Below are 70,092 nucleotides of genomic sequence, written 5' to 3' on the forward strand. Positions count from 1 at the left end.
TTCCTGGGATACTCAGGGACCACTAGGGCCACTCCAAGGCCACTCCCTAGATGCTAGTCTGGGGTGGGACTGGGGTACTGTGATGCTGTGGTTAAAGTCAGGTTCCAAAGAATGAAAACCATGCTCTCCTGACCATTAATCTATCTCCCTGGCTCAACATGATTGTTTTTAAGTATTGAGGAGAAGATCTTTTGAAGTATGACACAGACTACAGATGGCACAAAAGAAAAGATTGACGAATTTAGAAAGTGATATTAAACAGTAAGTCGGAAAGAGATTTGCACCCTATATATTTAAAAACAAAATGAATGGAAAACCCTCATAAACTAGGCTGGAGAGATAGAACAGGAGGTAAGGTGCTTGCCTTGACACTGTTTCATCATTGGCAACTCTGGTTTGAATCCCTGATACCATCTGTGATCACCAGAGAACCATCAGGGGTCACTCATGAGTACAGAGACAGGAATACCCTGAGCACGGACAGTGTGATCCCAACTCACTCCCCTCCCTCCTTCCCCTTGTCGAATTTTCTACAAATCAATCAAAGACTAAGTGCATGATTTGCACATGGAATGGTTTGGTCCTTGGCACCACATTAATCCCTCAGCTTGGAGCCAAGAGTAGCCTCTGAGCGCTGCTGGGTCTGGCCCCAAACACTTTTCAGTGTTTCCGTTCAAGTCCAACTTACTTCCATGAGTCAACTTCCCAGTTCCTCTTCTGCCAGAGTTACTCTCCCGCACTACTTCCCCTCACACCCTCACATCTTTCAGCTTCTGAAATATGCACAGCATTAGTTGTCCCTCCTTCTGTCTCATTGATCCAAGTTGGCTATTTCTTCCTTTTTTTTTTTTTTTTGTCTTTACAGTGTCAGGATGACACTTGTGGCCGCCCACATGTGGGGCATGCACTCTGCCACTGAGCCATAGCTCCAACCCTGTTTTTTGTTTGTTTGTTTGTTTCTGGGCGACACCTTGCTCTGCTCTGCTCAGGACTTACTCCTGACTCTGCACTCATGGGTCACTCCTGGTGGTGCTAGGGACCATTTGCAGTATGAAAAGATGAACCAGGGTCAGCTGCATTCTGGGCAAGCATCTTACCCCATGTACTATCTCTCTGGCCCCACGGCTTTTTCTTACCCTTCAAGACCTGGGTTCTATGTCATCTTTACAAAGAGATCATCCCTGGGCCTGAGTGTAAGGCACTTGCACTGCCTGCAGCCAACCTGGGTTCAATCCTGAGTACCATGTATGGTCTCCCAAACCCTGCCAGGAGCGATCCCTGAGCACAGAACCAAGAGTAAGCCCTGAGCACTTCCAGGGGTGATCCCAAAACAAAAACCAAAACCGAAGAGACCATATCTGGCCAATGTACATAATTGTTGAAAGAAAACCTCTTTCCTTTACTGGAGAAAAGGGTAGCATTTGCACATTTTTAAAGCTTTTTTAAAAAAAATTTACTCATTGTGGCTTTTTGGGTTACAGCTGGGGTTATTCCTGGCTCTGTACTCAGGAATTACTCTTGATGATGCTCAGGTAACCATATGGGATGCCGGGAATTGAACCCGGGTCAACCAGGTGCAAGGCAAAGGCCCTCCCCCCTGTACTATCGGTCTGGCCCCAGCATTCGCATTTTTGATCACCCAGTCTAAACTAGCTCCTTGCCCTTCACCCTCTCTACAACATCACTTCTTCATATTAGCCACTCTTTAGAATTACCTGGCTTGTGCATTTTCTTAGTTATCTCTTTCTCTCTCTTTTTCTTAATGGAATCCAGGGCCTCACATGCAAGACCAGTGCTCTGGCACTGAGTTGAGTCTATTCCACTAAGTCTCCAGGAAAGCAGGGCTGGATCTTGTTTCTGACTATTTTCAGCAATCCAAACGATCAGCATATATTGAATAAATTTATGCTGCATATAGTATGGGCCATACGCATTTGCATACATTTTTCGCTCTTAACAATTCTCACAGTAACTCCGCCAAGGAAAGTGGGCTTCATCCATTTTACAGTTAAGCACGCTGAGGCAGAGAGCAATTGAATTACCAACCCCGCTGGAAAAGAACTGGAACTCTAAGGTTCTTACAAAGCAACGCCTTTATATGAAAGTGAGGAATGGATGAAAAGCAGAGTGGAAATGGCAACGTCAAAACCTCCTCTTGGGGTTGGGGGCAGCTTTTGCATCTCCGAATTCCCCCCCGCTGTCGCAAGGGGGCGCGCCCTCCCAAGCCTTGACGCCCGTCCTCAAGGCGCGCACTCCCTTTGCGTCTCGGGCTCGCGCGCGCTGCAGCGGCACCGGAAGTGACTGAGCTTGCAAGTTCCCCCGGTCTCTTTCAGGGGAAACTGAGGCCAGCTCGTTCGGAAGAGAAAGGCGCGAGCCGTCCGCCGGGGAGGCCGGCCGGAGGGCGCGGCGCGGAATTCGGCACGAAGAGCCCTCGCGTCTGGACACCACCTGGCCGATGAAGGGGGGATGTGGCCCCCCACGGCTCGCGGGGCTTGCAGGTGAGAGTCCCGCCTCGCCCGTGCGTGGCAGGCGCCGCGCCCAATGGGAGCCCTCGCCGTCCCGCTTCCGTGCCGACCGGGCCCGCTGATTGGCTGCGCCGGGGCGGGCCGCCGGGGGCGAGACCCCTCCTCCCAGAAAGGTCTAGGGGGCGCCCCTGAGGGAGAAGGGTTGCCTAGCAACGGGGCGGTGGCCCGGCGGGTACCCGGGCGGGCGCGCCGGAGAAGCCGCGAGGCCGCAGCCCACCGGCCCGGGGCGTCGGAGCGGTGCAGCCCCCGGGTCCCCGAGCCCGCCCGTGGGCGCCAGGCAGCCGCCCGGGGCCCGTCCCCAGGCAAACGTGGTCTCCGCGGTGGGGGGCCTCGACCCCCGCCCCCTCCCACCTTGACCCGGGGAGCGGCCCGGCCCTCACCCCCTCTTTGTGCGGGGCGCCGGCGGCCATTGTGTCCGTGCTGAGGGGAATGGAGGAGCCGGCCGGCCGCCTGCGCCACGGCCGGGGCCTCGGGGGGACCCAGAGAACGCGGGCGGCGGCGATTCTGGGGTGTCCCCGGCCCGCGGCCTCCCGGGAAGGCCCGGGGATGGCCGTCCCGAAGTCCCACGGCAGGCCCGCCCTCCGCCCCCCGGCGAAACCTTGAGCCCCGCCGGGAAAGAAGCGGCTCCCGGGTGTCGGAAGCCTCACCCTGGGCGGGTCCCGCGATTAGCAAAAAAAAAAAAAAAAAAGGCGCCCGAAGCAAACAAACAAACAAGCCCCGGAGCCCGCGGCCGCGCCGCCGGCGGGAGCGTCCTCCCGGCTCCCAGTAGGAGGCGGAGAGCCAAGGGGCGTGCAGGAGCGAGGGGGCTGGGCTCCCGGGTGGCAGGGAGGCCGTGGCTCGGAGCGGCCGCCCTGGATCCGGGCAATGGGAGAGGAAACCGGCCAGGGGGCCGGCTCCCGAGCTTCGTAATTCCTGTGTCGCCTTCTGGGCTCCCAGCCTGCCGGGTCGCATGATCCCTCCAGCCGGAGTTGCTTTTTTGTGCCAGCCGCCGCAGGCCGGCGGAGTTACCGGCATCCCCTCTGCCACCTCCTTTCCCGACCCAGGATACAAAAGATCTTCCGGGGGCTGCACCTGCCCGCGGTCGCCCGAGACGGCTTTGAATGTAGGTGGTTGCGGGGGTGGGGGGAGATGGCTGGGGAGGGGGGTGGCTTTGCGAGGAGAAGGCGTTTAGGAGGCCAGGAGGAGGCGGTTTTTTTCTTTCTTTTTTTTTTTTTTTTTAAAAAAAAGAAGGCCGGTCGTGATGATTCAGAGCCCGCTGGTGCTTTCAATTTGACTTCATTGAAGGGCTCTTGGAAGCTAGACTCAGACCTTTCAAAGAGCCACAAAGGAACCAGTTCCGGTACCTGAAGGGGGAATGGGATGTTGTAGGGTAAATGGCATGCATATTCATCATTTTTCTTTTCCCCTGAAGCTCTTTCTCTCCCTTCAGAACCTTCTCTTGCCTTGGGATCACAGAAGAGAACCAATAAGCAGATACCAGACTCGGCAAGTGAGCAGGTGTTTTGGACAATGGACTGGTCGAGCCCATCCCTATTATAAAAATGTCTCAGAGTAACCGGGAGCTGGTGGTTGACTTTCTCTCCTACAAGCTTTCCCAGAAAGGATACAGCTGGAGTCAATTTAGTGATGTGGAAGAGAACAGAACTGAGGCCTCCGAAGGGACTGAATCGGAGATGGAGACCCCCAGTGCCATCAATGGCAACCCATCTTGGCACCTGGCGGACAGCCCCGCGTTGAATGGAGCCACCGGCCACAGCGGCAGCAGTTTGGATGCCCGGGAGGTGATCCCCCTGGCAGCAGTGAAGCAAGCGCTGAGGGAGGCGGGTGATGAGTTTGAACTAAGGTACCGGCGGGCATTCAGCGACCTGACGTCCCAGCTCCACATCACCCTAGGGACAGCATATCAGAGTTTTGAGCAGGTAGTGAATGAACTCTTCCGGGATGGGGTGAACTGGGGTCGCATCGTGGCCTTTTTCTCCTTCGGTGGGGCACTGTGCGTGGAGAGCGTAGACAAGGAGATGCAGGTATTGGTGAGTCGGATTGCAACTTGGATGGCCACTTACCTGAATGACCACCTAGAGCCTTGGATCCAGGAGAACGGCGGCTGGGTAAGCAAACCCCCTTATTTTGTTCCTTTTCTTTGGCCTCTAGTTTGAGAGATTCTTCCTCTCCCCCCGCCCCACCCCCTCCCCTCGAACCCCGAACACACCCCCCTTGCTCCATATCTTTGTGGTGCTGGGTAATTATTGGGGATATATTGATAGCTAAAGAGATGTGACTGGCCTCATGCACCGCAGCAGCTGAACTTCTGAAACGTAGATGGTCCTAGTTCTTGAAGGACCAGGCATCCTGCCCTTTTGTACGTGTGTTCCAGTTTCTCAGCAGAGGAGAACAACCTGTATGTTCACGTCCCTTTGAACCAGGGCGAGCAAGAAGTGGGTCCTGTTTTCCCCTTACACTGAAAAGAATGGCCCCTGATGCAAAGTGGGGTCATTCATGCAACACCTGGAGAAGGTAGAGAGCTTCAGTGACCCACAAGCCCCTCCATTTGGACTCCCCAGGGATGCAGGGATGGCAGTCCTGTAATCCAGTCTTCCCCAAACCAGGCTTCCTTTCAGAGAATTGGTGTCTGTGTTACTAAAGCAGTGTATGGTCAGGCAGGAATGAATAGCTGGCTGAATTGGCTGCCTGGCAATTCTGGCTTCAGGGTAGTGTCAGTGGGCCAGTATGCTTGTCCTGTGCCCCTGTACACATCTGCTCTCGAGGGTGCAACCAACTTTCTGTAAGGTTGGATTGTTTGTGGAGAGCCCTTGCTGTGTCACACATTAAGCCCCGGGACTTTGCACCTCACTGCCTGGGGTCGGTTGGGGAGCTCCAGCTGTTCGGCCTGTTGCTTTCCGGCCAGAGCCCCGGGGCCTCTTCATCAAGCACTGTTTGTTGGCAAAGCAAGAACCCAGTTTGTGGGGGCCTTGGCACCTGGCTACAGAAACAAACCGACATGGGTGCAAGTTCCAGCCCTGACACTTAACTAGCTGTGTGCCCTTGTAAGCAAGGCCAGTTTACCTGCACCTCTGTTTCATTCAAGCGGGGGATGGGGGGGGGGGATGTGGCAAGTTCTCCTAGCCTTGCAGAGTCTTGTAATTCTTGGAGATAACATGGACACAGTGCAAACTTAGTCTGCTGCTAGAATAAGTTTGCTGTAGTCGTTGTTACTGGTCCCAGACACACAGTGGGCCCAGGGAGTCAAGCCTCATTTCTTTCCCAGCGTGGGAGAATTCTGACCATCACCAGTTGAGATGATTTCCCCTTGGTCACCATAGGCAATTTTTGCTCTTCTGCAGTAAACTCAGTCATATTTCCTCCTCAACACCCTGCTTTAATGGGAGGTGCAGGGCTTATGAGAGGTGTTCTGTTCTCTCAAGGCCCAGAAAAAAATGAACAGGCTGTAGAAAATAAGTCATCTATTGAAGGAGCTGAGGTGGAAGGGGCCATGCACCATGGACTCAGGAATGGCTGGAATGCAATTATCCGTAGGCTGGGCCTAGGGCGTGGCAGGCACTTCAGTTCAAACCACTGAGCTAGTTTGTCCTGGGACTCCACCCCCTGCCTTATTTCCCATTTCTTTGCAACTTCATCGGGTCTTCCCTGCTGCCAGAACTTGTAGGAGGCAGCGGGGTCAAGTCAGTAGAGGTCAGATGACTGGGGAGGTAAAGGTGGAGGGCTCTCAAGTGAAGGCTGACCAGACTTGAAAGTCATTCTGTAAATGAACTCCCCAGGGGGATAAATGATTAAATAGTTCCTGTAGGTTTGTGCCGTGACCTCTCTTATTCCCTCCTGCTTTGAATCTCTTTGGGGGCAAATATTTGTTCAGCTGATTACAGGAGGGACAGGATTCCAGGGCTTCAGACACACCCTCTAAGGCATCTCCAAGTAGTCTTGGGCCATTTGCCCACTCTGCCTGACTATTGTCTTTGGCCGGTGGTCATGATATCAAAGTGGTTGTTGCCAGCTCTTAGCAAAAGGCAGTCTGAGAGAGGTGCCTGGTCTGCCAGCCAGCCTCTGCAGAGGGCGGCACCCAGACCAGAGGCCTGCCAGCCACTTGGTATTGTGTGTGGAAAGCGGTTTCTGACACAGGAAAGCTTGGCAACTTCTTCAGATTGCATGAGATTGAAATTCCATCTTCTGTGTCTTTGCCGAAGAATTATCCGAGCCCGTTGGACAACATACCGAATGTTACTTCCTCTTGGTGAACAGAGGGGATGTGTGCAGAAGAGCCAGTTATATCAGAACCATTTCTGGGCACTCATTCTCCCTGAAGCCAGGAGGTAAAAGACATTTGACCAGGAATCCTTTGGGTAACAGTGACCTGCCCACTTCCTTTTCGGGTGCCATCCTGTTTGAGCTGCACACAAACTGGCGACTGGAGTGGTATCTCCTAACCTTCCTGGAGGCTCTGCTTGGGGATCGATGAGTGTAGGAGTTATGAGCCATCCCACCCTAGGGAATGCTCTAAATTTAGCATCCCAGTAGGAAGGGGAAAGGAAATTAGCTTTTATGGAGTACATCTTAGATGTTAGGCATTGTGTTAGGTCTTTTATTTAAGCAGACAAAATTTATTTGCACATCTATGAGGCAGGCGCTGTGCTAGGTGCTAGCCATAAGCCAGACGTGGTGTCTTCCTTCACAGAAGTGACTTGCTACTTCCTGTCTTCCACACACACACTCCTACAGTAGATTCCCAGTTGACAAGTGAAACTCCTAGTAGCTAAGTGGCTGACCCCCAGGGGTCCCTCAGCCTGTAATGAAGTGAGAATTTATGTCTAGATTGGCCTACCTCAAAGCCTATACTCTTTCCATTAGTATCAGGTTGTCCGAGGAGGAATAAAGTGACCTTGACATATGGCCATGGAAAGCCAGGGATGCTCTGGGACCAAGGAGGACATGACTTGTGGATTTGCCCCCTCTGGGCTGTGGTCCTGTAGTTGCAGGAAGAATTGTACCTTTTGCCATCAGTAGCAGGTTTCCAAAGATGTGTGGACAGCCTCTGAATCTGATTCTGGCAAAACTCAAGTTGGTACCAGGGTTTTACACAGTCATAGTAGGCTTTTTTGCTAGGGCTTATTTTTTTAATTTTAATTTTAATTGTTAATAACCCTCTCAGATCTTTCCAATAGATGAGGATGGCGTGCGTGTGGGAAAAGGTAGCGTGACCCAGGTATGCCTACTTCACCATAGGTGATACCCCCAAGACTCATAGTTCCAGACTCATAGCCACACTGCCGCCTGCCTGGAGTCACCTGGCAACATGCTGAACCTGTTTCTCTCTCTTGTCAGTCAGTCTTTCCTACCTATAAAGTGGAATAATGGCAGCCAGCTGCCATGGTTGAACTCTAGTAAAGGATCTAGAACAAAAACTCTTCTTGTGCCTTAATTGTAGGGTGCAACTGCCTTTTTTAATAAATGAGCGACCTGCCTCTGAAAACTGAACTTTGCCCCCAGAGTATCTCAAGACACAACTCCTCTAAGATAGTCACCTAGAATGGTGTCTGGTGTGTCCTTCCTCACAGGGAGAGAGTGATTCTGGGGCTTTCTGCTGGGAATGTGGACAATCCAAGAACCCAGGTTGGCCAAGCCACTTGGAACAAATTGCCCCTGGGAACCCCCCTGAGCTTGATGGAAACACCATGGTTGAGAGCAATGAAGAGAAAACATAAATTTCCAGCTTGCATGGTTCTGTGGTCTTCTAGTTTCTGTTGGTTTCATTCTACCTACTCTGGCACCTTGGGTATAGAGATGTGCTTAGCTCAAGCATCTCACCGACCTTTGCAGATTTAAGCAGCTGTTGGCAATTCTGTGGTTTTCTTGGGGAAACCCCATTAGAAACCCCAAACGTGGAAATTTTTAGTATTCTCATTCAGGTCCCAAATGAAGTACAAGTGTTTCAGGGGCTCCCCCTCAAAACACCCGGTTCTTCTGGATGAACATTTGAGGTTGCTCTTAAAGCACTATTGCCAATCACTGGGTTTTCTAGACTTTCTAGGGCTGAATTCCCCAGGAGTGCCATGAAGCCCTTTAGCTTCTGTTTGAAAATTACCCGGGTAGTTTTTCAGGGGTGCCGGCAGCACCCAGAGGGACTTCTTGACTTTCGTGTGGGCAGCCACCGGATTTGTTTGGGCCGTAGGAAGCAGCACTTGTCAGCTGTCCCTGCCCCAACAGGGATTTGTCCTGAGGCCGGTGGGCGGACTTGCACATCCTCTTGTGCTTGGCCGCCCTCTCATTGCAGCATGCTGAACCTTCCAACTTTGAGCTTGCTTTAGCAGTCATGATTTTCTCAGGTTTTAGAGTAATTCCCAGTGAGCCACTGTTGTACGGAAACGTAATCTCCTACTTTAATTAGCAGGGCCCCAGGCCCCCGCCCCAGCCTGATTCCATGGAGTCCTCCCGAAGGACACTCTTCTTTGAAGGAGTCACTCTGCTCCTGGATCTTCTCTGTCCCTCCAAGCCCACATTCTGTCTTCCCCGTTCCCAGTTGGCCAACCGGAGCCAGACAATCCCACTGGGTCCTTTTGTTTTAGCCTGGGGAAGAGAAGACTCAGGAGAATATGATCACTGGCTTCAAATATCTGAGGGAAGAGGGGCTAAGCCATTTTGTTGGCATAGTACCTGGAAGAACCGGACTAGGTGATCGGACAGTAACAGTGGTAGAGTTCAAATTGGTGTAAAGAAGACATTTCTAGCACTGCCGTATCTCTGCCAGGTGTAACAGCTTTCTGGGCACTGAGCTTGGGCATAGGTTCCTAAGGAAACAGATGCCCACTAAATTTCTTTCTTTATTTTTGTTTTTGTTTTTGTGTCACACCTGGCAGTGTTTTGGGCTTACTCCAAGCTCTGTGCACAGGGGTCACTCCTGGCAATGCCCACTAAATATCTGAAGAAATACATGAAGCAAGCCAGAAAAATAATAATGGAATTGCCCTTTTTCTAATCAGTTATTCATGAATTCAAGTGATGCTTTGAAGTTTTCACTGTGTGCCAGTCTGTCCTAGCTACTAGGGGTACAGCCATAAAGAGAACAGCCATAAAGAAAATAAAGTTTCTCAATTAAGGAGTAGCTCAATGGGCCGGGGCACATATTTTGTATGCAGGAAGCCTGGATTTGATCATCAGCTCTGTATGATCCTCTGTGTACTAGTGTTGCACCCACCACCATCACCACGCCCCTTCCCCGAGAAAATCCTAAGTTTCTGTCCTTAGAGAGCTCATAGTCTAATGGGGAAAAACAATAAGCATCTAATTATATGTACAGACAGTTAACACATACATCTATGAAGGAAATAGAGTGGGTTGAGACATAGTGCATGCCCAGCAAGGGAAATGGGGCTGCACCAAAAAATAATATTCCAGCCTGGACTTTGAAGGAACTGAGGAGGCAAATGATGTGGGACCTGTGGAAAGAGAATTTAAAGCAGAGGCGACAGACTCGGGTCTGCTTAATGTGTTTAACAGTGAGCAAAGCCAGTGTGGATGGAGAGGGAGAGTGGGGAAAGGGAAGAGGCTTCCAAGGACCAGTTCACATAAGGTGTTACTAATCATGAGGAGCACTTGGCTTTGGTTGAAGCCATGAGAGAGAGGGGCGCCAGGAAAAGATTTAGAACAGGGAGGATGGCATCAGGGAACCCAGAAAAGATGCTGGTGCAAACTCCAAGTAAGAAAGGGTAGAGACTTGGATCGGGAGGTAGAGGTGGCAGTGGTGCAGAGACTATGGAATGAAACTTGGCTTTTATATGGCTTATGGATGTGTCTACCCATCTCAGAAGCCAGACATTTTTTTGGTTTGTTTTTCTGGTTTTATTTTATTTTTGGGGGGGGGTCACACCCGGCGATGCTTAGGGCTTATTCCTGGCTCTGTACTCAGGGATCACTCCTGGAGGAGCTCGGAGACCATATGGGATGCTGGCAATGGAACCTGGGTCGGCCGCATGCAAGGCAAATGCCCCACCCTGCTATCCTATCTCTCGGGCCCCAGAAGCCACACTATTTTTTTTCAAACTTACAAACTTTTGTGATTCTGTTTCGGTCATACAGTGATCGAGTACCCATGCCTCCACCAGTGCCATTCTCCACCACCAGTATTCCCAGTATTTCTCCCACCACCCCCTTCCCCATTACCCTGTTCCACCCCCTCCCTCCCCCCCTTCATGGCAGGCACATTCCCTTTTACTTTCTCTCTCCTTTTGGGTGTTATGGTTTGCAATATAGGTACTAAGGAAGTCACACTTTTTAACCCCTGTGAGATCATAGATCAGGTTGAAATAAAAATAGATATTCTTCAGGAAGCATTCTCTCCTTCAGTGATGTCCACTATAAGTAGTATTTCTGCCTGAAGAACTGCTGCATGTCTGAGTTCCAGTCCCTGTGTCTAGTCCCTGTGGCTGACTGTGCCAGCTCCTCAGCCTTGGGGGCAACATGGCAAATACCCAGTGAGGCATCCTGGGATGCATAGATCTGGTGCCATGCTTCTTGCATAAGTTTTAAACTCTTCACCACATAACTCACGCCAGAGGCCCACTCACAGACCCTTCAGCAGCCTTTCTCCTTTTTCTTTTTTGCTTTTTGGGTCACACCCAGCAACGCTCAGGGCTTATTCCTGGCCCTGCGCTCAGGAATTACTCCTGGCGGTGCTTGGGGAACCATATGGGATGCTGGGGATTTAACTTGGGTGGGCCACGTGCAAGGCAAATGCCCTACCCACTTTACCATCGCTCTGGCCCTCTCCTTTTCTTATCTCTCCCTTTCTCATATCCTTGGGGCGAGTAAACCCTAACTGTGCTCCTGTCTTGCCCCCCCCACTCCCCCCTCCCCTGCCGCCAACCATGTTGGTATTAACTCTGGTCTTGGATGGAAAACAGAATCCCGGGTTTACTCTCAAGCTTGCGGGGTGGAGCTGTGCACTGCCTGCCTACATCCCCCTCTGTGAGAATGGAGGGTTTGTGTGGACAGGAATCCTGCCTCTCACCAGGCTTCCGGCAGATTCCACCCCTGGGATGGGTATCACATGAGGTATGTTTCAGGGTCGCTCTTTCCCGTCAAAAACCTCAGCCCTAAGAGCGTTCCAGTGTCAAGGTAGGGTGAGACGCTGGAATGATCAATGACCCCACAATCCTACTCCACGTCTATGTAGTACTGTACGTGCTGTCGACCCTGGCTGAATTGGAGGTAAGCAGGAAGGGTGTTGTCTCCGCCTCACTGGAGGGAAATGGGTTGAGAAAGATGAACTGACTTGCCCAAGGTTATATCAGAAAGACAATGCAGGATTTGAGTTTCCAAATCTAGACCTATTACTTGCTGTGTGACCTTGGGCAAGTCTTTCTCTTGTAAAAGGCTATAATAATAGCTCCACACTCTGATCCTCCTTTTCCTGAAGATTTAGTGAGCAAATTCTTGTCTTCGGGCTTTCGGACAGGTAACTCATCAGCCTCAAACAGCCACCGCGTCCTAGGTCTCCTTCAGTCACATGGACTGGCTTCCCATTTATTATATATTGATTTTTGCGAATAGCGTTTTTGTAGAAAGAAACGGCCTTTGGGACCTTCTCGGACTTGGTTTCATCCCTGATCAGACTCTCGGCCAAGCTGGAGCCTTCCAGCGAGTTCCAAGCTACAGGGTTTTTTGGGCAGACTCCAGAGCTCCCCTCGGAACTAGAGGTTTTTCTCTGGCTCTTCAGGAAATACCATTGCAATGACTTCCATGGACTGCTTCCTGTCCCAGCTCTGTAGCCGGATTCCTGCTGGCGAGAGTGTGGAAACTGGAAAGTAATGTCCCTAGAGGCTCCCAACCACCCCCACTCGCTACTTTTTTTCCCTACATGCCCTGCCTTTTTCTCTGTCATTTCTTTCTTCGCACCCTCACCCTTCACCTAGCCTTTTTTATTTTTTTAATCAGCTCACAAGAAAATGCATTTCCACTTAGTTCTGTCAGACCTTTCCCAGAAGCCCCACGATAGAAGGCTTGGTTTGAAATCATGGGTTCTCTCCATGGCTCCCGTGCTCGGTAGCAGTTTCAGTCCCAGTGTCCCCTTTAGAAGGACATGACGCAGGTTACTTCACTGCCTTTTGCCATCTATTAACCCGTTTTCTCCCAGGTGTCCCAGCCACTACTGCGCCTGACGGATACCTCAAGCCTTCTTCAGGTTAGGCACACACAGATCCTGCCTCTGGGCACTGGATGACCAAGGGTGGAGCGAAGCCGGTCTGCCTCCCTTCCCCCCAGTCACCTTTGAGGAGGAAACTAGAAGGTTGAAAACCTTGCTGGACAATCATCTGAGGAATGGGAGCTGGCCTGGGAGGGGATTGGAACGCACTCAACTATGCCTCAGATCCTTTGTTCCGCTCTTGAAAGGGAAACATTCCCCTCCCTCCTCCCTGGCCACACACACGTGCCTTTGTTCCCCCGAGTCAGGCGGGGCTGGGAACACTGTGTCCCTTCCAGGGAGCCTGACTTGCCTCCCCAGAGGCTGGTCTCCTGGTCAGCAGGACAGGGATTTTGTCAGGAGCCCCTGGCCTCCTCTCTGCTCCATAGTAGGCTTTCAGGGACAGGACGAGAACTTGCCTGCAAACAGCTGTCCAGGGACTTCCCTGGAATTATTCCATGGGATGCCCATGTCCCAGGATTAAACAGTCCCTCCCTCTGATTCCACTTGGTGATTAGTATTATTGTTAACATTACTATTAATAGCACCTAACATTTATCAAGTGCTTACTCTGTGCCAGGCATTGTTCAGAGTGCTTTATATGTATTAATTTATTCCATTCTCGCAGAAACAGTCTGAAGTAGATACTATTATTATCCCCATTTTGTAAATGAGGAAACTGAGGTACAGAGAGGTTAAAGCAGTTTTTGCAGGGGGCTGCGGATGTTAGCTCAGAGGTTGATCATTTGCCTTGCATTGTATGATTACTGACACTGGCAGTGCAAAAAATAAGTCAATAAAAATCAATATAAATAAAGCTCAGCAGCTTGTGCAAGGTGGCACAGTCAGTCAGTGGCAGAGCCTGGAAAGGGAGCTTCCAAGCTCCCCCTTTAAACACTGCTGTGCTCCCCTCCTCCAACTGCCCCAGTGTCTGGATGATGTTGGCACTTCTCCAATGCTCAGTATGTGACAGGCCTTTTACCAAACGTCATTTATAACACCAACAACCTTATCATTAAGGACACAGATTTGGGAGGGCTCAGAGTCAGGGTTTGAAACCAAGTCTGCCTGAAACCAAAGCCTGTTCTTTATCTCTAATGCTTCTTAAAGACTCACGAGGTGGGGATCTGGGGAGGTCGATAGGGGTTACCGTGTGCCTTGCATGAGGCCGACCCATTTCAATCCCTGCCACCCTGTATGGCTTTTGAGTTCTGGCAGGATTGATCCCTGAGCACCACTGACTGTGACCCCAAGACCAAATAAAGAAAAGAAACAATTCACAAGATGTAGTAGGTGTCATCTTCAAGTTCTGGTGAGAGAACCAAGGCTGAGAAAAAAGGTGGCATGTTCACTTAGGCCTCATGCTAATACCCAAAGGGCCTGGAATTCAAACTATTGGGATATTTGACTTCCTAACTGACTTTCCTTTGTATCTGTCATTCCATGGTTGTGGGTGTGCTGAGACCCAGTACGGGAGGAAATTTAGCCAGGAGGGCTTCTCCCCCAGTCAGGTGCAAGGTCAGACTGAGAATCTTTCAGTTGTTTGTTTGGGGAACACACACGGCGGGCGATACTCAGGGATCACTCCTAGCTCTGCACTCAGGAATCATTCCGGGCGGGCCTGGGGGACCACGTGAGATGCCGGAATTGAACTCGGGTCAGCTGTGTGCAAGGAAAGTGTCCTCACTGTACAGTCTGTCCGGCTCCTCTGTTTCAGTGTTTAATCCAGTGTGATCAGTATTCCCTGCCTCCTTGCTTGAAACTGTCCTCGGATCTTTGGTTGGTTTGTTGACTCCTTAAGTGCCGTTGAGGGTTTTGTGCATGCTAAGTGATGGGGGTTGGGGGCAGGAGCGACTGTGGATACTGTGGTGAGTGGGACAGGGTCCCAGCTCTTACACACTTGAGTCAGGTTGTGGTAGCCTCTGTCCATTCAGTGTTAGCCTCCCAGGTACACCAGGCAGGTTCATGATAGCGTGTATTGATGCTCCTCAGCACACCCATAAGGAAGACTCCGGGCACAAATTTGCTGTATAACTTGATCTCTTGCTGGTGGTGTAGCACTAGGCAAATGGACTGCAAATTCTCAATAAATCTAGGAGAGTAATTCTAACCTGCCAGGATAAGCCTGGCTTTAAGGAGAGACTAGAATGCAAAGAGGGGTTGCTTTTGGTAATAATGACATATTCTGTGTGTGTGGAGTGTTGCTGTGTCAGGTGCTTTATTTATCCCTTGACATAATTATCTTGTCTGGTTCTTAGAATTCTGGTGTGAAGAAGGAGAATCCAGACCTTGAAGAAGCTCCAGAATAACACTCCTTGTAAGAGACAGAGCGGGGTTTGGCATCGAGTATCTGTTGCCAAAGTCTCCCCTCGTGCCACTGTGTCCTGGCTTTGCTGGGGCCTGAACTGTCTTCTTACATCCTGACTACATAGCACAGGCCCAGCCTTGGTCAGGGCTCGGGCAGGTTGAACTTGGAGGGAAGGGGAGATGATACTAGATTCAGGTTAAGCTACAGAAATACCTTTTAGGAAAATACTTGAAGTGGTAGGAAGAGACCCCCAAAACTTGGTGAATGGCTCCAGGCACACTGACAAATCTATAGGGTTCAACAGTGGAAGAGATCAGGGCCCCAACCATAGTACAGAAGGGTGGGCGTTTCTCTTGCATGCTGCTGACCCGGGTTCGATCCTTGAGTGCAGAGCCAGGAATAACCCCTAAGCATCCCTGGGTGTGCCTCCCCACCAGAAAAAAAGTGGAAGAGATGAGAGCCACTGACTTCCTTCCCCAGGTGGGTCCCAGGCCTCTGTCAGGTAGGCTTCTTCCACCACAGCTCGTCAGTTGACTTGATCCAGAAGCTTCTAGTCTCAGCCTCTATCATCAATATCTCTCCTTTGGCCAGTGCATATCCAACCCAGAGCCTCCTCTGCGCCCTTTGTGAGTGGGAAGTATCTAGAAGAGGAGAGGTTATTGGAGATTGGAATATTAGTTTTCTGTGTGGCTTTGTGTCTTGGATCCCAAGACCTCGGTTTCTTTCTTTTTTTTTTTTTTTTTCTTTTTTGGGTCACACCCAGAGGGCTGGAGCAATAGCACAGCGGTAGGGCGTTTGCCTTGCACGCAGCCAACATGGCCGACCCTAGTTCGATTCCTCCGCCCCTCTCAGAGAGCCCGGCAAGCTACCGAGAGTATCTCACCCACACGGCAGAGCCTGGCAAGCTCCCCGTGACGTATTCGATATGCCAGACACAGTAACAACAAAGTCTCCAATGGAGACGTTACTGGGCCCGCTCGAGCAAATCGATGATCAATGGAAGGGCCTTTACTTTACTTTTTGGGTCACACCCGGACATTGCACAGGGGTTACTCCTGGGTCTGCACTCAGGAATCACTCCAGACGGTGCTCGGGGGACCATATGGGATGCTGGGAATCAAACACGGGTCGGCCGCATGCAAGGCAAACGCCCTACCCGCTGTGCTATCACTCCAGTCCCCAGACCTCCGTTTCTTAAACTGAAGATAATAGCGGTCTCTTCCTCTAGACTTCAGTGTTTCTTCTGCCTTGATCACTCTTTCCCTGGATCCAACCATGTCTTGTCATGTAGGTTAACAGTGTTCACTGGCTGGTCTGTAGATTGGTACCAGCCACAAGATAAAAAAGGTTGAAAACCACTGGTCTACTGCAGTGTAGTCTGCAGACTGGTGCTCAGATAAGGCCCGTCCTCAGTTGCAAAGAGGGTTGAAGACCACTGATTTAAGCCCCCTCTCTAGAGATCATGCGTGTTTACATGTTCTGTCTGTTCAGCCCGTGGTAGACATTGTTGCCTATTAGGAGGATGTGGAGCATAAGTACTCTCAGTCAGTGAAAAGACTTGGGCAAGGTCAGGCTTGGTAACTAAGAAGCCCGGCGGACAGACCTGGAGGATAAAATGTTTATTAAGCATTTGGGAAACAGGAGACAGACTAGCTCGCGCTGAAGAGGGTCTAGGCTGGCAGTAAAGAGAGGGATGATGGATGTGGAGAGAGGCATCTGTGCAGAGTGGGCTGGGCTGCAGGGGAGAGGTGGAGGGCACCAGTGAGTTGCACCCGGGCCTCCAGGAACCCGGGAGAGAGAACCCTTTGCCGTCCAGGGCACTGCTCGCTGATCTGCAGGGAGATTAAAAAGCCAGAGGCACCTGCGACCTGTGGCTCAGGTGAGCTGCCCTGGTTGTTATTTTGGGGCTTCAGTCCAGGTGCAGATTCAAAGACTTGATTGAAGCCTTTTGGCAGCTCTGGACTGGGCAGGGTAAACATCACCTGTCTCTCCTGCCACCTGCAGCAACAATGCCAGGAGGGTGCCCTAGGCAGACCCACGGGGACCCAGTTCCTTGCCGCCCTTGTGGAGCCCCCAGGAGAGGCCACTCCTTCCCTGCCCCACAGCTCGGAAGGGCTCAGGTAGCCGTAAGGTGCCTGTGCCCACGAGGGCACTGGTGGGGGTAGGGGAGGAGCACTGGGAGCCGTTGACAGCTGGGCCCAGCTGGGGGGAGGGGTCAGCTTGGGAGCAGGTGCAGATTTCGGGGAGGGCGGTGCCTTAAGGGAAGTAGGGATCTTGGTAGGCTGCAGAATTTCCCTCCCCCATCCCCCAGCCACAGCTGGCTTCTCCAGGAACCTGATGACCTAGTTACAGTGCTTAGAAATCGTTAGCTTAGCTTGCAGTTCAGAGCCCTGCCAGTCTCTCTCCTGAAGTTTCTTGGGTCCAAAAGGTACCGAGACATTCCCCTGAGGGAAGAATACACGCCATAGCCAGTGTGCAGGCTGCTTGCCCAACAGAGGAAAGGACCAATCAGGTTTCTCCTCTTCCTCCCTCGTGGGTTCCGCCTCTGTCCCCTTCTGTCTCTCTCAAGAGGGTTAGTGGGTGGCAGATCGAGTTCACAAGCTTCTTCCCTGGAGATTCAGGGGAAAGAGGGAGGGAGGAGAGAGAGAGAGAGAGAGAGGGAGGAGAGAGAGAGAGAGAGGAGTCCTATTGCCCTAGGGAGAGCCTGAGCATACCTAACCATTCCCTCCTCCTCACCTTCCCATAACCGTGTGATATAGAGATGGTGGGAGGGGAGGAAGAAGGAGGAAGAATCTGTTGGGTGTTTGGGAGGCCCCAGTCCTCCCAGGCAGCAGCTGCTGCTGGTATTTCTGGTGTCTCCTTGGGAGAAATTCCATCACTATTAAAGAATCAGGTACAGAATTTGACAAACCAGTGCTGAGTCCTTCTTGCCCTATAGTTATCCTCGGGCAAATTACTTAATCTCCCCCAGCCTTAGTTTCCTCATCTATAAAAAGGGGATAATAATATATGGTGCTTTTCTTGACTTTTGTGAGCATGAAAATAACTAGTAAGCTATGTGGAGCATTTAGCATGGAGCCTGGCATATAGTAATTACCCAGTATGACAGCTACTATTACTGCTATTATTATCAGAGTGCCTTCACAGGTGATCAAGTTGCTGTGATTGCTATTGGAGCTACTCTCTGAGAACAGACTTTTAGGCTGGCAAAGTACGTGGTTATTCTTCGAACCAGGAGCTTGGCGGTTTTAAGATTTCTGAAGCTGGGGACCTTGGCTCATCACCTTGTTCCCCTCTTCCACCATAGGGGCCTCTCCTCGTGCTTTGTACACAGTAGGAGTTTGGCTAATGTTTCTGATAAGGCACTTGGCACGGGGACGTGGTTGGTTTTTTTTTTTTTCTTTTTTCAGTCTTTGCCAAGTGCCTCCAAGAAGTCGGGGCCCTTCTTTCTCTGCTCGGTTCACCACTGCATCTCTGAATCCGGCCACAGCACCTAGAAGGCACACAGTTCTTCTCCACGGAGTGAAAACTCGATGAGTTGAATATTTAAAGTGCGTAGGCGCATGCCTGCCACACAGTAGGTGCTTGACATGTGTTTGAATGATTAAGCAAGGTGTTGTGGGGACTCTGGAGTTGTGCCAGGATGGTCCCACTCCTTGTTTGCTACATGGCCATAAGCCTCTTGCCCACGCTCTGCCTGTCGCCTCATCTGTTGAAGAAAGATAACACTGCCTTCCCTTCCTCGTGGACTGGCAGTGAGGCCCAAGAAGATGATAGATGAAAAAGCACTTTGAGAACTAGAAATTTTTGGTCTTGCTGCTGCTCCTGGACTGAAGTCACAGTTATAACTTTGTCTTTCTTCATTTATCCGACAACAAGCATTTGGCCTTTTTTTTTTTTTAATTAAGGTGGCGTCGATTTACAATGTTATAAATAGGAGTGTCAGGAGTGCTTTTTTGCACCTCTTCAAAAGTAAGTTGCCACGCCACGCCCGCCTCCAAAGTGCCAAAATCTCTCTTGGAATCTCTCCGCCTTTTGCACCCCTTCCCACTCCAGCAGCCTCTGTTTTGTAGTCTGAATTCAAGGATTAGCTTTGGATTGCTTTTTTTGTATTCTCTTGCCAACAAGCCTCTCCCTCACCCCCTTTAAGTTCTGTGATAGTTTTCTCACTTATATTGTTTCATGAATTTGGGCAAGTTGCTGTACTTCTCTAAGACTGGACATTTATAAGATGGGAATAGTCATTTTATAGGATTGTTGGGAGAAAAGCTAATTCAGCTTGTTGAGGGTAGAAACTGTATCCTTCTCACTATTTGGTATAGCACTTGAAGCCTAAGTGTTTAGTAACTGAGGTATTGAACATGAACATGCAGGGGTGCCCCTGCAGTGTTTGGTGTGGAGTGAAAACTCACCACGGGGCTGGAGTACAGTGGGGAGGGCGCTTGCCTTGTACACGGCCAACCCAGGTACGATCCCTGGCACCTGTATGCTCCTTTGAGCACCGCTGGGGTAACTCCTGAGTGCAGAGCCAGGAGAAACTCCTGAGCACCACTGGGTATGGTCCCAAAACAACAGAAAACTCATTAAGTGTTGGGTCCTTCCTTCCCTTTTCTGGAAATTTGGTTATTCAGTGATTCAGCCATTAGTTGCTTTGTGCAGCCAAAATTACCAGGCAGGATCAGACCTTTGAGTGTGACTCAGATAGGAAGTGGGAGAGATGGGAAGTAGAATTGTTAACTCCAAAGCCAGACTCTCCGCGCCCCTGTAGGCTGGACGCCGAGTGGCAGCTCTGAGCCAGCCAGGATCAATGCTGCTCATGTATAAAACTGAGGCACAGTGAGCCGCACCCTGTGTTTACCTCTGATTCAGAACAAGAACAACCACCCCTTGTTCTACCCACTGTCTGGCTGCTGCACTTTGAAAAGAATTTCCCTGTGCTCATAGGACCCACATTCATGTGGAACCCTAGGGGTTACCATACCAAGGAAGTCCCCAGGGTGTCACTTAGAAATGGCTCAATGGGGCAGGGTCCAGGGAAGGAGCCCAAGACTAAGCTCAGGGTCTCCTGGGACCAGAACAAGCAGCAGGTGCAGGCACAAGGCCCCAGGCCGGTGCCTGGGTGATGAAACGAAGAGATGTGTAGAAGCAGACAAGAAAGAAGTCAACCCAGGGGCAACTGCCTTTCTGTCCAGGGAAGCCGAGTTTCCAGAGGACCCTAAGCCTCGTAAGAGGAACCTGTGGAATTCTAGAGCAAAGCCTGCAGTTGGCATGCAGCTCAGCATCTTTTCTCAGGTCCCTTTTGGCGAAAGATACTCTTCTGGGCTCCTGCCTAGGGAAGAGCTTCAGGAACATGGCGATATAAACAATAAACTCCCTTTCCTGGACCCCTACTACGTGCTAGATGCGGGCTGAGGGCTTATTAAAGAGAATGGAGTCATTTATTGCTGCAGCTTGGAGCTCTGGGGTCAGACAAAGCCGAATTTGAATCTGGCCTCTGTCACTAGCTATTTGATCTTAGACACATTTCTTCCCCTTTCTGAGCCTCAGTTCCCCTATATGAAGAAAAAAAAAAGATATTAATAATTACTGTCTCATAGGGTTTTTTGAAAGATGAAATGAGATCATGCATGTCAAGCTTAGAAGAGCTGTCATAGTAATTTTAATAATAGCTAACTAACATTTATTGGGGCACTTACATTTAAGTAATGTGTTAATTCATTGAATTCTCGAAACAGTAGCATTGAGGTAGGTTGTCTTACTATTCTCATTTACAGAGGATAAAAGTAAGACATCGTGAAGTTCAAGAATTTGTCCCCAAGTGCACAGTTAGTAAGGGGTGTAGAAATGACTTGAGCCCAGGCAGGCTCATTCTCCAGCTTGCATGTCTTACCTATGGGCAAGGCAGGCTGGAAACCACTGTTGCTGTTACTTTTGTGTGCAGCATGGTAGCTGTTTGTGGTTGTTGGTCTCTCTGCTGAATTCTGATCTCAGCGAAAGCAAGAAACCCATCTTAATCACCTTGCATCCCCAGAGAGCAACGTAGTACTCATAGTACTCATTAATATTTGCTTAATGGCTGAAAAATTCCCTCTCTTCATTAATCAATCAGTAGCTCTTTATCGACCATTTCCTGTAGGCTAGATTTGAGCTAAATCCTGGGAGGAATGCAGAGTACAACCATGCCTCTGTAAACGGAAGATTGGGTGTGGTGGGGGGGGAGGAGGAGCATTCCAGAGCACTGTGTCATTGGTAGAAACTTCCACACGGGAGGCAGAAACAATACAGGTGGCCTGGGGATGTTTTCTGAGCTGGGATTCCCACCCCACCCGATTGGGCAACTCCCTGCATCTCCGAAATCCCAGCCCAGTCCAGACCACTCTTCTCTCCTAGTGGGGAGGATGCTTCTTTGATGCTGTCATAACTTACTCCAGGGAGTCCAGAATGATTCCCACAGCCAGTGGGGGCAAAGCCAGAAATTTGGAGCTGGGAAGGGACATTTTTTAAAAATCACCCTTGGGGTCCAGAGAGATAATACAGCAGGTAGGGCTCTTGTCTTGCACACAGCTGACCTTGTTTTATCCCTGACATGCCAGGTTGTCCTCCAAGCTCCTTCAGGAATGACCCATGAGCACAGAACCCAGGAGTAAGCCCTGAGCATCACAGGGTGTGTACCCCCCCCATCCAAAAAAAAAAAAATCACTCTTGCCCCAGTACAGCAGCCAGAGTGATCTTTTAATTTTTTCCCCCTAGTTTCTGGCAGAACTTTATTACTATAGCTTTAAAGTCCAGGGAAAACATCTGGTCTATAATGTCATTAATAAAATTAATTTAGAAGAATATTTTGGAAGGAAAGTATACTAATTTCCTAATTTTCTCATGCTAGGATTGAAAACAAAAGACTAACCTAACAATATTAATGATATTTGTGTGATATTAATGAAAAAATATAGATATGTGTGTGTTTACTAGTATAGACACCTTGAAGAGAACGCAAGGTTCAAGTGTGTATCATCATAAATAGCAAATATAAGAAAAGCCAGTTGTCTTCAGAGTGATCTTTTAAAACACCAAGTTTAGGGGTTTTGTTTGTTTGGGGGCCATACCTAGAGATACTCAGGGTTTGTTCCTGGTATTTGCTTAGGAGTGACTCGTGATAGTGCTGGGGATTCGAATCAGGGTCAGCAGGATGCAAGACAAGTGCTTAACCCTTGTGCTATCTTATCTCTCCAGCCCTTGGTGGGTTTTTTTTTAGTTGTTTTTGTTATGTTTTGGTTTTGGTTTTTTGAAACATACCCTGCCTCACTCTGAGCTTACTCCTGGCTCTGTACTCAGGGATCATTCCCGAAGGGGTTTGGGGGGACCAAATGGATCGAACCTGGGTTGGACACACACAGGGCAGCAAAGCGAAAGCACTCTACTGGCTGTACTATCACTGAGGACCTTGTTTGTTTGTTGTTTAATAGGGTCATTCCTCAAGATTCTCCAAGAGGGTTATGGGATGCAAAGGATTGAATTAAGGTTTGGTTTTTTTGGGGGGGTGGGTCACACCTGGAGATACACAGGGGTTACTCCTGGCTCTGCACTCAGGAATTACTCCTGACGGTGCTCAGGGGACCTTATGGGATGCTGGGAATCGAACCGGGGTTGGCCGCATGCAAGGCAAACACCCTACCTGCTGTGTTATCGTTCCAGCCCCTGAACTAAGGTTCTTCCACAGGCTAAGCATGTTCTCCACTGCCGCCATGCTTGAAAGAGCTTACAGTGCTAGGGATTGAACCTGGGGCTCCAGCCCTCTGAGCCATCTCCACAGGCCCTTGGAGTCTACACACTTTTGCCTACAACCTCTGCATGCTTGGAGTAAAAGCTAGAGTTCTTACCAAGGTCTCTGATGCCTGCACCACCTGGAACTTGCTGCCCCTCCACCCCTGCTCATCCCTCTCCGGACTTAAGCCTCAGGGGTTCTTGCTGTTCCTGCTTCCTGGAATGCTTGTCCCTGCCTGAGAGACTTTGTAGTTACTAGTCCCTCTCCCAGGGGGAGTGTAACGGCCCTCCTGCTTGCTTAGCTCTTCTCTCCATCCATCCTCTCACAGGTCATGTCCTCCAGAAGTCCTCTTTGATCTTTGGTTCTAAAGTAGCCAAGCTACTTTTAAATCATGGTCTGTGAATATAAGACTTTTTATTTAAAGATTTTTTTTTAAAAAACACTGTGAGATAGGGGACTGGAGCAATAGCACAGCGGGTAGTGTGTTCGCGGGCGACCCAGGTTCGATTCCCAGCATCCCATATGGTGCCATGAGTGAGCACCTCCAGGGGTAATTCCTGCCATGCAGCGCCAGGAGTAACCCCTGTGCATCGCCAGGTGTGACCCAAAAAACAAAAAAATAACAATAATAAATAAAAAATGTTTCAAAAATCACTGTGAGATAGACCTTTATAAAGCTGTTCATGATTAGGTTGCAGTCATACAGTGTTCCAACACTGTGCATTTCCCAGCACCAGTGTCTCCATTTTCCCCTCCCATTACCCCTACCTTCCCCCGCAACCTACCTCTCTGCAGGCACTTCTCTCTCTCTCTCTCTCCCCCCCTCCCCCCTTCTCTCCCCCCCATCTCTCCCCCCATCTCTCTCTCTTCCCTTTGGGGAATTGTGGTTTGCAATACAGATACTGAAAGGTTATCGTGTATATCCTTTTACTTGTAGAACTCACTTTTACTATCTTTTTGTTGTTATTGTTGTTTTTGTTTGGGGCCCACTCCTAGCACTGCTCAAGGTTTACTCCTGGCTCTGCACTGACTCTTGGCAGTATGCAGGGAACCATATGGGATGCCGGCTATCAAGCCTGGGTCAGCAGCGTGCAAGCATCCTACCTGCTGTACTCTTGCTCCGGCAGTTTTTTACCAGCTTGTATTTTCCTTCTAGTACCAACTTTTGTCTGAAATGGTTTTTTGTTTTTTTCCTTCTTTGGGGGGGGAATAACAGGGACTCTTAGGCCACACCCAGCAGTGCTCAGCATTTACTCAAGGCCTTGTGCTCCAGGGCATTATATACCTTGCTGGGGATCTATGCCAGGTTGGCCCTGTGTCTTAACCCACTGTACTATCTCTTCAACTTTGTTGTTGTTGTTGCTGTCTTTTCTGTTCTGCTAGGATATAAGCCCCATGATTATAAGAACTTGGGTTTTTTCATTATTTTATCTCCAGGGCCTAAAAATGCTCCTTGCAGGTTGTAAATATTCAGTGTATTATCTTGTTAATTATTTTTGGGATCTTCCAGGCAGTGCTCAGACCCCAGTCACCTCTTCCAGCTGGACTAGTGGTTCAGTGTCCCAGCATGCGGTGTAGTGCTGTGAGGCCCTGCTGTGTCAGGGATGACAGGTCACTCCAAAGGTTTTCATTTCATACATGTGGAAACTGAGGCCCAGAAAAGAGAAACTAACGAGAATTGAGTGTTCTTTTAATTTACCTTTTAAACACTTATTAAATGCTGAGCCACTGTACTTAGTAATTTATGTACAGTAACAAGTCTGACAATGGAGACGTTACTGGTGCCCGCTGGAGCAAATTGACAAACAAAGAGGACAGTGCTACAGTGATCCCTGTTACAATGAATTATTTGAAACTTCATTTTTTTGTTTTGGGGGGGTGAGAAGTGTTGGCCATGTCCTGTGGTGCTCAGGACTTACTTCTGGCTCTGTGCTCAGGGGACTGGAATGCAGTGCCTGAGGATCAAACTGGGGTCTACTACATGTATGCCACTATCAACATTTAAGAGAAAACTGGAACAACTCATGTTTTAAAAATTGAAACCTCTGTTATATAGAGTAGGAGGCAACTTAGGAAAGTACATGTAACCAGAAGGATAAAATTGTTGGACTGTCAAGTGGGAGGAAATGTGGATTGAACAAGAGCCAGCTCTAAGGTTAGTTCACATAAATGGTCCTTTGTTTGACCTGAGCAAAAGTTTTTGGACTTCTCTCTGTGTGTCTCTATCTCTCTCTCTCCTTCCTTCCTTCTTTCCTTCCTTTCTTTTCTTTCTCTTCCCCCGTTTTTTAATCTTTTCAATTTTTTGGTTTATGATAACAGCTAAATTATTCATATTATTGAAAATAATGGTTTCTTAAAATGAGTTATAGGGGCCAGAGCAATAGTACAGAGAATAGGATGTTTGGCATGCAGCTGGCCTAGGTTCAATCCTTGGACCCTCTATGGTCTCCCAAGCCCACCAGGAGTGATCTCTGAGCACAGAGCCAGAAATAAGTCTTGAACACCTCTGGGTGTGGCTCCCTTCCCAGCCCCCCACGTTTTTTTAGTTATATACACAACCTTGGGATTTTTCAGGACTGCACTTGATAATTGAGAATTGGCTGGTTTCCTCCCTGCATATGAGCTTGGATCTTGGACTGAGGCAGAACAATCTCTTCTGCCCTTTCATTTACCAGAGGGGCCAGTTCAGCAGGTAGCCCAGCCCTTGGCCCAACCCTTTCTGGTCCAGCCATCTCTGTTTCAGTGAAAGTGTTTTCCTCAGAACTATTGCAAACCCAGTTCTGCTCTAAAGACACTTCCAACTGAATCAAAGCAAAGAGACACCCCAGTCCCACCCCGCCCCCCACTGTCTTAAAAATAGAGCATTCCTTTTTGGTATGGTTATTGGGCTGGGGGTGTCTGGCAGCACTCAAAAATGAATACATAGAAATCAGTGATAATAAAGACAGGGTGGTTTTTTTGTTTGTTTTTGTTGTTTGTTTATTTTGGGCCACACCCAGCGATGCTCAGGGATTCTCTTGTCTCTGCACTCAGGAATCCACTCCTAGTGGTGCTCAGGGGACCATATGGGGTGCTGGGGATCGAACTCAGGTCAGCCACATGCAAGGCAAGTGTCTTAACCTCTGTACTATCTCTCCAACACAGTGATACTCAACTTTCACAAGACACAGGATCTTGGGGAAAACCACCAGTAAATGCTAGATGCCATATAAGAGAAACACTTTATAGAAGAGGTGGGATTTGTGCTGCTGGGACAGAGGGCGAGGGCTGGCGCTTCCATGGTGGGGAGGCCGCGTCCACGTGAGCTGACCGTGAAGGCTGCATCCAACTCTCAAGAAAACCCATAAGCAGCAGAGGTCTAGTTTGGAGTGTCAGAGGGACTCTGTTATCAGGTAATAAAGCCGAAAAGATTGACTGGAGTCAGGTGTGTGGGGACTCGAGTGCCAGCGGAGGATTCCTAGTCTCTCCTCAGCAGCCCTGCTTATCCCAGGAAATGAGTCATTCATTGCCAGGCATGGCCCACTCAGGACCAGCTGTCAGCCCACTGATTCCCAGGTAGCAAGCCGTGCTCGTGGTGGAAGCCAGATCTTGAGCAGACAGTGGATGCAAGAGCCAAGGTTGGGCTTCTAACCATGAACGCATCCCACGTGCATTCTTGCAGATGTTCATTGAGCACTAACTATGCCAGGGCCTGTGCTAAGGGCTGGAGGCATATCATGAAAAAGATAGTCAAGGAGGCCCAGGGAGATGGTCCCACAGGTAGGGTGCTTGCCCTGCATGCAACCAACCTGCGTGCTTATGAGCACTACCAGGAGTGATCCCCGAACACTGAGCCAGAAGTCAGCCCTCAGCACCGCTGGGTGTGGCCCACCAACAGACCAAGATAGTCTGAGGAAATTGCTCATACTCCTTAAAATGACTACACCTCGAAATGAGCAAAAGATGATTTCCGATGGAGGAGTTGATATGGTGAAGAAAGTAAAAAAGTGAAACTGAATAATGGAGTATCTGAAAAATCAATTTCATGCTGGGAGGTCAAGGAAGTGATGCTCATACTGAGATCAAGGAGGAAGAGCCAGCCTGGAGGACGTTAAGCAAAGGTGTTGCACATGGAGAAGCAGGCGGGATTGAACGTGGCTCTTAGAGTTTAGGGGTCTCCCAGATTTTCAGCTCTGATATTGGCGGGCTTCTTCTGGGTTTAGTTTTCCTTTGCCGCAGGTGAAGGTGATCTTTCCCACCTCTCTCACAGAGCTACAAAGGGAACATAAAGATGGGTACCAATCCCCAGTCAGGGACTCCGCATGCATTTTCTCATCGAGTTCTCCCCCGCTGTCTAGGTGGTAATTGGTCTGTTGACCTCAGTTTTGTTGGCAATGCAGAAATTGAGGTTTGGTGAGAGGCAGTTGAATGTCCAGGGTCCTGCAGTTCTGACATCTTAGAACCTGCATTCAGACCCAGGTCGGTCTGGCTCCAAAGCCTCTGCCCCACCCTTGGGATAAATGAAGCATTGTTAGTTTGGAATTCGCAGAAAGCTGCTTAACAAAATTAGAGATAAGGCAGTATCTTGGAATGGGGGTCTTCCCGGATACCTACTAACTTCTGCTCATCTGCAGGAAAATGCCCCCAGAGCCTGGGGCTACTGTTCGCCTTTGCCAGAGGCATGTTTGAATTTAGCCAGCTAAGTAGCCCCCAGCTTCCTGCTTTTACCATCTCAGCTGCTGGTCAGGAGGTTTGGGAAGGTGACATCATCTAGCTGAATCAGCTGCAGCTTCTAGACACATTAACGGGAACTGAAAGTCATTGCCCCTTCCTTCCCGCTCCGTACGTCTCTCTGTACATCAAGGTTGGGGTACGGGTACTTCACCTGTTCTTGTCTCTTGACTCTAAGAGTGCTCCTTGCTTTTAAGAGCCAGAAGGTGTATTTTTTCAGAGAAAACTGTCAGTGAGGCTTCTCAGGCTAAGGGAGTGCACCCTTGGTATAGAAGGGTCTTGGCAGGGTCTCACGGCAAGAACTCCTTGTCATTTTAATTTTCATCACCTGAGTCTAGGTAGGGTGGCAAAGGAACTGTTCTTTGCGGACTTTGACCTTAAGACTCTTAGAATCTGGTCAAGGGGACAAAATGATACAGAGCAGAGGGGTCAGAGTGATAGACTGGGGGTAGGGCACTTGCCTTGTACGTGGCAAACCCGGGTTCAATTCCTGGCACCACATATGGTTCCCTGAGCACAGAGCCAGGAGTGAGCCCTGAGCCAGGTGTGGGCCAAAAACAACAACAAAAAACGAACAAAGAAAAGAAATCAAAAGAAGGTAATAAGATGGCTTAATGCTTGTCATGTAGGCTATCAGACGGCACCTTACTCTTTGATCTTTGTCTCTCTCAGCTTTACTATGTTTGGCAATTTTGGGTTTGGGGGCTACTCCCAGCTTGGCATTCCTCGCAGTGCTTGGGGACCATGTGACGCCCAGGACAAGCCGGGGCCCCCTCCTCACCATGCATAGTGTGTGTTTCAGACCACCCCCAGTTGACTGTTTTTATGTATAAAATGACTTCACCAGAGTCTTACTCCGGGGGTCCTCAGATTGTTTCATAGTACACATACGCCACTCAAGGAGGCTCCTGAGTGTTAGCCCTTTAGGTTCTCCAGGGAGAGCGCCTTGGGGAAGGTGGGGGAAGGCTTGGAGCTGGACTTTAGAGTCTAGATAAGCTGTGAATGGATGCTAGGAGGAGCGGCCTGTTGAGTTGAAAAGACACTTCACATCTCTGTCATCTTCACCAGGTGACTACCTCTCGGAGTTTCTGTTACTCTGTGGAATGTGCATACTCCAGACTGGTGGCGTGATGGGGGTGCAGTGTTTGTCCTGGACACCTCTGAGCAGAGTCCTTGGCACTCGCTGTTGCTGTTTTGTGTTGGTCGGGGAAGTAGCCTGGTAAAAGGCTACAGAGTAAACCGAGAGTGGATAGCTGCTGTTCGTTCCCTGTTTCTCATCTACCTTCTTTCCTCACTTGGTCATCGATAGCAGCTTTCTCCCTGTTCTGTCCTTGCCCCTTCTGATCTCATTTCCTTGCAAGAACTGTCACTGTCACTGTCCCCCTGTTGTTCATTGATTTTTCTCGAGCAGGCCCAGTAACGTCTCCATTGTGAGACTTTGTTGTGACTGTGTTTGGCATATCGAATACAACACGGGTGGTTTGCCAGGCTTTGCCATGGGGGTGAGATACTCTCGGTAGCTTGCCGGGCTCTCCGAGAGGGGCAAAGGAATTGAACTTGGGTCGGCCGTGTTGGCTGCGTGCAAGGCAAACGCCCTACCCGCTCTGCTATCGCTCCAGCCCTCGCAAGAGCTGTGCTGCTTCTAAAATAGAAATCAGCAATGAGGCCTGTAGCAGAATGGTACAGTGTCTGCCCTGCATAACTGAAGCCCTGGGTTCAGTCCCCAGCATTGCAAAAGGGGACGCGGGGGGAGTTTTTCCTGAAGTAAAAGTCACATTCTGCCATTCAGTGTAAGACCTTCCAACAACTCCAGAATACTTGCTGAAGTGTTTATGTTGCGTGGATAAGAGGGGACAGTTACTCGAAACATGTACCCAAGAATTTGCCAAACCTGGGCTCTGGCTGCCCGGGCTGATTCCTTCTCTAAAGCAACCCCGCACCAGTTCCCCAGCCCACGTGTGTGCATGAGTGCAGGAACAAGTGGATGACACAGTGGTGATGCTATGTACCCAGGATATTTCATAATAGGGAAGGACATTGACCCCTCCCTCGGGGCTACCGAAGGTCATCAGGACTGAGAAATACCAAGGGCACTCAGGCAGGCCTTCCTCCCCTTTGAGTCATTTCCTGAGAGACGCTGGTCATTCATTCATTTGTTCATTAACAAATATTTATTGAGCGCCTGCCATGTGTCAGGCCCTGGGCTCTGGGTTGGGCATACAGTGTTAACAAACCAAAGTTCCTGTTCTTGCGGTATAAGCAAGAGCAGGAGACCAGTGAGAAACTGGGCACTGATGTTGGCAGTTTTTATCAGGGTGGAGGTGTGGCTGAAGTAGTGAGCGGTGGTTTGTGGGGAAGCTCAGACCAACTGGATTTGCTCATGGTAGTCTGAAGTGTGTGTGCAGGTGAGCGTGTGTCAGAGAGACACAGAAAGGAGATTTGGTCTGAGCAGTTGGAAGGAGCCTGCTGACATTTCATGAGAAGAGAAAAAAACCTAAGCAGTAATGGTTTCCTTCAAGGGCTCCGGAATCTAAATGCCTCTCCTGTTCAAGATTGCTCGACTCTGGACCTTGTCAGCGGTCAACCTTACCGAGCCTGGGTTTGCTCGATTGTAAGCCTGCTGTCTAGGCCAGAGGCAGTTGGATGCTGTCAGTGCTGCGTGGGCGTTTCCGCATGATGACTTAAGGATTGCCTGGCCCAGGCCCATAGTAAGCCCCAGTAAGAAGAGACGGTTCTGCTCATTGTTATTATCATGGAAGGCTGGGGATTCCGTGACCAAGTAACTCCACCTCCCCCGTATCCTCCAAGAGACCACTCTCTAAGAGGGGACTCAGACACCATCTGTCTGGCAGAGAAAAGCCACAGGGAGACAGTTGGGGGGGGAGCAGTAGATGGATGAGCCCTTCCCAAGAAACTTAATCTCATTCTCCGCAGGTGCTAATCCCAGCAGCTTCCCTTGGTATCTGAGCCCAGCCCACCCACCTCCTTCCCTGGCTCCGCCCCACCCTGTCCCTCCTCTCACCAGCTCCAATCTGCCCCTAGCTCGCTTCCGACAGGCGAAGGAGCTCCAGTGGGGGGTCCAGTCTCCCGTGTGTAAGGTCAGCGGGGCTGCAGGTGCCACCTGTCCCTAGGCCCCCCTCCCAGGTGCCAGTTCCTGGGCGTGGTGCTTGATTCAGGCGGAGCCAGGCTAGAGCCAGCTGGAGCTGGGGACTCCCACTGTGCCCCAGCTGCTGCCTGCCCTCCCTCCCACCGGCTGCGAGGGATGCTTAACCCTTCGGACACCATACATGTCGCCACCGTTAGTGGCTGCACTTCTCCTGGCATGTATTACAGTGTTCCCACCCCTTTTTGAAAAGGAATTTGCCATGAACACGGCAGAATTCCGCATGTGAATGCAGACCTTGAAGAAAAGAAATCCTCTGCAAGCTCATCGCCCACATGGAGAAATTAAATGTTTATGAATATTTACGAGTACCTTTGAGCCCCCATGTGCCTCTCCAATCACAGACACCACCTACTCATTCTCCTGAGTGTTATGTCGATCGTTCCCTTGCCTTTAAAAAATTTTTTTAATTTAGTGCCAGCGATCAAGCTCAGAGCTTGATGCATACCAAGTATTTTGCTCTACTTTTTCCAAACAGGAGGAAGAATGCCTGGGTACGGGCTCCAAGGGCTAGAATGCCTACTTCGCATGTAGGAGCCCCAGTCTTGATCCCCAGCCCCACATGTCCCCAGAGCAAACCTAGGCCCTGAGCCAAGAAAAGCAGTGGAGCACTGCTGGAGTAGCCCGAAACCCTAAATAAATGAAAACAAATCCTTTTAGGGGACCGAAGAGATGGTCCAGGGCCAAGGCACATGCCCTGCCCTCCCCAGCACCATGTGATTCCTCCTAGAATTGCAGAGTGTCTCCCTGGGTACTGCCGGCTGGAGCCGCAGGGCCTGTATGACACCACATCCTTAGACCAAGGATCAACGGATGTGGCCCCTGTACCCCTAAGCATTACTTGGGAGGCCCCCCAAAACAGTTGTACATTATTTTCTGCATGTTTTTAAAATTCAATAAAGCCCTTCAACATGGAGGGGGCCAGAGTGAGGACAGAGGGAAGGCATTTGCCTTGCACGTGCTCGGCCCTGATTTAATCCCTGGCACCCCATAGGGTCTTCCTAACTCTCTAGGAGTGATCCCTGAGTGCAGAGCCAGGAGTAAGCCCTCAGCATAGCTGAGTGTTACACCCCCCCCCCAAAAAAATACAACATGGAGATCTATTTTTTAAAAAACTAAGAAGGGCCAGAAAGATAGTACAGTAAGTAAAGTGCTTGCCTTGCATGCAGCCAACCCAGGTTCAATCCCTGGCATCCCATATGGTTCCCTGAGCACCGCTAAGAGTGATTCAAATATCATTTTGAGTGCAGAGCCAGACAGAATCCCTGAGCATCACCAGGTGTGCTCCCCCCCCCCCCAAATATAAATACAACTACCATATGAACCAGTGATACTACTTCTTGGCATCTCTCTCCCTGAAACACAGAATGTTAATTTGAAAGGACTTTGTATGATAGCCAGGATACAGAAACAACCCAGGTGAAAGGGTCAAGAAGTTGTGAGATGCATGCACATGCACACACAGTGGAATACTATGCAGTTGGCAGAAAGGACAAAATCATGCAATTTGTAGCAATGTGAATGGAACTAGAGGCTGTCATGCTGAAATGAAGTTGAAATGGAAGTTGGAGGGGGTCCTTAGGAAGGTGGGTACACTGGTGATGGGTGTGGTGTTGAAATTATGCTCCTGAGGAACTCATTGATAGTATTGTAATCACAGAATCTCAATCCTAAAAGCTTTAAATAACATGTTTTCATAGTGTGTTATTATTTTTTATCCAACACTGAAATCCATCAGTGTTACGGTTATAGCTGTAGTTTGCTCGTTTTCATACCCCTGTCTATGATTGTACTTAAGAGTTACAAATTCATTCTAGTTTCAGTAGAAAATCCTTATTTTCACTATTTCAAACAATGCGGTTTTGTCAATTTTGTTCTGTTTTGTTTTCACCATACCTGGTGGTGGTCAAGGGTTGTCCCCAAGCTTTGAACATTGTCTTCTGTGCTTGCACAAGTTCGAGAGTTTCTCCAGAGCAGTTGTTTCAAAAGACTTTAGCTGGTTGTCAGAATCTTCTTCCTTGATTGCTTATTAAACCGCCAAGCTTCTCTTATACAATGTTTGATTCTCTAAGTCTGAGTTAGTGCCCTGCCCTTAGCAGTTGTATTTCACAGGACCAGAGCAGAAGTATAGCAGGAAGGCGCTATGCCTTGCACACAGCAGACCCGGGTCCAATCCCTAGCTTCCCATGGGACCCCCCTGAGCACTGCCAGAAGTAATTCCTGAGTGCAGAGGAGGAATATCATGCTGAGTGAAGTCAGAAGGAAAGAGATAATACAGAATGATCTATGTATCATACCCACATACTGACCGGATGTGGCCCAAAAACCAAAAAAGGAAAAAGAATTTGCAATTCTCACAAGTTCCCAGATACAGGTCCTGGGACCACAGGTCCTGAGACTCCTTGCTGGAGAATATGTACACCAGGAGTAGAACTGCTTGGTGGACGGTAACACCCAGGTTGTTTACCTGTGTCTTTGTGAGCGTTCATGCTGCTAGCAGCAGATGAGTTTCCGTTGCTTTATATCTTTGTTGATACTTGATATGGTCAGAGTTTTAAATTTTTATAGCGCATCGGATGTAAGATGGTATCTTGTAGTTTTATTTGCATTTCTCAGATTACGTGTCGGGTTGAGACTCTTTCCTTACATCCTGGATCATTCATGTTTACTCTTTCATAAAACGCCTATTAAAGTTTTTGCTTTTTGATTTGGCTTTTTCTGATGGATGTATAGGAATTTGTATCTTTGTGTTTCTTAAATACTAATCTTTGCCTATGTTTTAGGTATATGTATTCTCACTTTGTAGTATCTTTTCTCATTTGTCATGATTAATGACTAGAATTTTTTTTATTTCAATGCAGTTGTGTTTTCTGTAATATACATTTTTATGTTTTATTGAAGAAATTATTTTTTTCAGTGGCCCTAAAGACATTTGTCTATATTTTCCCTTAAAAGTTTTTAAGTATTGGGGCTGGAGAGATAGTACAATGAGTAAGGTGTTCGCTTTGCATGTGACTAACCCACATTTTACCCCTGGCTCCACCTAAGGTCCCCCAAGTCCCACTGAGCACTGTTACATTTGAACCCACAAAAAATTTATAAGTCTTGCTTTTTATATTTAAGTCCTTAATAAATCTGGAATTGACTTCTGTGTCAACCTTGGTATTGTTGGTGGAATATCTTTTACTTCCGATGATTTTAAAAGTCTGCAGATCTAAATAAATTATTTATGACTTGAATTGTACCTCGAGCTTATTATATACACCAAATTAATATTTCATACTGAACAAAGGTACTATCTTTCAGTGAAGAGTTTTGATCATGTTAAAACCCTTCCTAGTTTTTGTTAAATTTTTCACATTTTTTATAGGATAACTGTAGTACAGGTTTTATTTTTGAGATTCTTTATTTAAAAATATACATTGAACTACATCTGGAATTTGCATCAAAGTAATACAGATGCTGGGCTGGGGAGATAATGGATTTAATGCATGCTTTGCATACAGGAGGCCTGGAATCAATTCCCAGCACCAAATGGTTCTCCTAAGCACAGAACTGGGAGCAACCCCAGATTACAGAGCCCCAGTAGCTCCTAAGAACTGCTGAGTATGACCCAAAAATAAAAACGAAGACAATCATAATACAGGGCTGGAGGAAAGTTGTTAGATTGGTACTGAGTTGATAATTACTGAAGCTAAGTGTTGGTACAGGGTAGTCCATTTTATCACACTGTCTACTTTTGTTTGTTTAAATATCATAATTAAAAATTAGAATATCTCAGGCATGCTTATGCAATAAGGCAGGTTTCTAATATTACATTAGTTGTTTTTGCTTCCTTATTTCCAGAGGTTCTGTGATAGATTAGAATGCAGGCAGGAATTAACTGTTAAGGAAAACGAGGAGGATTGGCACTTAAAGTGGGTATAGGGGCTGGAGCAATAGCACAGCGGGCAGGGCATTTGCCTTGCACGCGGCCAACCCAGGTTTGATTCCCAGCATCCCATATGGTCCCCCAAGCACTGCCAGGAGTAATCCTGAGTACATGAGCCAGGAGTAACCCCTGTGCATCACCGGGTGTGACCCCCCCCAAAAAAAATAAAATGGGTATAGGGGGATTACCCTCACTCTGTCCAGTACTAGGTTCCTCCTTTTCTTCCCTCTGCCCCAGACTATTGTCATTTGTTTTGTTTAGGAGCTGCTTGGGTGCCAGGGATCAAACCCAAGGTCAGCCATATGCGAGGCAAACTGTCCTGCCCGCTGTCCTACCTCTCTGGCCCCCTCTGTTTTCAGTTTTCACCTGTACTGACTTAAACTAGAGGATGGAGGAATTTCACGGAGCCTGGTCATCCTCTCGCTTAATAGCACCCTGGGACAAAGGGTCAGAGATGATAACAAATCATCGTACAGTTAGTCACAATTGTACTTTAGTGTCACAGGATGCAAATATTTTTTTTTTCTAGGACAGCATAATAACTTACCAAAGAATCTGTCTTTGGGGAGTCCCAATTTTATAGGAGAATGTCTTTCTTGTGTATGGCCCCGGTCTTTTAAAGTTTTGTTTTCTTGGAATGGGTTATATATTCATGTTCAAAAGTTGGAAAGGACCAAGTATCTCTCACCCCTAGTTCATACCAAACATATACATTTCCCCCAATATTCTCACAAATTGGTTGTGTCCTACTACAATTACTATCTAGGTTCTTCCCTGTCAACAGTACCCCTTAGAGATCATTCCATATCAGTCTATCAAAAGATTAATTAATATGAAGCTTTTTAAAATCATTCTTAATAGCTGCATAGTATTCTGTGATCCTGTTCACTGTTTAACTAGCTCCCATTGGTAGGTACTTTTGCCCACTCTTTCACAATAATAATAGTAATACATAACATGTCATTCAGTCTTGTGGAAATATGGCCAGTAAATCCTGTAGAAGGGGCTAAATCCTTCGAAGTACAATTGCAGTGGCCAAGGGGGATACATTGCGATCTTTATGGACAGGGCCAGGTTTACATGAGCATCGTGTCTCGCACTCCATCCCACAGGATTAGGGTTTGATTCAGCACATTTATGAGTACTGTCTCATGCCAGATCCTGGATACAAATATAATGCCTTCAGGTAGCAAGTGGAATCGTTGCTCTGTGTCTGCACACTGGCATTTTTTCAGGTAACAATTATGGCTACTCAGCAAGACAGGTATGCGGATGAGAAAATTGAAACTCAGCAAACTTAAAATTGTATGGTCCTGACCCACCCTCCCAAGTGTCTGAACTGGGATTTAAGTCTAAGTTTGAGTCATCTTATGCCTGTACTCTTTTTGTTTGTCTTGATTTTTTGTTTTGTTTTGTTTGTTTTTGTTTTGGGCCACTCTGCAATGTTCAGGGGTTTCTCTTGGCGCTGCACTCAGGAATCACTCCTGGCGATTGCTCAGGGGATCATATGGGGTGTTGGGGATCAAATCCAGGTCGACCTCATGCAAGGCAATCGCCCTACTCACCATACTATTGCTCCAGCGCCTATGCCGCCTATGCTTCTGCTCTTAAATACCCTTGACTGGAGTAGAGTGATAGTACAGCAGGCAGGGTACTTGCCTTGCATTCAGCCAGCCCGGGTTCAATCCCCGGAATCCCATATGGTCCCCCAAGCACTGCCAGGAGTTCTGCATTGCAGAGCCAGGAGTAACCCCTGTGCATCGCCGGGTGTGACCCAAAAACAAAAACAGCCTTGGCTGCCTCTCTGAGAAATAAGATGCTCTTAGAGTCCAGCAGAGATGAGGAGTCAGGCTCTCAGCAAGTGACTGGCCAGAAGAGCACACTGCCAGGAAGCTGCCTCTATCTGACCGAAGGCCCATGCACTGGACTGAGCTGCCTCCTCAGTCTGGGATGGTGCTGTTACCATTGTCATTGTCATCAGTTTCATTGTTTTGGGACTTGGGTCGTACTCAGCAGTGTTGGGGCCCATATGTAGTGCTGGGGGATTGTAACAGGTCAGCTGTGTGCAGGGCTAGCACCTTAACCCCTGTGCTAGCTCTCTGGCCTGTAAGAATCTTATCAAAAGAATGTTTTTCATTCAGAGCTTCAGTCATTTAGAGAACTATATAAATCACTGGTTCTTGGTGTGCATCTATTGACTGTCAGAGGGCCCCAAGACATTCTTCACTGTGATTGAATGTACTACCAACCCTGTAGTCACTGCCATTTATTTTGTACCTGATTTTTGGTTTTGTTTCTTTGTTTCTGTGACTGTTCAGAGAGTCACGACTGACTTGGGGCATGGGATGCAGTGCCAGGGATATGGCAGACGGCAAGCGCCTTACCTTCTGTACTGTCTCTCTGGTCCCTGGTAATTTTTTTTTTTTTCTTTTTGGGTCAGACCTGGTGATACACCATGGTTACTCCTGGCTCTGTAATCTCTCCTGCCGGTGCTCGGGGGAATCATATGGGATGCTGGGAATCGAACCCAGGTCGGCTGCGTGCAAGGCAAATGCCCTCCCCATTGTACTAACACGCCAGCCCCCATGTTAACGTCTTTTTAACCCTCTTAATAATCCTGCTTGGGAAACTTTCTTGTCCCCGTTGCCCAGATCAGAATGTGTGCAAGGCAAAGGCCCTGCCCGCTGTACTAGGGCTGTACTGTCGCTCTGGCTCCAGAGAGCTAAGAGTAAAACCATTTAAATAATAGTCCCAAGGTCAAATGCTAGTAAGGACAGACTCTAAATCCAATTTGTTGGATGCAGAAACTCTTATTCACTCCAGAGTCTGTGGGTGCTCCTGGCTCTCTGCCTCATCCACTTGTTTGTATTATTTGGTTCCCTCATTAGAGAGCGAGTCTGGCTTCTCCATTTCACACCGTATTAGGGAAGAGTGTGGGCCGCTTCCATTTACTTCGTGCTCCTCTCCATCTCTCCCTCTCAGTGCTTAGCACCGGGTAGCTGAAGAGAGGGCTGTCACGTAATGCCTGAGAATTGGTGGCTGCCTGTTGGCAGTTGCCCCCACGGATAATGCCTCAGGAAGAACCCATCTCCCACTCTCTACCATGCTCTTTGAACACCTGTCATGCACTTACCGCTCCAGTGGGAGAGGAGAGAAACAGATCTGGGCCTCGCTCTCAGCAACTTAGCTAAATGGAATCATCTACAAATGTGGGAGGTACAAAGAAAATGGGTTGCATAACATAATTTTAATTATAGAAAACACTCATTGAGCATGCTGGGTTAGATCTTATACCCATTTTATAACTGTGGACATGGAGACTGAGAACTGAGTGATTGGAGCAGGCTTGCCCAACAAGTAAGTGGCAGGTCAGGATTCTGACACCCCCCGCTCCATGGCCTCTCAGAGAACAAGTTAGCCTCTGTGTTGGAGATTTCAGGCAAAGGGACTCTGGAAGGATGACCTGAATATGGGCACGAAGAACGAGACTGGAAGCCGGCCGATGGCACAGAGTTGGGGCACATGCTTTGTGTGCAGGAGCCCTGGGTTCCATCCCTGGTCCTGCCTGGTCCCCCAGACCCTGAGCTGGGAGGCTTCTGAGCTCTGCTGAGGATGGCCCCAGAATAGAAGAAAGAGGCTGAGAAATGGAGCTTGATAGTCCTAAAACATTATAACTTGCACCTTCCACTGGGCTTGAGTGGGGAAACCCCTCCCTAAGGCAAGCGCCCTCCCCACTGTACTCTCTCCAGCCTAGTATTCACATTTCTGTGGTAGAAGAACAGACAGACTTGGTTTGAACCCTCTTCCCCCATATTGAATCTCTAGGGTTTTAAGGACGGGCAGTGCCAGGGCGAGAGCCGGGCTCTGCTGTGGGTGATGGGTATCAGGTTCCATTCAGTGGCGCTCAAACGTTCGGTTTTAAGTATGAAGAAAGTGAGACTCCCTCGGTGCTGCAGTGACTTGGCCAGGTTCATTCGGTGAACAAGTAAACAGCAAAGCTGGGATTAGAACCCAGGCCTCTTGTCTCCCTAGAGAGCTTATTTTTTTTTTCTGACATCCTGCTGCTCCCCAGAGGGAGTGAGGGGAAGCCTCAGGATAGGGCCATCGCACCTTGGAGCTGAAGAGAGGTTCCGTAGAGATTGCCTGGTTCACCCCCATGCTTGGCAGAAGGGAAAAGTGAGCCCCGGATGCTTACTTGACTTGTTCACTGCCAGCTAGTCACTACCAGGGAGGGAGTAAATCCGCTGCCCCTCACACCTCAGGCCCCTTTCACACGACCCTGTAAAGCCTCCAGTTGGTTTTTTTTTTTTTCTGTTTAAAACTAATGGAGAGGGCTTTTTTTTTGTTTGCTCTTCCAAATGAAGTCTTTTTCTCTCTTTCTCATCCTCTTCCCCTCAGTCTCTCTCTCCTTAACAAGGAAAATGTACGAGAAGGGATGGGGAGGTGGGGAGGTGGGAGGAAGCCAAAACTTCTGTGGAAAACCTTGGCAGGAAAGAAAAAAAAAGATGAAAATGCTCTGCCATCTAGGGAGGTTCTCAAGGCCAGGAAAGAATGTGGAGACCCACCCGTGCCTCTCCCCGCGGGCTCACCCCTTGCCCTGCTCTGCTTCTCAGGCCTCGGAAGGCCCAGCCTTCGCTTGGCAGCTGCATCTGGTGAACACCAACGGAAATCCCTGGTATTTTTCTTTGCATGCACCCGACCATGGAGATGTAGGTCAGGCGTTGCCGGCCTGGCAGTTCCAACAGCCCTAGCTCTCGCCCCTGCACCTGCAGCCATGTTTGCGAAGTGGGATGGGGAAAGGGATGTTCCCCTAGAGGGGACCGTCGCCCGGGGGCGCGGGTGGGCGGAGCCGGCTGGGGCTGCAGAGGGTGCTGGAAGAGACCATCTGCAGGGTGGGGGCGGGGAGCGGGGCTCACTCTCCCTCCTCCGAATGTCTGGCGTCTGGCGTGACAAGCAGCAGGGTTCGCGGTTCCTCTGCTCGGCTCCACTTCCAGTCCTCTGGGAAGCCCGGTCCCATCCGACCCCTGCGCTTGGCTGCACCCCCCGGGCCTGCACCTGAACCCCCAGGCCTGTCTGGTGTTTACGGGATGGAAGCTGCCACCCTCTGGGACCTCGCCTGTTTTTATTTCTGCTCTCAGCTGTCTGGTCTCCACGGACCTCACCTACAGGTTTGTGCCTGCCCGGCCCCCGCAGTGCAGCCCCGTGAGGCTCCCGCGCCTGGCACGCTCCTCTCTGGCCTTTGTTCTCTGCAGTCGAGCTGCCAGCTCTGTGCCTGGCCTAGTGAAGAAAGTTCCTTGCCCCTCCTCCCCCTCCAGTAGTACAGCCGATAGGTTGCTGGCCTTGCACGCGGCCAACCTGGGTTCAGTTCCCGGCATCCAGTGTGGTTCCCCCAAGCCCCTCTAGGAGTGATTCCTCAGCTCAGAGCCAGAAGTAATCCCTGAGCACTGCTGGGTGTGGCCTCCACAAAAAGAAAATGTTCCCAACCCCTGAGTAAGGCCCTGTTGGTCCACCTGGCTGCATTGTCCCAAGATTCCATCCCTTTGTCTGCACTTGGGCAGGTCTGAGGACATGTGTGTGACAACTGGTTGAGCTTTCTCCTGGCCTGTCCCTCGCTGTATCTTCTTTGGAGAGGTGTTTGACCCTGATCATTTATGTACTGTTGATCTTCAGGAGAATCTGTAGGTTTGTACATGACACGCCTTGGACTTTAGGGGAAAAATCATGGCATTCCAGCTTGAGCCACACCCAGAAGTACTCAGGAACTACTCCTGACTCTGTGCTCAAGGATTGTCCTTGCGTTTATTTTCAGTTGATTTCCATTCATGATAAATGGTGCCAGTTTGCTGTTTGTCATGTGATAAGTTGCCTTTTCATTTTTCCACTCTTTTTGCAAACACTGGGGGTCTACTCTGTGCCACGCACCCTTCTAGCTGCTCGGGATAGCTGCCTTCATGGCATTTACATTCTGAAAAGGAAGAATGAGACCAAGGGTGAGGGATGAGTAAGCAACTTTTGGTGTTTGTTTTCAAGACATTGATTGGGAAAGGTCTCTCTGAGCCTTGAGTATAGATCTGCACCATCTGAGGATGTGAACTGTGTAACTGGAAAGAACATCCCAGAGAGGGGAGCCAGGGAACAAATGCAGAGACCCTGAGGTGAGAAGCGTGCGCTCAGCATGTTTGAGGAAGTGTGAGGAGGTGAGTGTGGCCGGAACAGTGAGCAGAAGAGAAAGTGGTCGAGGAGGAAGGTTTGCGTGGAAGGGTGTGGGGCTCTCCTCCGGGGGTGGATGATTCGGATCTGACTGCGGCCGGAGGGGCTCTCCTAGACACCCGCAGAAAATGATGTTTGCTCGAACCAAGTGATAGCAGTGGAGGTACCGATAGGATTCAGGGTAGATTTTTAATATAGACCCAAAGGAATTTCCTGGCAGGTGAGAGCTGAGTATCAAGAGGGCTCCATATTGTTGCCGGCAGCGCCTGGAAGGAGGCAGCTGCCCACCACTAAGAAAGGGGAAGATGCAGGAAGAATAGGTTTAGGCTTCTTAACCATTATTAAACATTTTAATACACGGTCCCCCCAAGATATTAAGCATTCCCCTCCCCACCCGCCAGTCCCCATTTTTGAGGCACACCTGGCGGTGCTCAGAGCTTACTCCTCACTCTGCATTCAGAGATCACGCCTGGTGGTACTTGATTGGGGCACCATGAGCTCCCTACCCACTGTGCTATCTCCAGCCCAATCTAAACTTTTCTAAAGGAGACAGTTCACCGAAAAATATTAAGTAAGAAGAGCAGTGACACATGGCTAAGGCCAGAGGAAGGAAGCTGAAATTGTGGCCAGAATGGACCGCTTGGAGCCGAGCTCCTTCCTGCGCTCCAGCCCATTGGCACTCAGACTTCGCAGTACCCCACTCAGGAGGAATGGGAACTCAAGCTGCAGCCTGGAATGTTCTGGATGCAGAAGGGATGACAGGACTGGAATCCCTCGAGCCAGGTTCACCTCTCGCTCACGTGGAAGAACTTGGGAAGTTCTTGCATAGCCCCTGGCCTCCCAGCTTTGCTTCCTGCCTTCATTCGCTCCCTCAGGCTCTTGTGGCCCTCTCCTGACACACCCCCCACGCGTCAGGCCTGGCGGCTCAGCGACTCTGTTCTGCTGGGCCATGTTCATGCCGTGGCCTGGACTGCCCCTGCCTGCCCTTTGCCTCTGTCCAGCCGCCTGCCTTCCTCCTCTCATTGCCTTCCACCCTCCAGGGCTTTACGTCCATGAGAGTCGAAATAAGTTTGTCTTTCTTCATCTGGGACCCCAGAGTAATCCATCTGGCGGGGTGGGGGGTTCCTCAGAGATCTCGTTTCTTGCTCTTTGTAGATGAGAAGCGAAGGACCAGAGAGGCAAGTGGCTCCCGCAGCCCATCAGTCCTCTCAGCTCCACTTTTCCTAAAAGAACTCTGACCCTGGCGGCTTCCCAGATGCCTCCCTGCCCCTGCCAGGCCAAACCGCCACCCCTCACCTGCAGGTTTGCTCTCTGCCAGACCTCTCACTTCTACAGTGGCGCCAGGGTCTGCCCCTGTTCCAGCCCAAGTCGAATCGTGTTCGTCCTCTACCCAGAACTCTGCCATGTTCGCGTGTCACCCTAGGACAAGACAGCGTCCTGAAATGGCTTTCAGGGGTCCTCATCTAGGAGACAGGTGGCGGCTCCGTCCGGCTGGGTTCGGGGAAGCAGATGAGAAGCAGTCCGATTCAGAATTCTATTTTGAAAGCGGAGCAGGAAGGATTTGCTGGTCTTGTGCTTCCCTGGTCTACTTGCCTTCGCCTTCCGGCTGTTTCCTTTTCCTGCAGCACCGCACTCCGTTCCTGCCGTAGGCCTTGCCTTGCTCTTCTCCGCCTTTCCTCCACCCCTGCAGTACCTGCTCCCTTCCTTTGTTCTGGTTCCTGGCCAGGAGCCCCCTCTCAGGGAAGCTTTCCCCAAACACGGGTTCTAATCCTGCTGCCTTCCAGGTTTCTCTCTAACCCTCTTTCTTTCATTTATTTTCCTTTTTAGTGCTCATTACCATCCGAGATATTTATTTTCTGACTTTTCCCATTAAATTATAAACTTATACCGGTAGGGACTTTCATCTGATTTAATCACTGTTCTATCACCATCACTTAGCACAGTGCCTGGCATTTAGTGGGCACTTGATACCAATGTATGGAGTAAATGCATATCTCAAGCTAAGCCGGGCATCTTGTCTCATCCTTCCTAAAACCACGTAGGTCAACCTACAACATGGGGCATGGTCTGTCATAGAAAATACAGCTGACCGCTCCACCAAAGCTGCTTGCCATCACATGGGTTTCGAGGACAACAGCCAGATTTGAGGGCCATGGGGGCGGGGACTGGCCTTGCAGGGACTGAGTTGGGAATGGAAGGAGTCAGCATACTGGCTCAGCTCTCCGGACGGAGCTTAGTAACCCTCTGGTGAAGAAGCAGCCATTTATCCTGGTGAGTTCCACCTGCACTCAGTAGCCGGTGGTCTCACACGGTCTCAGTTTCCTCATCAGAAAAATGAGGGGTTGGGGGTGAGGAGTTGGGAAATTTGCTAGCAAGATTTTGAAAATTCAGGCAGGTATCGCGTAAACATTCGCTGCTATTTTCTATGTTTGTGACTACAAATAATGAGATACACCACAGAAAGCACAATTGAGGCCACTTATTTTTAGCTATACAAAATAATAACATTTATTGGGTGCTTCCCACGGACTCAACTCCTACTGCCAAGCCTGTGCAGCCGTTCTCGCTTAGAGGCAGGACTCTGGGCTCATCCTACAGCAGGCAGGCACTGAACCAGGTCCCAGCATTGCTCAGGAAGTCATGGGGAAGCCAGTCGCGTCTTCTGAGTCTCATTTTTCCATCCATAAAAGGAGAGGTTCTTGGGCCACAGAGATCGTATATAGCATGTGCCTTGCACATGACAGACCCAGATGCGATCCCCAGCATCCCCTGTGATCCCCAAGCACCACCAGGAGTAATTCCTGAACACAGAATCAGGAGTAACCCCGCAGCACTGGCAGGTGTGGCCCAAAATCAAACTAAAAGAGGAGGTCCTCTGTGAACTGCAGATCATCTCATTCACGATATCTGGGTGAGAAGCCAGAGAGAGGGTATAGAGGATAGGGCATGCAGCTGCCTTGCATGCAGCTGACCCAGGTTCGATTCCTGGCACCTCATATGGTCCCCCAGAGAACCACCAGGAGTAATTCCTGAGTGTAGAGCCAACGCTCAGAGTAATCCCTGAGCATTGCCAGGTGTGGCCCAAAAACAAAAACAGAAAAAGATTTCTGGGTGGTCACATGCCACATCAGGTAGGACAGCAAGTAGCTTCTGGGCCCCCTGGTGGCGACAGAGGTGGTGGGCTTGTGCAACCTGTCTGACCAGCCTCCAGGTGGGCCTGCCCTGGACGCCACAGCTCTGGACTCCACTCTCCCGGCTCTCCTCTCACCTTCTCAGACCTCAAGGTCTTCACTATGGGCTGGGATAGAGACAGATGGGGACAAGACCAGAAGGAATGGGAGCGGAGGAAGCGCAACTCCTTGGGAGCCTTGAGGTCTCGGTTATAAGGGGTGAGGAGATGAGCATTCAGAAGTGTGTGTACGTGTGGGGGACGGGTGGCGGGGGGTGGTTTGCAGGGATTTGCTCCCATCCCCAAATCCTCCAGGGTCAGTGCCTTCTGCTGTGGAATTCCAAACATTCCCCATCAGATAAAGGTGGCTGAAAATACTCGGGACTTGTCTGGGCTAGTTGGAGGCAGTGCTGGGGTGAGGAGGTTGAGGCCCTGGGGCAGAGCCTAGCCAGGCCTGGCCCTCCAGAGCTGGCCCTGAGCAGACAAGCCTGGGCATTCTGCAGGCTCAAAGACCGGTGCTCAGGCCTTGCGGGAACATGCGAACATACCCATTTCTGGCTGCTAGCGTTCTTCCCTTATTCATCACTGGGTCTTTTGCAGTACGTGTCCGGGAGAAAGAACCTAGTAGACTCTCTTCCATGGGTGAGGTCCTTTCCTCGTCATCACAATGCTGCGATGAGGAAATTCCAGGCCTTTCCAGAGTCCCAGCTCAGAGAGTGAACTCGCCCCAAGCAAGCTAGTAAGAAGTGCTAGAACTAGTGAAGTGCTCCCGCCTCTGCCGAGTCTCAGTCCTCGTGTCCGGCACCAGACTGGGGACAGCTCGAGCAGAAAGGAGGGGTTGACTGCTTCGCGCTACGACGCACTCCCAGCATGGGTCCCAGGAGGCAGTGGAGGTGCAGGGAGAGGGCTGGCCCCAGAGGCTGCACCCGTGTCACCTGTAGGTTGCTACCCCCGCCCCTCCTGCGTAAGTCCCTGCTGCTCGCAGGTGCAGTGCTCTAACCCAGAGGGAGGAGGTCCCCGATCACGAGCTCACAGTGCCTGAGGGAAGCAGAGACAGCCCTAGAGATGAGATGAACCCCTGGGTACCTGCCGTGTGACCTGGCCGTGCCACCTCTCTGAACCCCTTCCAGGAAATGGAATGTCAGGGTGAATTGCAGCATCACGTGGAAGCTCGCCAGTGCCAGTGGGAAGGTCACGTCTGTGAGTCTCCTTTGTCCCCCTGGATGCTGGGAGGAGCCTCGCGGGCATTGACCCTCTACTTGAGAGGGGACAGGGAGTCGCCAGGAGTGAGCTAAGAGTTAGTTCCTAGGAAAGAGTGCACATGCGCAGCCGCCCAGGGCCCATTCAGGCTTGGGCTCGAACCAGGTCACTTGTTTTTGTTTTGTTTTGTTTCGGGCCCACACCCTGTGGTGCTCAGGGCTTACTCCTGGCTCTGGCCAGGGTCCTGTTTGGGACTCGGGGGACCATAAGGGGTGCTGCATGCCAGGCAAGCGCCCTACCTGCTGTACTATCACTCCGGTCCCCGAACCAGGCTGCTTGGATTTAATCCCAACACCCCCCCCCATCAACTCTGTGACCTTCAGGAGGTCACTTGACCTTCCTGCACCTGTTTCCTCATCTGTGACTTGGAGAATAATAACAGCACATACTTCCTGGGGTTATTGTGAGGATTAAGTGATTTCATATACTTAAGGAAGCTCTTCGCGTTCTGCCTGGTGCTTCGTAAGTGCTCGGGGAGTATTAGCCCTGGGGTCCAGGGAGGGAGGCCGTGAGCCCCTCTCGGTGAGCCTGTGTGTGCCCAGTCGGTCCCCCCTGGGTGCTCGCTCTGCAGCGGAGCCGGCACCCTGCTTCTGAGCTGAGGAGGTGGAGCGCCCACGCCGTGCTGCTTGGACCGATAGCTTTCTCGATTCCCCAGCGGAGGTGTTATCTCCTCCCGGCACAACCACTTCCTTTTCTGAGAAATGAGCACATCTGTCAGGCCGAGCTTCTTAGAACTCATGGGGAGGAGGATGTGGGGGAGGCGAGACTGGCAGCTGCTGAGGGGGTGGGGAGCTGGAGAGAGATGCAGTTGGCTCTGAGGATACTCCCGAGTATTCCCACAGCCCCGATGGCATGGCTCCGCCAGCACACACGCCCTGCCCAGCCGGGAGCCCCAAGATCACCTGCCCTCGCCCAGGACTCACAGCCCCCGGTCACACCACTACTGCTTCTGCGTCCAGCACAGGGGAAACTGAGGCACAGGAGGGGAGTGGCGGCCGGGCTCGCAGACTGAAGTCCCTGCACAGCTCAGGAGTAATCTCAGAGTAACCCCACCCCGCCCCCTGCCTTCCCGGCCCACGGTCTCCCAGGGCAGGAGAGAGTCTGTGCTCCTCTCACATTGCTGCACCCAACGGCTCCCCCAGGAAGGCCAAGGGAAGTGGATTCCAACCACAAACCTCACTTCTTCCGAGTCGCTGCCTGCAGCTCGCTGCCAGGAGAGAGATAAGACCTTTCCTCTCGCCCAACCCCCCGCCCCTTTCTGCCATCTCCCCGGGATCGCTGAACAAGGACGGCCTTGCTTGTCTACTTAGCAGGCACTTAGCCGCCTCTCCCTCGGGGAAACTGAGGCCCAGGGCCGACCATGACTGTGAGTGGTTTGGGGCCACCAGGAGACCAGGGCTTGGCGTGCCCCGCTGTTCCTGGCACTTTCCCTGGGCCGCTGGGAGCCCCTTCCTCTTCTCCACCTACCTCTTTCCCAAAATAACTGCAGGAAGGAAGCGGTGGGCCTGGAGGAAGGAAGGGCCCGTCTGGCATAGACTCTTGTTCCCCACTGGAGCCAGGACGGAAGGGTTTCACTTTCCCTCCTGGGCTTCGTCACATCCTTTTCCTGTGGTACCCAGTTCCCCTCAGCTGATGAGAGACCAGAACACATTCTGTCAGCTGCTGACCTTGGGCCACCTTTGCCTTCCTCAAGGGACCAGGGCCCTGGCCCAGAATAAGGAGGCTTGTTGCTACTCCTGGTGCCCCCGCCTCAAAACTGGCTTCCCTGCTTTGGATAGGTCTTGGTGTTCCCGCGCTTAGAATGAGGCGCTCCCTTGGACTCAGGGGCACCGCCTGGCCCGTAACGGTTCTCTCTTCATCTCAGCCCGGCAGTGCTTGAGCCTGGTGGTGCTGTGGAGCAGGCCCCAGGACTGACACGTGCCAGCCAGGTACTGTGCCTCGACCCCTGTGCCGGGCCCAGAGCCTCACCCTGTTGGAAGGGAACAGAGCACTGCATCAGGTCTGGAGTATCGGCATCGGCGCTCCGTTGTTGGTGCCGGGCAGGCCAGCCGGCTCACCCACCTGCTGTGGGACCCGGGCATGCAGAGTGTGGTCACCCGTCCCAGGACTCAGTGTCAGGAAGGCCGAGGATTGTTCCTTGGAGGGGAGGAACCCAGGAAGCATCAGCTGGTGCCGTCGCCACCCAGGCACAGCTCTGGGCTCTCTGTGGGAAGGGGTAGAATCAGCAGAGAGCGGCTGGGTGTCAGAATGAGCAGGCCCGAGGCGCACCTCTTCTTTGAGTGCTGCGCCCTGAAGCCCCCTTTCCACATATACAGAGCAGAGACGGCCGTTAGAGTCGTGTAAGTAGCAGTTTCCCTTGTTCGTCTAAGGCTATTCAACACGCACCTGCTGTGTTACAGGCCCAGCACCAGGCTCTGGAAAATACAAGTGGCAGGATGGCCCAGGGGCTAGGAGGGGAGACGGCTTGAGAAATTGTTCATTCCCTCAGGCAGGTGAGCTTGTGCCTGTGGTCAGGGAGGACAGCTCAGGGGAACGTGCCACCCACAGGGAAGGCATGAGCATGTTCGCTGGAGCCCACTGTCACCAGAGCGATTCTTAATACCGTGCCAGGGAGATAGAGTGACCGGTGTCGCGCCGTGAGGAGAAAGCCTGGAGCGAGACGGGTGGGAACTGAGGACTGGGCCGACTCGAGCGGGGCCAGCAGCCTGTGGCCAAGCAAGGTGTCCTTGGCACTTGGGCTGCTGCCCTCGGCCATTGTCCATGCCAGCCTGTCCCCTGGCTTGTCCAACACTGTGTGCCGGGGAACAGCCTTTAGGCAGAGAGCGAGCTGGAGACGGTCGGCTGAGGAAAGATCTGGAAAGGGCTCTAGCTCCCTGACTTGATCCCTGACGGGGTACACCAGCCGTGGGGGGGGAGGGGTAGAGCGCCATTTCTTCTTGCCCCCCGAGGGAGTCCCTCAGCTCCTCTGCACCTTTGCTCTGTGGGAACATTCTCCTGTGGGCCCCAGATTTATTTTTTTCTCTTCCGTGAGCCTATTACCATGTCATTCAACTCTCATCAAAACCCCCCCCTTGGGCTGGGGGCAGAAAGGGTTGGCGTGCGTGCATGGCACCCCATCCCCAACACCCCCTGGGCGGGGGAGACCCCATGTGGAACCTCCCTTTCTCAGAGGCCCTCCCAGACAGGTGTGCTGTGCGGCGACCAGATACACTCTGCGCCCCCCTTCCCTCCCCAGGAGCCGTCTCCCAGCCGCAACACCTCTCAGCGTGCCCATGTATATCTGCTCTTCCTGAACAGAACCCGTTTCCCCATACCCCCTACTCCCAACGAGTCTTGCGGCCCTTTTTGCCCTAATTGCCTCCCAGGGCACTTGAAGACCATCACTGTCGGTGTCGCAGCTTGACGCGTGTGACCCTTGGAGAGCCACGCAGTGTAATAGCCCAGAGTTTTTTGCATCACCTGTTGGGGTGACATCAGCCTCATCGAGCAAGCCAGGCTCGGGCGGGAGCGGCACCAGCGCAAACGCCCTGTCACGGGGCCTCGCTCGTGGCTGGGGCTGCAGTGCCCGCCGGGGAGGGGGGCGGGGGCTCAGGACAGACTGACGGTGCGCACGGGACCCTGGGGTCACTGCAGGGACACACATCTGAGTGGAAGGACGGGGAAGCAGGAACCCCCCTGGGAAGACACGGTGGAGTCTTGTAAGCTGAGACTGGGCGGTTAGCAGAGGGAGATGGGTGCAGGGAAGATGACCAGGAGGGGACCTGGTGGGCAGGGCACGGGCCCAGAGCGTGTGGCACAGCGCCACCCACCCACAGCTGCCTGGTAGAAGGAGGAATTGGAAAATGCTCACAGCCTTGGCATCTCCCGGGGACCCACATTCTATTTTGACTTTTGGCCACACCCACTGGTACTTGAGGGGTGACTCCCAGGGGTGCTTGGGGATCGCCCGCTGTGATGCTCAGGAGACCATGCAGGGGTGGAGCTGGAGCCTGGGCCTCTCTCCTGCAGACACACCTTGGGCCTGCCTCGTGAGCCATCTCCCCCCACAAAGGGCTCCACCAGCAAGGCAGAGACCCCCTGTTTCCTAACCTGGACTCCCTGGCCGCTGGAAACTGCAGGAAGCTGAGGAGGTTGGCCTGGCTGACTGGGGCATCTGCCTTCTGTGGAGGATGTTAGCTGCCTCCTGTCCCCCATGGCCCTGAACACTGCCCTCTCTCCCCCCCAGACCCCCCCCCCCCCAAGCCTGCTGGAGAGACAGTCGCCTGCCTAGCTTACCGGAGCCCACTGTCCCCACTCCGGCCAGAGCCACCAGGAAGCGGGCGGGGGGCTTATCTCGGCTTCTCCAGGCCGGCGCTGTGCAGCCCTGTTTATTTATCCAGAGCAGTCGCCCGCTGAGAAAATGGCTGTGTTTGTTTCCAAGTGTGTCGTGTGAACCGTGGGCTAAATATGCCCACACCGCTGCCTCCCCGGCACCCGCCCGGGAACAGCACGCCCCATTTTGCTCTCTGCAAAAGCAATCCCCACAATCCGAGGCCCTCTGGGACTCCCACTCTGCCTGCCGCGGGAGCCTTCCGGGCCAGGAATGCGGGCGTGGGGGCTGGGCGGCCTGTTCCCTGTGGTGCTGACGTGAAAATGCTCGCTCCACCCTGGAATGGCCGTTCCTGGACAGTGAGTGCTTTGTGCCCGTGCGGGGACAGCCTGTTTACTCCGGCCGGCCCCCGAGCCCACAGCCTCCGTGCCTGCCAGCCCTGGGCTGCGGGAAGTTCCCAGAGAGGGAGCCAGGCCTCGCGCTTTGGCTGCAGCCCCAGTGTCCCTGGTTTCTTGTGGGACTTTTAGCCCCTTGGGATCGCAGGACCTTCGGCCACGGCCTCGTTTCTCTCATGCTCCCGTGGCCCAGGTCTCTTCCCTGTCATTGTCACAGATCAAGCTTTTCCGTGACTTCCTGCGCCTTTCTCATCATCTGGGACCAGAGAAGTCAAAACTGGTGTAGGAATCTGCTTGCCTGCCGTCACCTGCAGGGGCCAGCCAGGGTGGAGGATGTTGACCGCCTCCTGTCCCCATGGCCCTGGACACCGCCCCCACCACCGCAGGGGTGGCGGGGAAGCACAGCCCGGCCCTGCACCCCCTGGACTCACCCTCACAGTCCTTTCTCACGAGAGGAGCCTGTGCCCGCCGCCAGGCAGGCTTCCTGGGTTCCTGTGCTGGCTCTGCCGCCTGTTAGCCGGGTGACCTCAGGCAAGCATCCTTACTCTGAACCTTGGTTGTCTCTATGAAAATGGGAAATTTGTGGCTCTCTGGGGATTCTGCTGAACGCGAACTAGAACCGCAGTGCCTGGCCCTCAGGAGCGTGTGGTCCCACTTCCACAACAACAGCTGCTCTAGGCCCTGCTTGCAGTGAAACGAAATGGGATCTGACCTCTCATCAGGCCCTGCCAGTGCAGTAGGCAAGTCAGAGTGTCACGTCTTGGGGCCGGAATGATATCAGTGTTTAGTGCATTTGCCTTGCATGAGGTCAACCAGGGTTACATCCCTGGCATCCCACATGGTCCCCCTGAGCACCACCAGGAGTAATTCCTGAGCGCAGAGCCAGGAGCAACCCCTGAGCATTGCCAGGTGTGACCCAGAAGCCCAGAAGAGGCATAGCTTCTGGGGGCTGGAGCAAAGCAATAGTATAGTAAGATGCTTGCTTTGCAGGTGGCTGACTCCCCCCCCCCACCCCCCATCCCTGGCACCATCTATGGTCCCCCGAGCACTGCCAGGAATGATCCCTGAGTGCAAAGCCAGGAGTGAGCCCTGAGTACTATAGTGTGTGGGGTGTGGCCCTCCCCTGAAGACAAGACTAAAAGGGAAAAGAGAAAAAAAATACTCTTGCGCCTGGGTCCCCTTTCAGACAAGGTGGCCAGGGAGGGCGTCCACAGGGCTGGCGTCTGAGCAGTCCCCGGGAGAAAAGGAGGGCGGCAGACAGTGAGAGCGGTGACCTCCTCCCTGAACTCCAGCTGTTGGAGCTGTTGGAGACTGCGGCTCCAGGGAGCCCTGGCAGAGGGAGTGTGGAGTGTTGCAGGTGCAGGGCGGGCGGGGGGGGGGGGGTCCTGGGGCGGGGGCGAGTCGGGAGTGATGCGGTGGCCACCTCGCCCCCTGCTTCTGAAAAACCGGGGAATCTCCAGGCAAGCTGCCGGGTCCCGGGTTGGGGGGTTCAGGGGCGACACCATAGGAGCAGGCCTTGGGCAGGAGCTGAAGCTCGCCTGTGCTGGGACCTGGTCTCCAGGGGCGGAGAACCAGTGTGTGTGGGGGGAGTGTGAGGAGGGGGGGGAGGTCAGGCGGGTATTCATCAGTCCTTTGGGCTTCTCAGGTGAGTCCGGGGGTCGATGATGATGGTGGGCCCTACGCACAGAAAATGCCGGCCCTCAGGGTAGACTTCCGGTAGAGGTATCGGACTCGGGCCCCAGAGCCAGCCAGCGATCCCTTCCCTCGGGGCACGCACTCATCTCTGGGTGTCTGGCCCCATCTGTCACCACCCCTGACAAAGACAGGTGACCTGGTCAGGCCCCCCTCTCTGGCCTCCCGCTGAGGCCCCCCCCAGCTTCCTGGTCTGTAAGAGGGGAAAGACATCCTGAATTGCAGCATTGTTGAGAGGATTAGAGGACAGTTGGGGTTCGGAGCTTCCTCATTAAAGGGGACTGCCAGCTCCCTCTCCCTGCCCCACAGGCTAGTCTGAGCCCAGCGCCCTGGGCCCTGCTGATTGGGCCCAAATCTCCTCCCCGCATCACGTGCCTCCCTCCTGACTGGCGGCTGCTTCCCTCCCACTGGACTGAGCCTCGTGGCGGGGGGAGGGGGGGGGGGGACACACACACAGCCCTGCGGACAGGGACACACAGAGACATGCACGTGCCTGCTTCCAGAGCTGGCCCCCCTGCTCTGCCATGCAGCAACCCGCCTGGCTGGATGTGCCCCTGGAGGGAACAAAAGCCTCTGGTTGGTTGGGATTTTGGTGTTGGGGGGGGTGGGGCGCTGTTGGCGGAGGGAGAAGGAGTGTCACACGCAGCAATTCACTAGACTCTGCTCTCAGGAATCACTCCTGGCGTTGCACAGGGGGACCATTTGGGATGCCACGGATTGAACTCGGGTCAGCCACCTGCTAGGCTGGTGCCCTGCCCACTGTACTCTCGCTCGTCAAGGCTAGACCCTCTGGCCGAGCGAGTCCCCTTTGGAAGTTCCCCATGGAGGGGCTGGGCCGCCTCCTGGCTGAGTGCTGCGCCTCACCGCAACCGGAAGCCCCTCCAGGGCTCCCACTGGCCCTGCACTGTCACCGCCCCATCACCTCCTTTCCAGCTCTGCCCAGCCACCAGCCACCTGCCTTCTCTTCTCCCCTCCTTCACTCCAGCCTGGGGGCAGGCTCCTTCCCGTTAGCATTTTCTCGGCTGTGCCAGGCTCCCCTCTCTGCCGAGTGGGGCAGATTCCCCACTTACCCATCCCTTTGTCCGGCCCAAAGTGGGTCCCGTGCTAGGTCTGAGTTCCCCGCGCGTGCCTACTGTGCCCAGCTCTTACCAGCACCTCTCCTCCCTCCCTCCCGCCCGCAGGACACCTTTGTGGAACTCTACGGGAACAACGCGGCGGCCGAGAGCCGAAAGGGCCAGGAACGCATCAACCGCTGGATCCTGACAGGCGTGACTGTGGCTGGCGTGGTTCTGCTGGGCTCGCTCTTCAGCCGGAAATGACCAGACACTGACCACCCCCTCACCCTCACAGCCCGCTCCACTCCTCATCACACCCCTCTGTCCGGCCACCATCGCCACCAGGAGAACTAACTACTCCATGCCACCCACACCGCCCGCCCCGGGTTGGGCCTCCACTGGCCCCGCAGTTAGTTTTCTAGGATTCACCGTGCTTCTTCTGTGAGCGCCGCCTTCCCCCACAGTGCAGTTCTCCTGGCCTCAGATCCACAAGGTTTCCCCAAAATCTGCCCCATGGGAGCTGGCAGGTGGGGGGTGTGACTGGGGGCGCTGGAGGGCCCTCCCTGAGTGGTGGAACCCCCTTATCCCTTAGCTTCCCCAGGAATGCTTTCCTGCCAGGGAGCTGGAGAGTTTTCTGACCCTTTTCCCCAGAAAGAGACTAGATTGCCTTCGTTTTGATGTTTGTGGCCTCAGAATTGATCACCCCCTGACCCCGCCCCCCTCCCTCCCAGGACCCAGACTCCCCTTCTTTCATCCCCGCTTCCCAAGAGCTTTGGAGGGGCCACTTCTGACTAGTTTAGGAATTCAGGCTGCTTGAGATAAGGAAGCAAGGACCAGGACCCTCTCCCCACCTCTGGCCTGGCCAGAGTCCCCCCCTGACCCCCACCCCCCAGGCCCAGCGTCCCCCAGCGGGGAGGGAGGGGCTCGAGCTGCAGGAAACACCCCATGCCAAAGCTAGGGTGGGCCTTGCTGGCAGCACCACCCCGGTCCCCTTCCCCTCCCGGCTCCCATGACCGTGATTGAGGGACCAACGGGGGGCCCGGGACGGCACCCCAGAGCTGTCGATGGCTTCAGCTGCCTCGCCTTCTGTAAGATCAGCCTGCGGCACCTTCGCCCCAGGCGGTCGCCCCTCTGGTCCAGGGGTTGTTCAGGGGCCTTGGCAGAGGTGAAGGGGAGCTGTCGGGTCTTCCCTACCTCAGGCAGGAAGGGCAGGAAGGAGCCCAGTGCAGAGCGGGAAGGCGGCCCAGCAGAGGGCCCGACCCGGCCCGCCTGCGCAGCCGGGCTGCCAAGGGGAGGGTGCCCCGGCCAGGAGCCCGCAGGCCTCCCTCCCTCCTCTGCTCCGCTCATGGCCTGTCACCCTGGGGGTCCCGGCCCAGCCCTGGCCACCCCGGGCTCTCTGCTGTACATATTCGAGACTAGTTTTTATTCCTTGTGAAGATGATATACTATTTTTGTTAAGCGTGTCTGTATTTATGTGTGAGGAGCTGCTGGCTTGCTGTGCGTGTGCACGTGGAGAGCTGGTGCCCGGAGACCGAACGGCCTGACGCTCCCTGCCCTGCCCTGCCCTGCCCTGCCCGGGGGTCCTGGCTCCTGAGGGGCCCCTGCCTCTCCCCCGCCCCCGCCCCTCACTTGTTCCAGCTCTTTGAAATAGTCTGTGTGAAGGTGAAAGTGCAGTTCAGTAATAAACTGTGTTGACTCAGTGAATAGGGCCTGGGTGCTCTTGTGTGGGCCGGGGAAAGGAGGGCTGCAGGGCACTGGGGCTGGCGCTGGCCTTGCTGCCATGGGGGTGGGCCTTGGACAAGTCCCTTCCTCCCTCTCAGCCTGAAGCTCTCCACCCTGGGCAGAGCCAGTTCCTGCCCAGAGGAGCTGACAACTGGAGGAGAAATGGTGAAATGGCCATGCAACACGGGCTTCCTGAGCCCCCTCGGCAAGGACTCAGTAGGCAGCGGGCATCCGCAGCAAGCAGAGCCCAGACCTTCCCACACTTCCATTTCAGCACAGAAGCAGCAGGGTCAGGGTGACTTCGGCTATCGTAGGGCAGAGGCAGACACAGGATGCAGTATAGCAAGAAAGCCAACATCTAGCGGGAAGGAGGGAAAGGAGCCACAGCACAGCGGGGAGGGCATTTGCCTTGCACATGGCCAAACCAAGTTTGATCCCCCGCACCCGACAGGGTCCCTCGAGCACTACCACGAGTAATAGTGCAGAGCCAGAAGTAACCCCCGGAGCATTGCAAGGTGTGGCCCAAAAAACAAACACACACAAAAAATATGTATGGGGGAAGAGCGGACTGGAAATGACATATTTTATGTCAGGGTTTGAGACCATGGCTAGTGGTACTCTGGCTACTCCCAGCTCAGTGCTTGGCGGTTGCTCCTGGTAGTGCTCAGGAGACTTGGGGTGCCAGGGATCAAACCTGGGCTCTTGCATGCAAAGCAAGTGCTCCAGCCTTGAAGCTATTTTTCCGGCCAAGATGACTTTTTTTTTTTTTAATGGAGGGGAGCCACACCTGGTGATGCTCAGGGCTTACTCCTGGATCTGAGCTCAGGGATCACTCTTGACTGGCTCGTGGAATCATACAGAGTGCCAGGGATTAAACCCGGGTTAGCAAGGCAAGCACCCTCCTTGCTGTACTATGGCTCCAGCTCCCCAAGATGACATTTTAGAGATCCCACGGGACATGCTGATGGTGCTTAGAGGCCAGCGGGTGAGCATGGAAACCGGGTCAGGTATCTTCAGGGGTGGCTGAACTCCCTCAGCACTGCTTAGGGCCACTCCCCCACACCCCAAAGAACAAGAACAGCAATAGCTGTAGACAGGATATCCACCAAAGGTGGTTTGAGTTTTTGGAATCGGAACCATTAGAATCACAGAAGCGAAGCATGCTTGTGAGGCGAGTGCAGACCAAGAGGCCCACGATGAGTGTTCCAAGAGCATTTCATTCGGAACCTGAGCCTGTGTGGGATGGGGGAGAGCAAGGAGCGAGGGCCCTTTCCTGTCACTTGGCTGACCTCAGTCTGATTCCTGGCACTGCATATGGTCAGTGCCCCGTGCACTTCCAAGGATGACTCCTGAGCACTGAACCAGGAATAGTCCCTGAGCACTGCAGGGTGTTGCCCCCAACAAGAGTGGGTAAGAATTGAGAGGAGAGGAGGGGTGGAGAGATAGTAGGCAGGTGGGCATTTGCCTTGCACATGACAAACCTGCGTTCAGTCCCCAGCATCCAATATGGTCCCCCAAAGCACCACCAGGAGTAACCCCTAAGCATGGCTGGGTTGTGACCCAAAAAGAAAAGAGGGAGGCAGGGGCTGGAGCGATAGCACAGCGGATAGGGTGTTTGCCTTGCACGCGTCCAACCGGAGCTCGATTCCCAGCATCCCATATGGTCCCCCTGAGCACCACCAGGAGTAACCCCTGAGCATCGCCAGGTGTGACCCAAAAAGCCAAGAAAAAAAGAAAGGAGGGAGGCAAGTAGCAGGATTCTGGTGAAAGGCAGCAAAGGCATAAGGGCAGAATCTGGTTTGTCCTAAGCTCAGAGTCCCCCTGTTACCCTCTGGCTGCTGTGTGGAGAAGGTTCTGGAAGTGGAAACCTGGAGACCAGCGAGGACGCCAGAATCGGCGTGGCGGGGACAGGCGCAAGGAGTGCCGGTTCTGACGACCCCCACGCCCCTGGGCTTTGTCCTCCGTGAAACGGGGGCGAGAACAGGGCCCGTGTGTCGTGACATGGGCAAGGCGGGATGAAGGGCCCAATCGCTTGGGCGAGAGATGAATGTCGGCAAACGGGGGGCACCGTGCCCAGGAGGCGCCCACCCACCGTGGCACGGGGGCGCCGCGCCGGGTCCACGTGACTGCGACGGGGGTCGGGGGCGGGCTTGGGGGCGGGGCCTGCCCGGCGCTCTCAGGAGCGGGCTTGGCTGCCCCCTGGTGGCCGGCCTGGGCGCCACCCTCCTCCCAGCATCCTGGCTGGCCTGTATCTCCCGTCCTGCTCTCCTGGAAGACCTGCGCGTTCCCAAGCCTCGGGTACCAGCTTGGTAGGGCACCGCGGCTCGCCCCAAGCCAGGGTCACCGTTCTCCTGGATTCAGGACCAGAGCTTCCTGCCTTGCCCCTAGCTCAGGCTGCCTCGTCTAACCTGCCCCTCCAACCTGGCCACCCAGGGGCTCGCCACAGGTTCTAGATATCCTCCCAGAATCGCTTTTGCATAAACACAGGAAGGCATTTCAATCCTCTGCCCCTTTTTTGTGTATGTGTTTTTTTCATTTTGTTTTTCTAGGGGTTTTGTTGTTTGACCAACATAGTAGTGTTATGCAAATCCTGTGCACTGCTTTTTCCTCCTGAATAATACAGCGTTCCAAATTTTTTGAAACCTTGTATCCAGTCACGGCACATGCATGAATCACTGGAATTGTACGGGGAGGGCAAAGCCGGATGGGGCTTCAGACTGAGTCGTGGGGAAATTTCACCGTTTGCTGAGAGAAAGGAGCCGTCCCCTGGGTCCAGAGCACAACTATTTCATGTGAGGTTTTTTGAATTAAAAAGATTCACACAGTGGCAGGAGAGGGAGTTTGGCGGTCGGGACTTTTGACTTGCATGTGGCAGACCTTGGCTCAAGCCCTGATGTGAGTGATCCCTAAGCACAGAGAAAACTGGCTTGAAGAGCAGAGCAAACCTTATCACTATATTTAAATACTCTAGTGGTTCTCCCCTTTCTTTAATACAAATACAAAAAACAATATTGTGATCAAGTGGATTCCGATCCTAATGAGATTTTAATTTGGGGGTATTTTAAAATAATCATGAGGAGCTAGAACTATCGCACAGCAGGTATGTTGCATTACAACCAGTCTCCAGCACCCCATATGGTCGCCTGATCCCTGAGCACAGTCACAAGTAAGCCCTGAGCACAGGTGAGTGTGACCCAAAAAAAAAAGCCCTTATTAAATAAATAAAAATAACGATGATTTCCAGAACACATTCAAAGACATAAAGCTTTTGAACCAGGGCCAGAGCGATAGCACAGTGGGGAGGTCATTTGCTTTGTATGCAGCTGACCTGGGTTCAATCCCCAGCATCCCATATGGTCCTCCAAGTACCACCAGGAGTGATTCCTGAGCACAGAGCCAGGAGTGACCCCTGAGCATTGCTGTGTGTGACCCAAAAACTGAAAAAAATGATAACATTAAAACTATGTCAAGTCTATATAGCACTCAGGAAAGAGAGAAGTGGAGGGAAAGAAAAGAAATTAAATGCTTTAATCAGGCCATTTAAATTTCATAAGATTCATAAGGCTCTTTATCATTGGAATTATTCAAACTTATAATTCATGTGTGGATCTACTGAAATAGGATAGTTTAAATTATTTAGGAAGGAATTAAGACTCCATATGACCAGAATTCTAACATCAGTGCATGGAGATTTATTAAAAACCAAAGAAGACACATAGACAAAGATTAGTTGCCAATTTTAACATCTGAGGAAGTCATTTTTGGGTGGTGGTGGGGCTCACACTCAGCTGTGCTCAGGGCTTTCTCCTGGCTTTGCACTCAGGAATCACTTCTGGCAGAACTCAGAGCAGATGGTCACCCAGATGGGGTGCCCGGGATTGACCATCACATACAAGGCAAACATCCTACCTGCTATCCTCTGGCTCCAGCCCCTGAAGTCGTAAAGCACGATGCTACAAAGAAGAAATGGTCTTGTGGAAATGAAATTTAAATAAATATAAATACAATGCAGAGTTAGATCACAAGAATGCTTATATGCCTGCTTGGAAAATGGCTGTCTGCAAGACTTGTTATCGAGGGGATTCAGGGGTACCACACCCAGCAATGTTCTGGAGTGACCTGCTGCAGTGCTCAGGTTGGCTGCATGCAAGGCAAGTTCCTTAACCCCTGCTCTTTGGCCCTGTCAGGAAGTCTTGACCCCGAGTGCACTAATAAAAGAAAAAAAAAAAGAGTCCCTGCCCTAGCCCAGCAAAGGAAGCCAGACACACAAAGGACGCCTCTGTGTCCTACCACAATTGTTTAGTTTTGGTTTGGGGGCCACACCCAGCAGTGCTCCGGGCTTACTCTTGACTCTGTGCTCAAGAATCACCCTTGGCGGTGCTCTGGGAACCGAACCCAGATCAGCTGCTTGTGCAAGGCAAGTGCCTTATCTGCTGTATCATCTCTCCGCACACCCCCAACCCCACACTGTGACAACTATGACCAGTCCTTAGCTGCAGACCCTCTGGCGGTGAAGCGTCTCTGTGTGACTGGGAGGTGTCCCATGTAGCAAGCACACTAGTTCCACCGGGATTGCGTGCTAAGCTTCTTGACACCTGGAAAACAACTCTCAGGTGGCTCCCAGGACCTTGCGGTGGGTCCCTGTGAAGGCAGGTCCTGGAGGGAAGAAGCCAGCTTGGGCGGTACTCACCACCCCGAGACGGTGGTGGAGGGGAGTTGGAGAGATAAGATGGTGCCATGGCTCAGAGCAGAACTCTGAAGTCAGACGACCCGGGTAGCTGGGTGCCCTTAGACAAGTGACTCAGCCTCTCTGTGCCCGAGGTTATTCACCAGTAAAATACATACGGGCGTCAGTCCTCCCTGGTGATGCCGATTTTATGTTGATTTTCTGCAGGATTTCTGGCAAGAATACCATATTGATTGATTTTATCAGGCTTTGTCAGGTCACCCCACCCCACCCCTGCTCTAAAGACCCCCCCTGAATTAATCTGGGGACTCCAGCTGTCCCAAACTGAGCTGGATGGCTCTAGGTCTCCCCAAAGTGAAGCCCAAAATAAGGATTTGGGGCTGAGGAGTGTGAGAGGTGGGAAGTGAGGCAGGGAAGGCAGGAGCCAGGCCAGGGTGGGGCTGCGGGGCCTGGGGACACTGGCCCTGCACACGGCTGACCAGGCTTGATCCCTAGCACCCCTTACAGTTCAGAGCACAGGTAGGAATGATCCCTGACCACAGAGCCAGGATTAAGCCCTGCGTCCCACTGGGTGTGACCCGAAATCAAACAACAACAAAAAGATCAGACAGTGCGGCTCCTTGGAGAGAGGGAGTCAGGAGGCCAGAGCATAAATACCAGAAGGATGTATCAGCTCTCGCTCCCTCCTGCCCTCCCCCAGGGCCACTCTCGGCCTGCCCCTGCAAGGACCCAGCAGAAGAGCTGCAGGGAGAGGCAGGTCCCTTCCCAGGACAGAGAACTGCGGGCCCTTGAGGGGGCTGAGGGCACCCGGTGCAGAGACTGCTTCAGGCAGGAAGGACGTGAGAGGCCTCAAAGTTTGAGGTTTGCAGGCCCAAACAACACCGCAGTCGACCTCATGTGCCCATCTTTTGGCGTATGTGTGTGTCTATGTGTGTACATGTATGCAAGTGTGCATGTGTGTGTCTATATATATATATGTATACATCACTGTCACTGTCACTGTCCTCCCGTTGTTCATTGATTTGCTCAAGCGGGCCCAGTAACATTGTGAGATTTGTTACTGTGTTTGGCATATCAAATATGTTTAATATGTACATATATATTTGTGTGTATGCATATATGTGTTTGTATGTACATGTGTAGCAATGGTTACAGTCTAAACTGACTGGCCAAAGATGCCTGATTCCTATTGCCTTGCCAACACTATTAATTTTCTAATATTTGTCAAAGTTCTGGATGGGAAAATTATGTTTTCCATTTTAAATAATTTTTTTTTAGTAAGGGGGATACCTTCCATGAGTGCTCAAGAGACTCCAGACCACTCAATACTTGGGTCCTGTGGTGAGAGGGGACCACGAGGGTCAGCCCAGCAGTGCTTGGAGTAAATTTTCTTCTTAAAAAAAAACTTTGGGGGCTGGAGTGATAGCACAGCGGGTAGGGCGTTTGCCTTGCACGCGGCTGACCCAGGTTCGATTCCCAGCATCTCATATGGTTCCCCAAGCACCGCCAGGAGTAATTCCTGAGTGTAAAGCCAGGAGTAACCCCTGTACATTGCTGGGTGTGACTCAAAAAGCCAAAAAAAAAAAAAACTTTTTAGTATAGCACCGTGAGATTCACGTTATTCATAACACAGTTGTTTCAGGCATTAAATGTCCCAACACCAGCCCCGCAACCAGTGTGCCCTTCTCTCCACCAATGTGCCCAGTTTCCCCCACACACACCCCATAGCCTGCCCCCTTGCAGGCACGAATTTACTTCATATCATTTGTTACAACAGAAAGAAAAATGGAATTACCAAAACTTAGATCTATAAAAGTGAATTTGTTGGCAGTGGAGCAATAGCACAGCGGATAGGGTGTTTGCCTTGCACGTAGCTGACCCAGGTTTGATTTCCAGAATCCCATATAGTCCCCCAAGCACTGCCAGGAGCAATTCCTGAGTGCAGAGCCTGGAGTAATCCCAGTGCATCACTGGGTGTGACCCAAAAAGAAAAAAAAGTGAATTTGTGATCTTCGTTTTATTTCACAGTAGTGTTACTGATGTCACTGTGTTAGGATCTGCTATACTGCTTGGTGCTTGTTGAGCCTCTGTGTTACTGTTTAGACTCACCGAGCTTGGTGGGCTTCTGTGCAACTTTCCCATCAGATTTTTCTGTGGTCCTACTGGGCTGACAGTGCTATGAAATTTTGAGTTATCCCGCAGCCAAAGCTGGAAAACTTCGGTGGCTTGGCAGCTTAATGAGGTTCAGCTGTGGAACTGGGCCGTTTCTATGTCAGAGGGTGTCGGGTGTGACTCCGTGTGGGCTGCTGTGTCTTCAGGCAGAAAGGGGAATCTGCCCATCCCATGCCAAGAAGGCTCCAGAATTCTCAGTCTGGACCAGTCTACCTGGGAAGATTCGGTGCTATCATGTTCGTTTGGAGATGTGATGCTGACTGTTACTCTCTGGCAAGATGGCAGCTTAAATTTTTATTTTTTAAAATTAATTTGAGGTTGGAGAGTTAGTACAGGGATGAAAGCTCTTGTCTTGTGGCTGGAGCAATAGCACAGTGGGTAAGGCGTTTGTCTTGCACGCGGCCGACCCAGGTTCGATTCCCAGCATCCCATATGGTCCCCTGAGAACTGCCAGGGCTAATTCCTCAGCGCAGAGCCAGGAGTAACCCCTGTGCATTGCCAGGTGTGACCTAAAAAGCAATAAACAAATAAATAAATAAATAAAATAAAGCTCTTGTCTTGCAGCCAGTCAACCCAGGGCTTGAACCCTGGTCCTCTATAAGCACAGAGTCAGGAGTAACCCCTGAGCACCACTAGGTTTGGCCCAATTACTACCCCAAGTGAAGCTGAAGGGCAGGGAGGTAGCTTCCATGGGGTGGAACCTTGATGTGTATGAAGGAGGCAAAGGATTCCAACCCTGGTAACCGTATGATTCCCTGCAAGGTCGTTCATACCCCGCACCGTGAGAGTGACTCCTAACCCAGTGTAATTCCTGAGCACCATTGTACGTGACTCAAGAAACAAAACAAAGTAGTATCAAGGTTGGCACTTTTTTTTTTATTCTATTTTATTTTTTATTAAAGAACAATGAGTTACAAAGTTGATAGTTGCATTTTTTTGACAGTCCCTTGGCGTTTATTTTTTTGTAAATTGTGATATATTTCTTTTTTTTTTTTTTTAGATAACAACAAAGTCTCCAATGGAGACGTTACTGGGCCCGCTCGAGCAAATCGACGATCAACGGGAGGGCCTTTACCTTTACCTTTACAATTTTTTGTGCTTGGGTTTCGATTATACAATGATCAAATACCCATCCCTCCACCAGTGCCCATTTTCCACCACCATGGATAATATCCCTCCCACCCCCATCCCTCCCATCCCACCCTGCCTCTGCCTCTGTGGCAGGGCAATCCCTTGTGTTCTCTTTCTCCTTTTGGGTGTTGTGGTCTGCAAAAGAGGCTTTGAGTGGCAAACATGTTCAGTCCATAGTCTACTTTCAACATGCATCTCCCCTCCTGGGAGGATCCTCCAAACACCCTTTATTTGGTGCTCCCTTCTCTATCTGAGCTGCCCTTTCCCCTAGAATGCCTGGCTGGCCTCTAAGCTGTAGAGTAATCCTCCTGGTGCTGATCTCAGCTATTCTTGGGTATTAATCTCATACTTTGTTACTTTATATCCCCCAGATGAATGCAATCTTTCTATGTCTATCCCTCTCTTTCTGACTCATTTCGCTTAGCATGATACTTTCCATGTTGTACCACTTGTATATAAATTTCATGACTTCATCTTTTCTAACAGCTACATAGTACTCCATTGTGTAGATGTACCAAAGTTTCGGCACTTTTTTTTAATCATTGTCTGAAACCCATCTGCACTCTAATATGCTCATGTTTCTACACAACGCAGATGCACTGTGGCCCCTGCAGAAAACGCAAAACACCTGTGAAACACTCTCCAAATACCAGAATCTGTCCTGAGGCCCCTAATGCAACAGTTCACAGAAGTACAGGTTCAGCCACCATCACTGAGACACAGGAGGCCATCAGTAAAATGCAGGCGTGAATCACCTGCATTTCCAAAATAAATGACTCCTTTGGAGGGCCAGAAAGATAGTACAAAGGTTACTTGCTCGCCTTGCATGCAGCCAAGACAGATTCAATCCCTAGTACTGTGTTTTGTTCCCAGAACTCCACCAAGAACAATCCCTAAAGCACCACCAGGTGTGACCGCAAAAGAAAAACTAAAAAACCAAAAAACCACCAAAACCCCAAATGACTCCATTTAGGTTTTTTGTTGTTGGTGGTGGTGGTGGTAGTTTCGTTTTTGGGTTTTTTGTTGTTGATGTTGTTGGGGGTGGGGGGCACACTTGGCTGTCCTCAGACCTGACTCCTGGCTCTTTACTCGAGGATTACTTTTGACAGTCTCAGAAGACCATAAGGGCGCCGGGATCAAAATCAAACCCAGGAGGCTGGAGTGATAGCACAGCGGGTAGGGCATTTGCCTTGTGCGTGGCCGGCCCAGGTTCGATTCCCAGCATCCCATATGGTCCCCTGAGCACTGCCAGTAGTGATTCCTGAGTGCAAAGCCAGGAGTAACCCCTGAGCATCACCGGGTGTGACCCGAAAAGCCAAAAAAAAAAAAAATCAAACCCAGGTCAACCACACACAAGGCAAGCCCCACTGCCTATCGCTCTGGTCACTCCATTTAGATTTTTTATTGTTGTTTCCCTTGTGAGTCATGGGTTCACACCCCACCCTACCCCAGAGCCTTGCACAGGTCAGATAGATGCCCTACCCTTCACACCACATCCTCGCAAAACCCCTTTTTTGGAATGACCCAGTTTCTGGTGGGTTATTTTTAGCTTTTTTTTTCTTTTTGGATCACACCCAGTGATGCTCAGGAGTTACTCCTGACTCTGCAATCAGGAATTACTCCTGGTGTGGCTCAGGGGACCAAGAGGGGATGCCACAGATCAAACCCAGGTTGGCCAGGTGCAAAGCAAAGGCACCGCTGTACTATCGCATGGGCCCCTGGAATGACCCAGTTTCTGTACTTCCACTTCCAGGACGGTGATGCCGATGTGTTTTTCCCTATTTCTCCTGCTAAGCAGCGTGAGAAAACTCTGAAAGGTGACAAGAAGGTGGACGGCGGGGTCGAGTTGTCATATGAAGCTTTTCCAGGCTTCTACCTCACAGGTCCTGAGTCCCCCAGAAACGGGGAGCTGGCGGTCTGCAAAATCAGTCTCCTCTCTTTTGTTGTAGCTGCTGCTGCTGGCGTGTGTGTGTGTGTGTGTGTGTGTGTGTGTGTGTGTGTGTGTGTGTGTGTTTGCCCAGTGGCGCTCAGGGCTTACTCTTGGCTCTGTGCTCAGGGGTCACTCCTATCTCGTGAACTTCTGCCCAGCACAGGTCTCCTTCAAGGGGCTTTATTTATTTTTTTCATTTGTTTATTTTTTTTCTCTAGGTATTACCATTAGCCTGCCCAATATTTTCTCAAAGACGCTTTACCAGTTATCGATATATTGCATCTTGCATCAAATCCGACCTTCTTATGATGAGCCTGGAGGTTAAGGCCAGTTCCGAACCTTGCCTCCTTTAGAGGCTTTGTTTGGCTTTGCCAGTAGAGGGCGCGAGAGGGGACACTTTAGGAAGAGGCGCGTGAGCGCAGCTCTTGCTTCTGCGCCGAGGTTGTAGGTGTGAGACTTGGGGTGTGCGGGGGCGGGGGTCTCTTAAAGGCTCTTAAAGGTCAGTATGTAGCGCCTATCAGCCACCTTGCGGGCCCCACGCCTCAGATATCTCCTAGGACAAATGCCACGTCCTCACGGATCACGATGAACCCCAGTCCCAGCTGCCCCCAGTCTCCGCGGGCTGCCTCCTGCTCGCCAGCCCCCCCACCCCACACACACACCCCAGTGACCCGGTGACTCTGGACAGCTGTGGCCCAGGTGGCAGAGCCGTGCAGTGGGTTCCCACCACACCCACTCCAGCTGCATCTGAACCCTAGCCTGGGGAAGACGCCCCCACACTCTCTTGCAGACCCTCTTCAGTGTTCTTCTTTGGGGTTTGCTTTTGGATCACGTTGTACTCAGAGGTGCTTTTGGGGGGACGATGCCTCTCTGGGGGTCGAACCCAGTCCCCAGACGCAGAGCATGTGCATCAGCCCTCTGATCTTGAACATTCTCTTTACTTCTTTTTTTGGGGGGCTGGGGGGTCACACCTGGTGTTGCACAGGGGTTCCTCCTGGCTCTGCATTCAGGAATTACTCCTGGCAGTGCTCAGGGATATGGGATGCTGGAAATTGAACCTGGGTCGGCCGCGTGCAAGGCAAATGCCCTACCCGCTGTAGTATCACTCCAGCCCCAATTCTCTTTACCTCTTTATCCTTCCTCATTCTATCTGAATATTCTTTCTGTTGGGCAGCACTTGTTTATTTGTTAGTCTTTGACTTGGAGACCACACCCCGGTGCTCGGGGGATGCTCCTGCGACACGGTCAGTATGTAGCGCCTATCAGCCAGTGCTGAGGGGTCCCTCCTGGTCACGCTCAGGGTACAGCATACTGTAAGCAAGACCACCCATCTCTCTGGGGGGTGCCCTTGTGCCAATGACCTGCGGCTTCCTCCTGTGTGGGTCCCCAAGATTACAGTGCACTGGAGGCCTGGGCTCTCCTTTCCTCCTGCTTCCTTCTCTTCGGACAGCCCGGCCTGAGTCACAGCCTAAAGGACGGTCGTAACTAATGTCCTCAACACCCACTTCTGCCCTTGTCTTCACCCTTCACAGGCATTACCCCAGGGAGGCTCTTTCCCCCTTTAATGCTTTCTTGGCATTTGCTCCTCAGATGACTCAAACTGATGCAATTCAGAATAACCTCCCACAAGGCTCTGTGTAAACTGCTCTCCACCCCAAGCCCACTCCCCTTCCCATCAATCAGTTCCCTCCCTCCCTCTCCCCAGGTCCCCCTGCTCTGTGGTCAGGATACCTTCCTTAAGCTTCCCAAATGGGCAAGCCAGTGCTCACCTCAGAACCGTTTTGTTTGTTGGGTCACACCCAGTGATGCTCAGAAGTTACTTAGCAGTGCTCAGGGGGCCATATGGGATGCCAAAGATCAAACCCGGGTCGGCCACATGCAACACAAATGCCCAACCCATGGTGCTATCACTCTGGCCCCAGACCTCAGCACATTCACACTTGCTCTTCTGTCTTTAACACAAGACCAGTTCCCTTATCACTCCAGGCTGTCATCTAAGAGGCCTTCAGCGACCACCCTGTCCCTGTCCCCTTTCAACTCCACCCCTGTGCCCTGCCATGTCTTCTGAGCACCACGTCACATCCCTATGTTGCTCTTACGCATCAATCTGTCTCCGTCTCCCTCCGTTAAGTCTTCCTCCGCTGTAAGCCCAGACTTGGTTTTGTTCACTGCTGCAATTAGGGGCTTGCATTAGTACCTGACATACAGTAGGCACTCAGGAAAAATTTCTTTCCAGTGATGAAGTTCAGTGATAAAAGAACCTCTCTGTCTAAGGAAGGCCCTGGATTCTGAGAGAGAGAGAGAGAGAGAGAGAGAGAGAGAGAGAGAGAGAGAGCGCTGGGGGGAGAGAGAATAGTCAACACAGAGTTTTTTTTTCTTTTTGGGTCACACCCAGCGATGCTCAGGGGTTACTCCTGACTCTGCACTCAGGAGTTACTCCTGGCGGTGCTTGTGGACCATTTGGGATGCTGGGAATCGAACCCGGGTCAGCTGCATGCAAGGGAAATGCCCTACCTGCTGTGCTATTGCTCTAGCCCCAACACATATATTTTAACTGAATGAATGAATGAATGAATGAATGTTACTGCCTTTGCTCATGCTCATCTCAGTCCTTCCCTTCTTCCTGCCTTTCCACCTGTTCCTTAGAACTCAGCTCTCCAGTGGGCACTGCTCAAGGGCTGGCGAGCATGCCTTGCACGAGGCCCGAGCCCAGCACCGCCCCACAGCCCAATGCCAACAGCCACACACAGCACCGCATGGCCAGGCTGAATGCCAAGCCATCAGGCTCACACAGTTGGGCTGAGAATGAGCAGGACTGGCCCCTGGTTGCACTGAACGCTGCTGGGGAGCCTGGGAACCCCTCTCAATACACCCAAATCAAGACTCTACTCCAGCTTTAGCTCCTCCAGGAAGCCTTCCCAGATTAGCTGAACTCTGAGCTCCTGGAAAATAAACATTTTCCTTGCCCCTCATCCACTGCACTGCCCAATTTGGGGTGTAATGTAGGTTGGTGGGCAAAGATCAAGGTACAGATTGAAGAGGGGTCCCAGGTGGGCAAAGGTACAGGTTGAAGAGGGCTGGAATAATAGTACAGCAGGTAAGGTGTTTGCCTTGCATGCGACCAACTCAGGTTTGATTCCCGGCATCTCATATGGTCCCCAAAACCCACCAGGTGTGATCCCTAAGTGCAGAGCCAGGAATAAGCCCTGAACACTGCCAGATGTGGCCCCCCAAACCAAAATAAAAAAATAGAAGCAAAGTGTAGGTTGCAGGCAGGAGAGAACAGGGGTCAGAGATAGTACAGAGAGTCTTGCGCTTGCCTGGCATGTGGCCAGCCTAGGTTCAATCCGGGCACCCCATATGGTTCCCCAAACCCTCCAGGAGTAATGCCTGAGCACAGAGCCAGACGTAAGTCCTGAGCACTGCCCGGTGTGTCCAAAAAATCAAAAGGCAGGAGAGAGAGCAGAGCGGCTTTATTGGGCTTTGGGGAGAGGGCCTGCACGGGCTGGGCTGGTGGGGTTGTGGGCGCTGTGGTCGTCACTTTTTCCACTCCTTCTTCACGTAGTCCCAGCGGGAGGCAGGGCCCTGCACGGGGTTGCCCTTCATGTCCAGGATGCGCTGCAGCTGCTGGGCCTTCCGCTCCTCGGTCAGCGTGATGGGCTTCTTCGGGAAGACTGCAGGGGCAGCGGGACACAGGGGTGCTTAGCGCCCGGGCATACCCTCTCCACCCTGGGCAGAGCTCAGCGGTGGGCTGGGTCACCCCCACACAGGTACCCCATTCCACCAAGCCCACCCCCACCAGACTGCCAGAGACCCCAGGAGTCAAGTCCAGCTTTGCCTTCTGCCCACGGGAGAATGGGGCTTCAGTCCTTCCTTTCTGAGCCTCAGTTTTTCCACCCCTCACCTCTGTAATTGTAGGAGCAGTGGCTTGAGGGGTGTTTTGGGGGTGGGTTTTTTTTTTTTTTGCACTCAAGAATTACTCCTAGTGGTGCTTAGGGGACTATAGAGGATGCCAGGGATCGAACCCAGGTTGGCAGCATGCTAAGCAAATGCCCGACCTGCTGTACTATGACTCTGGCCCCTTAGGGGTAATGGGTTTGGGGCCACGCCTGGCTATGTTCAGAGTTTACTCCTGGCTCTGAGCTCAGAATCAAGGAACACTGGTTTTAAGCCTCCTGGATTCAAATCCCAGCTCACACTCCATTGCTGTGTCACTTTGAACAAGCGACTGCAAGACTGGAAGGGTCTGAGCCACGACTTGTCTGTGACAGGCCCTCCTGGCTAGGGTGGTGGAGACTGGGTCACTCTATGAATACCTGAACCATGCAGTTGCTGCTAAGTTTACAACCACTGAGTCACTACAGCATCCAAGAGGAGGTTCCTTTCCTTTTCTTTTTGCTTTTTCTTTTCCTTCCCCCTCCCCCACCCCCCACAAGTGGTTGGGAATAGTAGACTGGAAAGAAGTATTCACTTAAAAATCAGGAAAGCGACTGGGGCTGGAATGATAGCACAGCGGGTAGAACGTTTGCCTGGCACTTCGATTCCCAGCATCTCGTATGGTTCCCCGAGCATCACCAGGAGTAATTCCTGAGTGCATGAGCCAGGAGTAACCCCTGAGCATCGCTGGGTGTGAGCCAAAAAGCAAAATAAAATAAAATAAAATAAAATAAAAAATCAGGAAAGCAATCAGCTTAATCAATGGCTGAATAAGTAGCAGTACTCCTACATTATGAAAAAAAAAATAGGCAAGTACAGGGCCAGTGAGAGAGTGTCTGCCTTGCAGACAGCTGACCCGAATTCCATCCTTAGCATCCCATATGGTCCCCAGAGCACTGTCAGGAGTGATTCCTGAGAGTAAGTCCTGAGTATCACTGAGCATGGCCCAATCCCTGTCCGCCCCCCGCCCCGACCCCAACACACACAAAACAAAAAAAAAAAAAAGAATCAGGGAAGAAGCCTGGAGAGTTTGTGCCAGGTTGAGGCTCTTGGCTAACCCTGTTCTGATCCCCAGCTCCACACATGGTTCTGACTTCTAGGAGTGATCCCTGCACCACCAGGTCTGACCCCAAAGTACCAAATAAATAAATCAGGGAAGAGACTGGGACTTAAAGCAACTGCCCAACAAGAACTGACCTGAGTTCAGGGCTGAAGAGGTAGTACCGTGGGTAGCACATTTGCCTTGCTTGCAGCCTACCTGGGCTCCATCTCTGGCATCTCTGAGCCCTCAGTGCAGAGCCCAGAGCACCACCCAGTATGCCCACCCCCCCCCACCAAAAAAAAAAAGGAAAAATAAGAAAAGACAAAAAAAAATACTAAGTAACTCCTGGCAGTGCTCAGGCACTGTATGTGGTGCCAAGAATTTGAATCAGGGTTGGCCACATCAAGGCAAGTGCCCTACCCGCTGTACTACAATCTCTCCAGCCCTATTGCTGGTACTTTCTATCCCTCCTTATGGGTAGGCAAGCAGGAAAAGACATCTTTTTTTTATTATTTGCTTTTTGGGTCACACCCAACGATGCTCAGGGGTTACTCCTGGCTCTGCACTCAGGAATTAATCCTGGGGGTGCTCAAGGGACCATATGGTATGCCTGGGTTCGAACCCAGGTCAACCAAGTGCAAGGTAAACACACTCCCTGCTATACTATTGCTCCAGCACAAAAAAAAATAGATCTTTTAGAATCAAACTTTGAGCTAGACTAGAATTTCCCCCAACGACTCTCATGCAGAGTCGGAATCCTACCAGACGTCTATGAAGAAGAAATTAGATGAGTC

The 70,092-nt window shown here is 51.6% G+C and overlaps 2 protein-coding genes across 5 annotated transcripts in view; one reads left to right on the top strand and one right to left on the bottom strand.

Moving 5' to 3' along the window:
* Positions 1-2,358: 2,358 nt before the first annotated feature.
* On the top strand, positions 2,359-54,382 carry LOC130030294 (bcl-2-like protein 1). Of its 4 annotated transcripts, none has more exons than XM_056121540.1 (3): positions 2,359-2,498; positions 3,937-4,633; positions 52,805-54,382. In XM_056121540.1, the coding sequence occupies exons 2-3, from the start codon at positions 4,067-4,069 to the stop codon at positions 52,940-52,942; spliced, it is 705 nt and encodes a 234-aa protein (XP_055977515.1). In that variant the 5' UTR covers positions 2,359-2,498; positions 3,937-4,066; the 3' UTR covers positions 52,943-54,382. The 4 variants fall into 4 exon arrangements, with proteins under 4 accessions (XP_055977515.1, XP_055977517.1, XP_055977514.1 ...); XM_056121542.1 differs by having other exon boundaries at positions 2,368-2,498; positions 3,955-4,633; XM_056121539.1 differs by lacking the exon at positions 2,359-2,498 and adding an exon at positions 3,363-3,627.
* A 13,437-nt stretch (positions 54,383-67,819) lies between these two features.
* LOC130030436 (cytochrome c oxidase subunit 4 isoform 2, mitochondrial-like) overlaps positions 67,820-70,092 on the bottom strand; it is an 11,236-nt gene continuing 8,963 nt past the window's right edge. The window contains exon 5 of the mRNA XM_056121721.1: positions 67,820-67,994. Within this exon, the coding sequence (XP_055977696.1) occupies positions 67,858-67,994 (137 nt within the window). The 3' untranslated portion in view covers positions 67,820-67,857. The remainder of the gene's footprint in view (positions 67,995-70,092) is intronic.

Source organism: Sorex fumeus, unplaced genomic scaffold (assembly GCF_029834395.1).
Source record: "Sorex fumeus unplaced genomic scaffold, SorFum_2.1 ptg000044l, whole genome shotgun sequence".
Taxonomy (NCBI): Eukaryota; Metazoa; Chordata; class Mammalia; order Eulipotyphla; family Soricidae; genus Sorex; species Sorex fumeus.

Excerpts from the sequence above, each read along its gene's own strand:
- LOC130030294 (XM_056121540.1), top strand. The coding sequence starts at position 4,067 with ATGTCTCAGAGTAACCGGGAGCTGGTGGTTGACTTTCTCTCCTACAAG. Across the intron at positions 4,634-52,804 it reads TCCAGGAGAACGGCGGCTGG|GACACCTTTGTGGAACTCTA; the intron begins GTAAGCAAACCC and ends TCCCGCCCGCAG.